Source organism: Nelumbo nucifera, chromosome 5, assembly GCF_055504915.1.
Source record: "Nelumbo nucifera cultivar China Antique chromosome 5, China Antique-T2T, whole genome shotgun sequence".
Lineage (NCBI taxonomy): Eukaryota > Viridiplantae > Streptophyta > Magnoliopsida > Proteales > Nelumbonaceae > Nelumbo > Nelumbo nucifera.
Window position 1 is genome coordinate 3,846,207 of NC_142653.1, and position 70,730 is coordinate 3,916,936.

Sequence of the window (70,730 nt, forward strand, 5' to 3'; positions counted from 1 at the left end):
TTTTTCTAAATACCAATTATACTCTTTTATAAATTATTTTACATACAAAATTACTGAAATAATCCCATTTCAACTAAAAAAACATATTTCAGTAATTTTGTATGTAAAATTAGTGAAGTGATCGTTAAAAGAGGTTTTTGTTGAGTTAAAATGGGGTTATTTTAGTAATTTTGTATGTAAAATAATTTACAAAAAGATAGAATGGGTATATGAAAAAAACTGGTGCATCAATCTAACATTTTCCATCAGGGACGATGACGGAAGGGAGGTTTTTGTTGAGTTTCTCAAAAGTTCAAAGGAAGTATTTGTTAAAATGAAACTACAGGGGAGGTTTTTAGGATTGTCAAAAACTTCGGGGGAGGTTTTTGTATTTTACCCAAAAAAAAGTATAGGTAAGCTTTTTTATCTAGAAAAAATTCCAAAGTAGTACTTTTTACTTTGGGCCTAGTGTCACTTTGATCTTCAAACTTAAAAAAAAAAAAAGATAATTCAATACCTTAATTTTCAAAACATGCCAATCCAATACATGTTGTTAACTAGTCATTAAGTGGCATTTTAAAATACACAAATGCCTTCTAAGTGTCACCTAAATTTTTTCATTAACCATCCAAACAAAGAGGTAAGGAATTGAGACTATTCATTTTTTTTTATCAATGTTTGGATGATTGATAAAGAGAATTAGATAACACTTGAAGGGCATTTGTGTCTATTTAAATGCCACTTAATGGCTGATTAACGGGTTGAGTAACAATAGGTACTGGATTGACACATTTTGAAAATTGGAGTACAGAATTGTCACATTTTAAAGTTTAGGGGACCAAAGTGGCACTAGGTCCAAAGTACAAGGGTACTAATCGAGAATTTTCCCTTAAATTTATACCTATTACTATTAGATATACCTGATCCTGGATGATGGATTGGCCAGGACCGACCCATTCTTAATCGGGCTTGGGCTCAAAATACTAGGCCTAACTTTTTCCAGGTCGGGTCAGACTTTTTCTAAGTATTACTTGATAATTAGGGGTTTAAACGGATCAAATTTGGATTGGATCAGGCAATATCTGAATTCGAATCCAATTAGAAAATCCGATATTTGAATTCGATTCGATATCTCACAGATATTGAAAATTAATATTCGAATTCGAATCCGATTAAATATTTGAATATTCGATTCGAATTCGATTAATTAATTATTTTAGATAATTAATATATATAAAATAAATATTTTATTGATATAAAGTATATAAATATTTAAATTATTTATATAACTTAATTATTATATATATTATATAAAATATTTGATATATTATATATAAGAATTAAATAATCGGTTGAATTCGGATATTTATCGAATCGAATAAGGTCATATCCGAATTCGAATCCAATTAACTATTCAATAAGAATAGGATATCCGAATTCGACCGATTAAATATTCGAATTATCCAAATTCGATTTGATTATGTCGAATATCAAATTCAAAATCGGATTTTTGAATACCGTTGACACCCCTATTAATAATGCCTTTTAAGGTTGCAACCTTTTTCTCTACTTTGTCTTGGTGCAATTTGTAATTTAATCAATGAATATATCCTTGTAGTGTATAAAATGATTGGTATCTAATACAGAAACACACATATTCAAACGAAGGATAGATATATGAGTTAATATTATATAATAAATATATATATATATATATATATATATTATATAATGCCTTTTAAGGTTGTAACCTCTTTCTCTACTTTGTCTTGTGCAATTTGTAATGTTATCAATGAATATATCCTTGTAGTGTATAATTTGGTTTGTATCTAATACAATGATACACATATTCAAACGAAGGATAGAAATATGAGTTACTAATATTATATAATAAAATTTAACTTTTATGACCTAAATTAAACTCAAGTATGCCCTTTATGAACCATCTCTGATCCAATGACACATACAACCCACGTAGGTGTAGGGGTATGGCACTTGTCGAAAATGCTAGGTCTTGCCCGTCCTTTGAGTCAATGTTTTTAACCCTTTGTTGACCCGGTTAGTCAAAATGTTCGAACTATCACTTAGACAGGATTTTGGGTTTGGTTCAGTTAAAACCCGTTAGACAATAAAAAACCATTAACTTGGTCAAGAACCGTTTGACCCGATGACCAGGTCGTGGGTTGCACACTGAATATACGCAAACTTTTGGATGCCATAACTTTGCACTCCAATATCCTATTAGGGTGATTTTTTTTTTTATTTTGGATAACTTTTTGAGATCTCTATTTTCATGAAAACATTCATTCTTTGGCTTCAAATTATAAATTTTAATATTTTTATGAATAAAAATAAAAAACTGAATTAAAAAACATATAATAAAAATAAAATAATTCATATAACATATCTAAACCATATTTATATATTATTTATTATTAATATATATATATATATATATATATGTATACTTAATGCATATATACACTGACATCGCATGGTATGAACCATTCGACCCAGCCGATTGAAGTGGTGAACCATGACATGGAGGCAAAAACGATTCGGCTTCCACGTCAATTTTTAAAACATTGCTTTGAATTTCCAGTGGGATGGTTGGGTCACCATCCCCATCCCTCCCCAATGCACAGTCCATGTTATTGTGTGTGTTTGCTTACATGAATGATGTAATCATGTAAATGAAAGGGGTCTGAATTTAAAAGATGAGCACTGGCTGCCACCTTTATCGCGGCCCACAAAAAGAACCTGACTTTTTCAACCTTTTAACAAGGGAGCGTATTCAACGGTAGAGGATGGCGGTCGCTTTGAACCCTCATTTAGGTGCCACGTGAGGATCATATAGTCATATGCTAGGACAAGGGTGGAATTGGGGATGGTTTAAACTTTTAATTTCGGGTTGAACTTGAACACTATGCCTATCAACCTTGGCTCAACTCTATAGTCTCAAATTAACAAATTCAAACATAACTCAAATCACAGTAAAAAGGATTAACACACACACACACAGACAGACAATAATCCATTGGGGTTGGGGTTGGAGTTTCAACTTTCAACTTTCAACCCCAACGGCCAATGAAGTAAAGAGCTCCCCTGCTCCCAGTTGATGACCAAAGACAAAAGTACCCGACAGAGACATGTATGCGCCTAACTCATCAGCTCTGCGGATCTAGTGCGCTGGAGCATTCCCTTCCCTATGGTTGGTATGGCAGTGTAGCCTAGCTAAATGGTTGAATGGATGTCGGAAGAGATTGAGAGAGAGAGACAGAGTGAGAGAGGCTGAGGGACCATCGAGATCCGCAGTTCGCCCCCGTCCTTCATTCATGCCCTCTCCCACTCACTCAAATGAAATGACTCCCAGCAAATAAAAACAACTCAAGAAAAGTCGCTAGTAACAGTCACATATACACGCACAGTCTACAACTATTTGTCTTTCCATTTTACAATTGCAATTTCAGACCGATGAACTGATCCATCATCATCTATATATGCTCTATATAAATACAACACCTTCCACTCTTTTCCTCTGCCATTACTCATTCACTCACACTCTTTTCATCTCTCCTTTCTCCTTTCCGCCATCACCGTCACCATGCGGTCATCATCGTCAGGTGGCGAAGACACCAGAAATCTCTACAGCAATAGAGTCTCTTCTTCGTCGTCGTCCTCAAAATCGTCATCTTCGTCTTCATCTCTCTCCCCCTTTTCACCTTCAACCCACCTCCCAACCCCTACGAGGAGAACCATGGAAGAAGTATGGAAAGACATCAACCTCACTTCTCTCAATGACCACCCTGCAGCTGCCACCGGCACCAGAGAATCAACCCTTCCCAAAGGCACCGAAACTGATACTACCAACCTCCGCGGTATGATTTTTCAAGACTTCCTAGCTCGACCCTTCAACACTACTGATCCACCAACAAGCGTTGTCTCCGTTAATCCCACAACTTCTTCTGATGTCACTGCCTTCGCTTCTCCACCACCACGGCCCCCTACCGTCTTAAGTTTGAATTCGGGCCCAGAATTTCATTATCTTGATAACACTGATTCGTTGAGGCCACACTCGCAATTATATGGCTCTGGCAATGCAGCTGCTACACCCTTCTTTCTTCCTTCCTTGAACGCTCCTTTTGACTCTTTCGGTTCTTCTTCGACTTTTTCTCCGCTTTGCCGAAAAAGAGTTCCGGACACTGAAGAAAATTCCGGAGATCGACGGCATAAGCGCATGCTCAAGAATCGAGAATCTGCTGCTCGGTCTAGAGCCAGAAAGCAGGAATTGATTTTTTTTTTCGATCTTCTCTTTCATCTTAGAATTTGTATAGTTATGGTTTAGCTTCATGGTGTTTTCTGGGCATTACTCTCTAGTGATTTTTCCTTGGAACATTTACAGGCTTATACAAATGAATTGGAGTTGGAAGTAGCTCATTTGAAGGAAGAGAACGCGAAGCTCAGAATACAGCAACAACAGGTGAATGGAATGAGTTAACAAGAGAGAGAGAGAGAGAGAGAGACCCATAACATTATTTCCAGGGTTTTTCTTTTCTTTTCTTTGTAATTTATTCAATCACTGAACATTGTTACAACATCCTAACTTGGACGGAGATTTGCTGATTGGTCTTTATCTGTGAACAGATATGTTTAGCGGCAGCTGCTCAACTTCCCAAAAAGCAGGCTCTCTATAGAACGTCGACAGCTCCGTTTTAACAAAGCAGCCTTTTATCAGGGTTTTTCCTTTCCATCTCTTTTTTCTTCATATCTTTTCTTGTACTTAACAGAGAGAGAGAGAGAGATGGGGCTTAAATGTTCTGTAAGAGAATATCAATGTCAGGGCTGTTAAGAAAGAAGAAAGCCGCAGATAGCAGGTAGGTATTTTGAATCCGAGCAGTAGGAGCTTTGGTGGGCCATACCTTGTAAGTTTGTATTAAATCTTTTCCTCGTCTTTTGTCTATCTAATTAATAATTTTCTTCTTGGTATTGGAGGGTGGGGTCTAGGGCCAGGGGGAGTGAAGATGGGAAGAGGGGGGAGGGAGTGGATGAGATGGGGAATGGGAGACCAGAGAGACCACATGCTTGCTTGCGTAAAGATGTACAGTATAAAAGATGGGACATGTTGGCCATCACAATCAAGTATCTATCATCTTCTTCGTTTTTCTTCTCTCTTTCCCCATCTTCCACTCTCACCCAATCCAAGTTCTTATCTTCCATTATTACATCCATTTTTTATATGTTTGATAGATCCGTTGTAAGTTGTAACATCCATTGATGCTGTATTTCGTGGGTCTTAATCTTTATGCTACCTCATAAAAATCCTTTCTAATTTGTTAAGTTTTCGTCTCTGTTCACCCCAGTTATCTTTTAACGTATGCAAACGTTTCAATTTTAGTTCCGTCGTTACGAGTCGAGTCTCCTCATAGCACAGGCCAATAGACAACACATCAGCCTAACTAGGCCCCACAAGTCGACACGTGGGCGTTTGAGTTGAACCATCTATAATTAACGACTTGATAATGACATGGGAGAAGTAATGCTGTAGACCGTTGAGTTCCAACCTCCAACGCGAAGAAACTTCTGTGCTATTTCATCCTACGGATGAAATTATATTTCATGTATTGCTTTGTGTTCGTTTTTGTAGCTACATTTACAGAGCAACTATTTTCTACTGCCAATTAGCTTAGTGAAATTAATGATCTGCTAGACTTGGCTCAGCGGCCATTTGATTGCAGCTGAAGTGTCTCAATTTATTTGAAGTCAAAGCAATAAAACCCATTTCAGCCGGCCCGCTTTCAGATGATGATGATGATGATACGAATGAATACTCGGAGACATGAGAGACCAAGTGAACAAACACCCCTTTTAATTGTTCAAAACCATAAAACCAGCTGTGTGCAAAGGCGGCATATTTGACTCACTGAGCAGAGATGAAGCAACACCCCTTTTAGTTGTTCAAAACCATAAAACCAGCTGTGTGCAAAGGCGGCATATTTGACTCACTGAGCAGAGATGAAGCATCCCACAAATATATATAGCTGTCAGTGATCTTTTGTCCTTTTCATCTGTTTGCTGGGCGTCTTTATTTCTTTCTTAATTCATCACTAAACAAGATGCCACACTTTGTTTTCACATCGTGCCAGATAATTGATTTGGTAGTCAAAAACTCAAAACTCTTACGAGCTAGCTGTTTGTCTGGTCTATTCGAGAGAGGAACGGCGAGGTGGGGTGTTTTGCTTCAATTAGAAAGTGGATATATATTATTTAGAGAGAGGGGAACAACATTTTTCTATTAAAAATTATGCGGCTGGAGAGGTTGAAAAGCTTGTACACTCCTTAAGTGGTAGTGAAACCCATTCTTTCTCTCTCTCTGCCATCCATTTATTTCAAGCCAACCCTTTGGCGACTGTGTCTGTGATGCAGATTCTTTATTTACTTAAATCGCTGTTTTTCAATCTTTTCCTTCATTCTTTTTTATTAATTTAATTACTATACGGATTATTAAATATAAGATAAAATCCGACAAAGTTGTCTGCCATTTTTTTTACCAACAGTAATTACAGTCGAGAATTTCATTCATGGACGAATACAAGTTTTTCTTCTCTTGTACGGGATACAACTTGCAAAATTGTACAAATTTGAGTGTATCTTCGCTCATTGTATTGGGCGACGCAAGCATCCACTTGTGGACTTGTGATCAAGTGATTTCAGGCTTAGTAGAATGCTGGGTACGTGTCTAAACACCAGAGTACTTGAAACTTGATCCTTAATTGAAGGAGCCAATTTTTTTCCAACAGCTCGTATCAGTATTTCTTAGGTGCATTGTGAAGCTTGTGCCTATTTCCTTTGTTTTCCGTGTTTTGTGATTTTTGATTTCCCAAAAGCTAAAGGGGTTTTAAATAGGGAGAATGACGGTTCACCCCTTTCTCTTTCCCTCTTCTCTTTTTCGCTTGTCATTGGTTCAATCATTTCAGAACTGAAAAGTTTGCATGCCGATCAAACTCAACACTTCAATCTTTTCTCTAACGCCTTAACCTGGCAAATAGGTTTTTTGGAGCTGGGTATTAGTAGGTCAGGGCTTCGCGTCGATTGAGCTGCAATGACTGAACTGCTACAAAAAAAAAGCTACCAAAACAAGATTCACCAGAAAGTACTTTTTGGGCTTTCTTTTAAAGCCTATATTGCATGGCCGGTATGATGAGCAGATTCAATGGAAATAGGTTTCTTGGAGCTGGGTATTAGTAGGTCAGGGCTTCGCGTCGATCGAGCTGCAATGACTGAACTGCTACAAAAAAGAAAAAGCTATCAAAACAAGATTCACCAGAAAGTACTTTTTGGGCTTTCTTTTAAAGCCCATCTTGCATGGCCAGTATGATGAGCCAGATTCAATGGATCTTTTGGGAGTCAGTATGATGAGCTGTCCTATGTTGAAAGTCTTGGTAACTCTTGAATTGGCAGGGTATTTACACTAACCTGTTCATCACGTTCTTCTAGTATATGGCACTGACACCTTCAAAGGGATAAGCTGAAGTATATCATAATGCTCTGAAGTTTGGATGTAAAAATAAATTAGGTGTCTAAAAGAAAGTTTTGGAGAAGTCCTCTTGGATGTCTTCTGGCCTACGATCCATTCCCACTAAGTTGTTTGGTCAAAGCTCGTTCTGTCATATAACAGATTCAATGGATCGATCATAACAGTTTGAAACCAATGTATTCTCTACATCTCTAAACTACTTTGAACAGTGAACTCAAGGGTTTGTGTTTCAATTCTATTGAATGTACCGCAATGGCTACAGTGAAGTGGTCTTGGCAGATGTGGGACTCTGGCAATACAGATCATAAATTATATGATTATATCCGTAAACCATAAATGTAGAAATTTTGGGCTAAGTGGTTTCCAATGAGGTCTCCTGATTAGTGATTGGATGACGGGCGATAAGCAACTGATGGCAGACATCAAATAAGAATATGCAGGTTTAGTAGAATTGTAAACAATTAAAAAAAAAAAAGGATAACAGAATAACAAAACCTGAGAAAGACGAGATACTCAATATAATATGATAACATCAACATCTCTGCAATTGTTTCCCAAAGAAAGAACATACTTTGGTTTAATGGCAAATAGACATTATTTGATAAACCATTACTTGGTTCACTTCCCCACTTCATCCTTCTATTGTCCTATTGGCTCAGTCAAAGGTAGATCATCTCTACCGGTCCTTTTCTTCACTTTCAATAGTCAATAGATAAAAAAGAATCCAGAGCAAAAGGATACGACCAACATAATCGACATAGAGGGTGGTATCGGAATTCGGAGATGCTAACATGGCCAACATCCTGCTTGGTGAACAAGCTACCCGGATGATTCCACTTGCGAGGACGTAACATGAGCAAATCATCAAACTATGATGCAATGAATGCTTCTGCCTCACTCCAGTCTCTTTTGCAATTTATTCGCCTAAAGAGATAGTCATGCCGATTGGAGTAGGAGCAAGGACAATGCCCTGTTTAGACCTGAGCCTCAAGCCTTCACTGATTTAGCAACAAAAATTTCCTGCTCATAGTGAGTGGTCAAGCCTTACTGCTTGGAACTTTGTATCCCAGATCCAGTTCCTCCCCAACAATCTTGTAGTTCCATAAAACACTTTAATCAGCATGGTTACATAGCGACTGTAATTTTGAATTCAAGGCTTGAGGAAATTAATGTATACTCTTCTTTCCCAAGAAATTATACAAATGGATGTACAATATACGACACAAAAGTGCCATTGAAGGGTTGAGTAAGACAACTTTAACTAAGTTGCAGAAGCTGCAAGACGTAAGGAAAATCCAGTTTCAACAAAACAGACACTATCCAAAATGTCTTTTTGCAGTGTTAACATAAGCATAAAGTGCTTGGTCTCCATGGTTGGAATTACAAATGAGAAATTAATGCAATTATAATTTGTTTCTAAAGAAGTGTGGGAAAAAAACTTCTAAAGACTTTACAATGGTGCAGTATAGAAGAAATTTGTTTAACATGGTAGAGAACTTGGAAAAATTCTAGGCTGAAAACATAGTTGTCATAATGAAATTAGGGTTGTTATCAAAGCGCAGAAAACCTATGGAGGTTCCACTGCAAAGACCCTCCATGGAGAAGTACTGCACCAAAGAGACTAATTTGCGGTTTTGCTGAAGTAACAGCATTTGTGAAGAACGAGAAAGGGGCAAAATTCTGCATTTATTTGGAGCTGAACAGGACTCCTTCAAAATGCTGTATATTCATATTCCATAAATATAATGGGAAGGTTGTAGCCCAGTCGTCCATAAAATCTACATGCCACAGTTCTTTTCTGAGGGAGGCATGAAATTTCCAAAAAGTCAGCAATTCAAACTTGATCTTCTCAAGGATTCAATTTCTACTGAGTTTGGTTTTCATTAACACTTGAAAAAGGAGAAAATAGAACTTCATGAGACATGGCATTACCTCCCACAGAATATATCATACATCTTAGAAGTAATTATAGATTATCGTACAAAGTGTGATACAATCCAATGAATCTGGTAGCAAAGAAAATAGAATGTTAGAAAAGGGCATCATGTAATGGAACTATTTAGTATGCACATCAAAATACAGATCAATAGAAGAATGATATAAATGTTAGATAACTCTTCACATTGTAGAACATGGTTCCGAAAGCAAAATAAGTATCATAGATGAAAAACAGAATGGTTGCAAAAAGGAAAAAAAAAATATTAGGCATTGGAAAAAGAAGTACTACAAAATTACAAAATGTTTCAAAGATAAATTTCTTTAAAACCTTTCACAAATTTCCAAGAGTATCATTTCAAGACCTAAATCTTGATTTACTAGAGCCAAAATCCATTCTCCAATTAAAAACTACCCACAACTAAAATCTTGGGTTGCATTGAACCAATTCAATAATAAAAAATATATACTTCAAACACATTTGGACTTGTCTTGAATTCCTATTTCTTTCCTATATTCCAAAGAAAACCCATGTGTAACTACTCAATTTGATCAACCACCATAATAGAGATTTTGCAAGACAGATAAGAGATGGATTGTAGATTGGAAGACAAACCGGCATACTTTTAATGAAGAGTGGTACTTCATAGGTTAGGAAAAAAATACTAGTCGGGTGGAAATCACCGATTCACCATCTTTCTTCCCCAGTCTCCTCACTCAACCTCTCTCCAACAGTTCATCAGGAATGCATCTCATCTGGAGTTACATCATCCTCAAACTCCCACACCTCCTTGCCTCTATTGCTTGACCAAGGAGGATCCTTGGAACTTATGTGATCAAGTCTCAGCTTGATGCCTACCACCTACCCATATCCTTTGAGGAACAGCATCTCTATTATCTTCAACCTTCTTCCAACAGTTCATCAGGAATGCATCTCATCTAGAGTTACATCATCCTCAAACTCCCACACCTCCTTGCCTCTATTGCTTGACCAAGGAGGATCCTTAGAACTTATGTGATCAAGTCTCAGCTTGATGCCTACCACCTACCCATATCCTTTGAGAAACAGCATCTCTATTATCTTCAACCTTCCTCCAACAGTTCATCAGGAATGCATCTCATCTAGAGTTACATCATCCTCAAACTCCCACACCTCCTTGCCTCTATTGCTTGACCAAGGAGGATCCTCAGAACTTATGTGACCAAGTCTCAGCTTGATGCCTACCACCTACCCATATCCTTTGAAGAACTGCATCTCCATTATCTTGAAACTGCAATGAAGAAGATGATGGAATGGTTTTGAGGATATTGCATGATAACCTAAATCCACTTGTCCAGACTATCAGGTTTACTATGTTGTCCCTTATCAAAAGATTTTGAGCCTCATCAATATACTTTATAACTTCCAACAGATCCACCCCCATGAATATATCCAAATATCACATCATGTTACACCTACCTGATTCAAGACCCAAAATTTTTGAGTTTGGTCCTGGTGTCCAATTTCCCTGTGATGCTTTCTATCATAATGTGCACCCTTCTTTCAATTCATGATTGGAATCAAGCCCCTTATAACTCCCTCTTTAGAATCCCTTACAACCTAAGATTTCCACTTACAATTTCAAACCATTTCCTAACTTGTTCCTTGCAGGATTTATTCTGCTTCTATCATAGGCTTAAACTTCTCTTCTTGAACATCCAACCTATGTTATTTTGGAATTCTCCACGAGAATAAACTCCATTAATTGAATGCCATTTTTTATCTTCCCTCTTAATTCTCCAAAATTCATTTCCATGGCCTGTCTTCAACTAACGCTACATCTTCAACCTTCTGTCCAACCCTTTAAATTATGTGAAATTCCTTTCCTCGTAACCAAATTCCTACAATGTTAATCAAAACCAATCCTGAATATTTATCGTTTCTTAAACTAACCAAAGACCAATAGTGTCAATATGGAACTCGATATAACTCAGCTACCTTTCCCAACTTGGCACATGCCAAGTGTCATTCAAAAGCTCACCTCTGTAGAGAATAAAAACCTATTCAGGGACATCACCTAACAGCTTAAAGTTTTAGGTTGAACAGTTCCTTGAGATGGTATCAGAACACTTGTGACAGTCCTGGGATTCTATCGGCACATAACAGTTACTGTAAGTGTTCGACACTAGAAATCCGGTGTTAGTTGAAGGATCGAAGAAGGGCTGAAAAGAGCTGGTCCTTTTTGCCTATAGGAGGCTCCAGTTGTAGAAAAGGTTGTTGCCGTTTAATGGTTGGTAAATAACCTCCTTTTAGCACAGGTTAGTTGGTTGATGTTTGGCCTTGATGTATGGTGTTTTGGACCTTTCGGTGATCCATTTTTGTGTGAAATCATGATATTTACATGCCTATATGTCTGGTTGGTGGTTTAGATGTGTGGACAGTTGAAGAAGCTGATTTTTTAGCTGCTGAAAGTGTTTCTTTTAGCATTTTAGACCTTGGCAGTGCAATTTTTAATTGGAGTTGGTGTTAGAATTGGTTTTTAAGTGCAACCAAAAAGTGTTCACCCCCACGGCAGTAACATTACAGCAAGACTATATGATAGTCCAAATGACTTCTGTTAAGCTGAATGGACAGAATCATGTTCCTTAGTTGAAGTCTATAGAAATATTCCTTATTGCCAAAGGGAAATTGAAGTATGCTATGGAGGATAAACATAAAGATGGTATCATAACCTGTTCGACTAAGTGGTCTAGTGTTCAGTCCTTGTTGCCCTCATTATAATTAATTAAATTTGAGCACAAGGTATGGTGGGCCTGTGCTTGTCCATGCTTCAAGCTTGACAGTCTTTCGCATGAGGGGGGTGTTACATCCACTGGGTAATCAAGCCACCTCTCATATGAAGTCCAGTCAGGGCAGCACCTAAAAACTTTCAACCAAACACCTTTCTAGCATTTCCATTCGATTCTATAAGCTAAAAACATCCTTCGCTTCAACAATCCTAACACCCTCAACCAAAGTTTCTAGAAGAAAAAAGGATAATATACTGATATTAGCAAGGCAACAGAAAAGAGTACAAAAACTTCATACAGAAGAATTAAAAGACACTGAAAAAGAAGGTAACCCTTTCACCCCCGGGAAAATTTACCGACAAAAATAAACGTCAAACATCACCATTAAAAAACAGTTTCTTGAGGAAATAGAATACACTTATAATACCAAAGCAACACAAGAGAACATACAAACTTTACAAATAAGAACCCAAAGAACTCAAAAAAAAAAAAAAAAGGATTGGACTATTCACATGAAAACTCCAAGCAAACCCCTCATCTTCCTAACTCCTATAATGCCCAGATACAGACATGACACGGGCATGGATATGGGAAACAGGGATATGACTCTCCATTTCCTAAAATTCTGGACATGGATACATTTATTGGTATTCCATGTAATATGCTTATAGTGTACATTTATATCTAGTGTGTGAATCTGAATATCATTTCTTAAGACTTATGTCTTGCCAAATTTAATTAAATATCTAACATGTGCAGATATATTTAAAGTAAAATTTGTTAAAAAAACACTTTACATATTTTAAAAGCCGTAATGCTATAGAGTACATCTGCAAGTACCCATGTAGCATCTGGTATCATATATTCATATATGATACTGGTATGCTAGACATGTACAGGTATATGAGTAACAAAGCTCAACCCTCTACCACAACAAATCAGATTTAAAGTTGGTTTAAATGTTCAACTGAAGGAGAATATGTGAATCAATAAATCTAGAACTACTCCAAGACCACCAGCAGCACAGTAACATCAGAATGATCACATCACAGCAAATGCACAACATAGAAGAGACCACGGGGATCTACTACCACAGCCCTACTATGAAAAGAACCAACTAATGAGTGTCATAGCAAATACTGCCACACCACCAGTGATGTCAAGCAATGCTACAGTCCTTCAAACAACCTAGTGACCTACTTTATCTTCATCTTCCACCACCAACTCCTAAAGTCACAATAGTTTCTACCAAGAAGCCCTTTTTCTTCTTGCCGATGGTAGAGAATTGCAGTCAACAACATGGGAAGCCTTTCCTTGTTATGAGTTTGACATTTTTCTTCTGATATTTCTAGAAACTTAGTTCTTTAGGTAAACACTATTTTTTATCCGTAGAAAGTAATTTTATTAATGTAGCTTGAAGAATACAAGAAGGTGGGTGTAAGATTCACCCCAGCAACACAAGAAACCCAATAGAATATATGTCAATCACAGGCTGCCTTGAGAGAGTTTGACAGTGGATTTGGCAACAACTGATGATAGTAGCACAGATAGTTCTCATTAATCATTGAAAGCCATGAAACCTATATCCTTAATAAGTTCAACAGAGCAACTTCTATGAATCCGCAATTACTATTAATTTGGTCAATTTGTAATCCTGTTGGCATACCAGTTTTTGAAATTCTTTGAGCTGTTTTCAGGAAAAATAACAGCAAATAGAAAATGTCTTACAGTGTTATTTTCAGGAGAAACCCAATAGAATCCTTGAATTGCAATGATAACCAAGTTAGAAGTCACAAGGATAAAGATACTTAGAGAATGTTTTCCCATCCACTCCAACAAACATGCCAACCATTTGTAATTACAAACATCCACCTGTGAAAGACCAAGGTAGAAATAAGCATGCAATTGAACAATAATCATGTCATGGAAACTCAAAATCTTATTAAAGAGTAAATGACAGTTCAAGTTCAGAACAGTGAAAGAGTAAACGCAATTAGTACAGCTTGTATGTCGGCATTATTTCATTTGCTATACCCAAGTTGTATAATTTAGCAAGTATGAGCAGACATAGAAGAGCCACTTCTGTAGAATCTCGTAAACAATAACATTCATGAAAAATCTGTAGCATTCTCTGTTTTAAAGTTTGCAGAAGGATTTTTTAATCTGCATAAGTAAATGAAATTTACATTATATCCAAATAAACATTGCAAACTGATAGAAGTCAAAGGCTCTAAAAGAGCAAGGGAGACCAAAGAAAATGTGGTTGAAGTGGTGAAAAATGATTTAAGGTTGAGTTGAGTTGAGCATCTCTATATAAAATATTTAAAGCAAATATATTCCTTTTTTTCATTGGTAAGAAAATATATTCCATATTATCTCCCTATAAACAATGTTGAGGCCTAAAGAAGATATAACAAAGGCCACAGGACATAGCTGATAACATAAAATGCATTTTTAAGGTAAGCATCATACTAGATCCTTGGAAGTAGGAGGCACACTGCCATCTTGCAGGCTAAGTGCCTAGAGCATGGAGCAAGGGGGCAAAAACAGGGTCATATTGGTATAGGGTGGGCTATCCACATTACTAGGTGGGATGTGTAAGCCATCAATAAATCTAAACTGATTTTAGAACCAAAAGAGAAGGGACTATAAGTCAATGTTTATCTGGGGTAATCACCCTTAAATAATTTATTGACAATGACAGATAAGACAAAGGAAAAAAAAAAACCATTTCCACTACTTCTAAGTTTGCATATAATGGAAATTTGGAAAGCTAGTTTCTTTAGCAAGCAGATTCAGCAACTCCACTGTTATCCCACTTCCTATACTGATCCAATAGACTTTTTAGAAAATGTAATCATGTACTCATTGATAAGCAAAAATATTTGTGCACATGAGAGGAAGTAAAGAAATTACAAAAAGATTACAAGTCCCATCCCCCAACAACAACAAAAAGAGGATGAACATAAAGCTTTTATAATGAAAAAAAGCTCTTCCTTATCCCGCTCTTGCAAGTCCATTACTACCAGTCTACAATCCACCTCCTTTGGACAGGAAAAGCTGATAGAGTATCTAATTTTGTTCAGCTAGTGGGCCAGATCCCTAGGCCCCTTCCCACATCTACTATAATATGAGCATGATCCCTTCAACATCAAGAGAAGACCTGAATCTCTTCGTTTGTAGTTAGTATTCCCGTCGCCATCATGATTCCTACTAGTATATTCATTTCTTATAATTGTTCTCCACAATTAATTACCAAATCTTTGAAGCCATTTCTCAAACATAAATCTCTTATTATACTCAAAGGCATTCACCTTACACATCTTCTGTAGCACAATTTACTTTGTTCCAATTGGCAAGATAGCAACCTTCCTCTTCCTTTTAACTGCTTCAAAGAAAATGTCAATCTCCAAGACTGGAATAAAAGAGAGATTGTTTCAAAAAACACCATTTTTTATTAGTAAGAGTACTACAGCACCACTTATGGTTTTAAAAACTAAAAGTGATGCTATTGGAATTCTGACATTCTAAGATACTAGTTTTTGTAAAGAGGATAGTCTGTTCACTAAACAGATCCATCTGAAGGAAGGAAAAAAGAAAAGATCCATCCAAAGATTCAAAAAGAAAGCCAGTGAGTCGGTGCATAGAGCACCACTTGCTTGAGAAATGGACAACTGTGGGGATCACAATGACATAAACTTTCCTATAGTCATTTATTTCCAGACTTTCCAGTCAATAAGAGCCTGATGCTCAATATCTTCTAGAAAGCTTTCTTCACAAAAGCAATCAATGAGCTGAAGATAAATCCACTGAAATAGCAAGACATGATCAAATAGAACCTTCACAGTCTTGAGAAAGTCAATTCATAGCATAGATACAGTTGGAGGCTACTTTAGGGGATGACCTATGCAGCCTTATTCATCCACAGACTGAAAAGGCTGTTTGTATAATAGTGAGCTGCCCATACATATAATACACTTAATGTTCGAAGCTTACCAGTAAATACAGAACACAAAAAGTTATCCCTGCAGAAGCAGATGTAACAAGCAGATAACTGATTGTATATAGAGGTTTGTTTAGGGGGATTCCTGAGAAAAATACAAAAAAAAGGAAAAGGAATTAGTTTTATGACATGTCAGGACATCTTTCCATATGTTAGAATACTCTGCTTGCTTGTTAAATGCACATACCTAGAAAGGTCAGCAAAAAACCAAGGGATAACAGAAAAATTGAAAGTGATATCCAATGAAGAAGCCGACTCCTGTGGTCCTGAAAACATTTAACATCACATTCTCAGATTCACTTACAGCTAATGAGTAAGTCAAGTTATTTGAATATACAGAAAAGTTAATTGCTTTGCATTCTATGATGTGTAGATATGGATATGGCATGGAAATTGAAGTTGGAAATATGGGTATGACTGTGCATTACCTAAGATCCAGGGAATGGACACAGGTATTGGTATCTCATTCAATATTGTCCATATCATGCTTTTGTATCTAGTTTTAAAAACTGACTTTTCTTAGTACCAATATCTTGCCAAATTTAATTGAACGTCCAAGTTCTAATGTATACATGTCTTTTTTATAATTATACTCCAAAAGTGTCAATGCATTATCTAGTGTCATGCCGGGTATGTATCATGCCCACAAAGGCATGTACAAATATCCGGGAGGCATAGGTCATTAGGTATATACAGAAATTAGAAAAAAAAAAAAAAAAACAAACTTAATGTGTTTCAACTGGAGATGTCAGTGAATTTTGTTTTATCATTAATTAATCAAAATCTTTATTGATGTGTCAGATGAAGAATGATATACAAGTAAAATTATGCTAAACTTAAACACCCCTTTAAACCTTGGGCAAGTTGATGCTACCCAGCCCACTGATTTCAATTATTTTGCTTAGACATTACATGCATATCCATAGTTAGACAACTCATACACAATTTATTCTTGTTCACCTGATGATGGAGCCAAAGAGTCCAAACTGGAATTCTTATTATATTGCCATGACAGATTGATAAAGGGACCTAAAGAAACTGGTCCCATATATTTACGGAAAAAAAGAAGAAGTTTTTTTGTCCTGTTTCTTTCTTCCCTTTTCAGACATCATGTGTTTTCCAAATACAAACACAGAGGGGAGAAAGAGGATAAGAAATTTTGGATAGGAGTAAAAAGTGCAAAAAACTGATCTGATTTAAAAACTGTATAGAAAAGAAAAGGAAAAGATTGTGCAGAGAAGAGAAGAAGAGAAAGGTTGAAGAGAATGGGGAGAAGCCAAAACAGAATTAGGTCTGGTCACCCCTTTCATTATCTTATACACTCAAAATAAAAAGGGATACAATGACAAGTATACCCTTAGTAAGTCGGCCACTACTAAAACATAAGAGCATACTCTCAGCTAAACATAAACCAACGGGCCTTGGACCCAATAACTCTAACTAAACATTATAAATAAAACAAAAGATAAACTAATGGCTAATGGGCCTTGGGCCTAATAACTCTAACTACACATTATAAATAAAAAACAAAGGATGTTATCAGCCCAATCTCAACAATAGGTACAACAACCTCAAGTTATCTCACCTCTAACTGTACAAGGACATGGCCGTAGTGGAGTCCTATGATGCAGGCCACAGCAGCTGTTAAGGAGCTAGAAGACAAGTTCCATAAGTAGAACAGATAGAAGTAAAAGTTACATTTATTGAATATTAAATGAAATTTTTTTAACTACCATGAAGACTTACCATAAGGATCAGATATGCATTTTCAATTGTATAACAAATTAATCAACAATAAAAATTAAGTACTTCACTTGTGACTTGTCAAACAAACTATACAAATGGAGAAGGGAAAAGGTAAAACATTATTGAAATATTTGATTAAAAAGGTCTAAATATAAGCTGATGGTCAACACTAGGCTTGTCCAAGAGAGAAGCACAAAAAAAACAAAGATACAGGTCATCTAAGTGGATCCACCAACATTTCAAAGGATCTACTTATATTAATAGGCTCAATATCTACAATTACAAAGTAGCCCTTATGACAGGACAAAAGGAAATGAAAGAATAAAAAGAAAGAGGAAAAAGACCATCCATCTAGTTCATTGTGTCGTTCGGTTTTAGAAGCCTAAAGTTAAACCAGAGATTCTCACTAGCACAACAAGCAAAGTAATTGAATTTTTTGTTTAAAGCACTAAAGTATTTATATTAAAGGCTGTGTGTGTATATAATTCGTACATCAGAGCCTGTGTATATTAATGCTCTATATAGAGGAGCAGATCATACAAAAGACATCATGCCACCACTCGTCAAAGAACTACCTCTTTTAAACTAGCCTTGTTCTTTATAGTTTATACAAGTATTTCTTTCACTTCATCTGGTCCAAAAACAGTAAATGGAGTCACAGAAACTCTTAAAAAGTTCTAAAGGCATTCCTTTGTGGTATTCATTATTTGATGGGAAGTAGACACTAGTATTGAACAAGGATTTTTATGATAAATGATAAAAGAAATCGTATTACTATAAAGGAGGGCAAAGAGCCTTCAATCTGTACAAAAAGTGTAACTACATACCATAATTCTTCACACTCGGATCAAAAGATGATGGATGCCCACTCATTCCTCATGTGCGTCCATTATATCTTCCCTATGATAGTCTCCAAAGAGACCTCTTTGGAATTCATAGAATCAAAATAGACAACAAAGTTTTCTCCTCTTGTTTAGAGTCTTTAATTGCCAACTCTTAAAGGGAGTTCTTATGGATAACAGGAGGGTTCAGTACAGTCTGAAACTCTGAATATCTCAAGAAAGCATATGATCATAGTAGGGTAGTGAAGCACAGAAGCAACAACCCATGAAAAGAAGGTCGGCTCATTCCTGAGTGCTGGAGCAGAGAACATAATCAGTGTCATTTGGCCCCATGCCACCTCCACTGAGATTGTTGATGGTAATTCAATTACCAAAGCAACACAGAAGACAATGAAATTATTTAAAACTAAGAATGATTATGACCACTACTTAATCCAGAAAACCAATACCAAATATGTCTGAGAATAAAACATGTGAAATATAATGGAGAATTATGGAAAGGAACCCATACACTCTTCACCTAAACAGCAAGGATCCCCAGAGTGGAGAATAACAAAATTCCTGCAAAAAGTCCAGATATGGTAGTTCACCTTAAAATGCCTTCAGGATCAAAAGGAGCATAGCACCATGAAGGTGAAGGATCTGAAATTTGGCCACTCTTGGAACTATTGCATTCCTGATAAATAAAAAACTAGGGTTAGTCACAGGTTTTTGCATGCACATTTGGATAGCCAAGTGAAGATTACCAACTCCAAACCAACATCCATATGGAACAGGGAATTTTTCTATGCAGCACCAGCAATGCGAAACATTAATAGCATACCCTAACAATTTCTAGAAATTACACATACCTTCAATTTTCTATAAACAGGATTTCTATATAGATGATCAACACCAAGAACATAACGATCAATCACTCCAGCAGAATTACATGCCGGTCCAAGGTCACCTCTAACTGCACACTTCACCTACAATCAGCTTAACATAATGAATACACACCCATCTTAGACACACAACATGGAAAAGTTTCAGTGATTTTATAAAGATCATCATTTTTAAGAGAGAGAAAGAGAGAGAGAGAGATAAGCACAGGCAGTTTATTAAATATAGAGATTTAATGGACTTTAACTGTAGCAGGAATTCTAAAGTGCAATCTCATCACAATTACACACAAAATATTAGGTGTTAAGAAAATTAAAAAAAAAACCAAAGTCCCACAACAGAAATAAGAGCTCGGATTCACCCATAGAGAAATTCCGCTCCCAAAACAACTGTACTAATTCTTAAGGTAAGGTTGAACAACCCATAGAATCTCTTAGATTCTTGAAAGAAGCTTGCGGACTTCTTGGATTTTTTACCATACAGCCTATGAGATACAATAGCTTCCACATGAGAGAATTTTGGTAGAATATTTATTTCACTAGTTTATGTTCAAAATCATAAATAGAGAATAATTAGAAGTTTCTTGTAATTTTAATTTTTATGCAAGGAACAATCAGGAAATTTTCAAATTTTCTATAAGGGCTATAACCTTGTTGGAATGTCACCTATGCTTTAGACCTTTCTTGGTTAAGATGTTGCACTACAATGTACAATAAAATTTTCTGCCCGGATATTTTTAGCTTTATACCACTACTACTCGATCTGCATTTCTTAAACTAACTCTTCAATGTTATATTTACTTCCTGAAACCAAATTATTGATGAAATCTCTTGATTCAACTCTCAAACCCTAAACTCTAGCCTCTAGGTTACTCAGGAATAGTCCTAATTTTCAATTGCAATGTCTTCTGCTTCCTTGGGTATTAAAATTTCCCTCCTTTAGTGTTAGATCCTATTCCCTCAGTGTCAACATTTATAGGATATCCTAAACTATTTTTGCTTCATTCTGCTATTTCCTTCCCATATTGATCTGGATTAAAAAAAAAAAAAAAAACAAAAAAGTGGAAAAAAGAAACATTTGATTCTTATATCCATCTTCAAAACATGGAGCAAAACAGTGCAAGCCTACAACATGAAGTCTGCCCAATTAAAAGTGCCTGAACTATATGCTACAGAAGTAAAATAGAAAGGCTCACCCTGTAAATAATATCACTGTCATTTGATGACAGCACAGAAGGGGTTGAGCGTTGCAGTCTAAATTGCCAATCTGGAACATATAAACCATATAATAGCCCCGTATATATGGTCAATAATGCAAAAGCCAAACACCTGATGAGAAAAGGAAAGATTTATAAGAAAATATATTTTTTCTAAATATGCTTAACTTGATTGACCACCGCAAAAAATAAATAAAAATAAAAAATAAACCTTCTTCACATTCCAATCATTAACAATTCGCTGACTATCTACACAACATTCTCCATGCAGCCTTTTTTTATGTTGAGACTCTCTTTTCTAAGCTTTTTTGTATAGCCCTATGTCCAATTTCTCAATGTACATGGGTAGCTGCATATTATGGCAGTTTGTTTTATTCCAATATAATACTTTACCTTTCCGAAAGAAAAAATAAAAATAAAAATAAAAAGCATGAAAGTTGAAGCAACAAAGGATTCAAAAGTTGCTAGTAAGCAATAAAAAACATATGCTTGTTATATTTTATATAACTGCAGTACTTAAAATTTCAGCACTTAAGCTCTACAATCTTAGATTCTCCCGACCATCTTACAACAATTAGTATTCAGGGAAAGCTTGGTTCTCCAATATGCTATTTTACTGGATGACTTTGCCTCCTTTTTCTGGGACACTGGATAGTCAAGCTACTGCCATGCACCTCTACCTGAGAAGTTGGGAGCACAATCTTATTTTCCAGAGGTATCTAATCTGTGGAAACCAGGCCTCTGACTTTTTCCCTGGTTCCAGGGATATTTAGTGTAATTTCCATGTATCTACTGTGGAGCATGGTCATTAAATTAGTTGAGCCATCACTCAGCAATGTTTGACGTTTCATGAACATAGAATCTATAGATTAGGAGTTATTTATGTTTTTTCATCACTTTTTAATGCAAAGGCGATTTAGTAAATGTGCCCAATTCTCTATGCCAACCTACATCCAGAAGGGCCATTACCAACAATAGCTGAGATTTTACACTGCAGCAAGCAATGGCCCCTTGGCCAACCTATTACCAACAACTCAGCACCTATAAATGAGTAAAACAGTGCTAGAGTCAAGAAGACAGAATTTTTATGTAGTTTTGAAGCTTCTATCAAGTTTGTAGGCAATTCATCACAAGCAAGTAGGCACGTGACCAACTTCAAATTTCAAGCATTTCCACTGAACCTTAAAAAAAATGGTGGTGGGATAAAGATGTTGAACTTAACCAATAGAAACTTACCCTAACCAAAATATACCATCTAAAACTGTAAGAAAATAAAAAAGAAATCATTATAAAGTACATAGCACCCCTCTAGGATCAGATCTGCAAACTCTATTTCAGCTGTTTAATCAAATTTATCTGTTATTAACAGTATTTTAGCTCAATTTTTGAAAAAGTTTCCTAAGGCTAGCCTCATGGTGTGGCTTAAGAAAAATTCCTGAGGCTCAACCATGAGATTCATGCCTTAAAAGTAAAAGCCACATCCCTTGCACCTTGAGATGCCTTATGTCAAGAACATATATTCTGTATATTCATCAAAGTAGAGCCTTCATCACAAGACCCAGTTAAAAACCTGTTCTAAGTAGTGCAGTGGTTATTTGTTTAAAACTTTAAACATTTAGAAGATTTAGCACCAATTTGAGGTTTTGCTTTAAATTAAGATTTTTAAACATTTTTGAAGGATTGGTAAAAATGCAGATAGTTTTTTTTTCCTGGGCCTTCTTTAATGCTCTTAGTATCAAGGTTTTTAAACCATCATTGACCCAGATGGTCGGACCGTTTAGCCTGGGAACCGGCCAAAGTACCGGTTCCATTTCAGCCCCAAACTGCTATTTTAAGAAAAACCGTTGAAACAGTTAGAGATACGCTGACCCAGGCAGTCAAACTGTTGACCTGTTCAACCTGACAGTGGTTAGCGGTTTGTGAATAAAAATAATTTAAATTAAAAGAATTAAAATATCATGCTTTGTCCTAATTTTTAAGGCCCATTTCGACAAAGACAACAACTTTACTCTTTAGTCTAGGGTTTCTTCATTTCTCTTGAGATCAAGTTAAGAACTCAAGACACCAGCGGCTAGACTGTGGAGTAGTGCCGGCGACCATGACTTGTAGCGGTGAGCCGGCAACAACCACTTGAGTTTATTCAGTTTATCATTCTCTGTTTCCCAAGTTTTATTCAAGATTTTTGTTTCCCTATTAAAGACTATGGAGTAGTGTTGGCAGCCACTACTTGCTGCAACGACCATGACTTGCAGTGGTGACCACCAGGTGACTTTTTAGTTTTTTCAAATAGTGTTACAATAGATGGTCCCACCCCCTTTCCCAGTTCATCTAAAAACCTTATGTTTGCTAGTTTTTCTTTTCTTTTGTTTTGGAATCATGATTCCTGAGTTTTAGATAGATTCAAGTAAGCAAATTAAACTTGTAGTTGTGACTCAAATATGAAACTAAATATGAACCGTAAAACAAAGCATGAGAATGTAAGAAGGAAATCAGGCTTTAGTTTGGACTTTGTTCCTGCATCGACCGACCACCCACCTGGTGGTTTTAAATTGTTCTTTGTCAAATGTCTGGATTTAAAGTCTAACATTCCCTAACAATCTGATATCTGCAACAGGGTCTACTTCTTGCAGCGGCGATTGGAAGTTTGGAACCATTGAACAAGAATGTTTTCTTTATCTTTGGGAGCAAAATCATGGGGTTTGGGTCTCATTTTAACTTATTATTATTATTATTATTATTATTATTATTATTATTATTATTATATAATTATTTTTGACGTCACAGGTCGAATCATTCAACCCAGATTGTTGAACCACTGACCAGGAAACCAGAGGCCAAAGAGTTTCCATTTCCAGGTCAGTTTTTAAAAGTTTGCTTACTATCCTTCTTATATAAAAATAGTCTTTCCTGTATCAATAACAATGTCCTAACTTCCCCAATTGAAACCCTATCCCTTGCCCTTTAGAACCCAAATGAACCAAAATTTCCTCTTAGAATTTTCTTACTTTCTATACAAATATCATGCATTATAAGTAGGGGTGATCATTTCCAGCCTGGACCCAGGCCCACAATATATTATTTATATATTAAATGTATTACATTATATTGTATTATGTTTATAAAATATTATAAAACAGCATATATAATAAATTATATCATATATTTTGTACATACACTGCATGCGATATAATGTAAAACATTATATGCGATATAATATTATATTTATATCCCAGCCCATGATCACCCCTAACCATAAGTGGTTCTGTGAGACTTACATAAAAGAGATTTCAGATAATGTATTGCCAAATATACCATAAGCCTATTGTGGCAACAAAAAACATGAGGAGGCATACCCTTACCAGTGCAAATAAGAACCCTTGAAAAGCCGACCTTCCCTTTGGATTTTACAGGGAAACCAAATTTCACATAAAGCAGCAACTATGCATCCAATAGATATTCTCTGTGCAATTAAAATAGAATTTCAGTTTGCCATCCTATTTGTAAAGGAGGTTCTAAATGAAGTGAAAAAAAAAAAAAAAGTAGAAGAGTTCAAAAAATATTTAAACTTCCAAAGGAAATACAATACTGAAGCCCCTAAACCATACAACACAGATAGGTTTTTATCCTCTTCATCAAATTATGTATGAATATGAAAAAAAGGAGGAAAAAAAAGAAAAAGTAGAAAAAGGAAGCATATAGGAAAATGACAAAAGGGAAGAAGAAACAAACTGAAAAAACAATATGCAGAACTCATTCAATATTTAAACTTATAGATGAAGCTATTTGCAATCTATAAATCATACAACTACATACACACACCCCCTTCCCAAAGGGGTGGAGGAATCACACTGACTAAACTACCTACTACTATTGTGCTCATTTAACTCCATGTGCTGTTTAAACACATTGGTTCAAGTAGAATTTGGGTATTCAAATGGTAGGTACACTCTGGATAAGATGCTAAATCTTCAAAAAGTTCCAAGTGAACCACATGTTATATGTTTGACACAATGATCTGTGTTAACCATATGTCGAGCATTTTCTTTTACCATTTCAGTGGGAATTATGCCATCTTTCAGCATGAAATGAATTTTGTTATTTTAACTAAATCTCAACATACTTGTCAACCATATGTCTAGCATATTTTTCCCTTTTCAGTAGGAATAAAAACATCTTTCAGCATGAAATGAATTTTGTTATTTTTACTAAACCTCAACATATCAACCATATATCTAGCATTTTCTTTTCCCTTTTCAGTGGGAATCATAACATCTTTCAGAATGAAATGAATTTTGTTATTTTTACTAAATCTTAACATACTTTAAATAATTCATGTTTTCAACCTGGCATGGCACCAGCTGTTTTGGAAGCAAATGCACTGTGAAATTAAAAAATTAGTACAAAAGAAAGAAAAGAATAATCCTAGCTTAGCTACCAAATAAAAAAGTAGAGATCTCCATATTATGTAATCCATTAAATCAAGTGCAAATAAGGGTACAAGCATAGATGTCCATTTGACACGCACAAGGATATGATAATTAGATGATATTGTTGGCACTTGACACAAAATTGAATTTTTTTATCAATAATGAGATAAAAAAGTGCATCAATGTGAATCAAAGACTAAACCAAGCAGCTGGGAACACAGGACCCGTGGATGGGGTTGCGACACTCATAATTTTCCATTACACCATATTTGGAACATAGTCAACATACAGACCCACCATTGGATGGGCAAATCAGCATTGCAGAATATTATAACCATCTGATTTGACCATATACAATTGGATGGTGGAGAAAACTTTCTATAAAAGTTGACAAGAAACTTTATGGGATGGATATCAAGACTTGGGACTCGTGTATGGTTCCTGTTTCAGCGTCATCCATTGTTAAGGGCCTTTAAATCATTTCTCACTGCAACCCATATCATTTCTGGCCTGCCCCTAGCTCTTCTAGATGCTTCAACATGTAAGAGATAACTTCTTCTAATCGCTGTAGAAGGAGGTCCCCCCACTCCAATAATGAAAGAGAAAAAGGAAACAACAAATCAAACTACAAAGAATAGCCAGGCCCAGGAATGGTCAAACCTCAATAAGACATTCCAAAATTGAGTGATAAATACAAAGTTGAACATCATTATAAAAGAGTATCAACAAAAGGAACACAGACCAAGCAGATTAAAGTATACACCAAAATCTATTTTCCCATGCCTGTAAAATGCCAAACCAGCGTATCCGTTCAATATCAACACCAAAAGTCAAGGAAGCTGTTCCATGCAAATAACCACCTGAAATGAAAAGACGTATTTAAATTTATGTTTATTTCAATGATAGCCAGTTTATATAGTCAATAAATGTAATGGATATAGATTGCAAAATAAAACATATGCTATTAATATTAGCCAACATGGTCACTCATTGGCAAAGCTAAGAGGAGAGAAATTTATGACACTGTTCCTCCAAAATTTTCATTCCACCAAATACAAGCAGAGGAACAAAGTGATAAAACTCTTTAGAAACAATGAAGAACTGACCCATCATGTAAGGCCCAAAAAACAGATGCTGGTGAATAATTTAATGGCATCTTTAGGCTATGGACAGTGAATAAGAACTTTGTGATCAGGTGATAAAATCAGATTTTGGGAAAACCTATGGTGGGGAGAGCATCCCTTAAAGGACAAATTCCCCAACCTTTTCTATCAATCCTCCCATAAAAACTTTGTTGTCACCCACCATGTTTCTTTTTTTGGTTAATTCTTTTTTGTGGGACTTGGTCTTAAGAGATGACTAAGAGAGTGGGAATTCTCTAATGCATTGGCTCTTATTAATTCCTTGGAGGGTGTGATTTTGGATAACTTTGATCTGCTAGTTCTTCTTTTGTGCTTTTTTTTCTAAGTAAAAGAAAATTTTCATTAAAAGGAATAAGGATGCAAACTGGGAGGGTGATTTTCTCTTTTGGCTGAAGCGTCTCCAGTAGGATTTGCAATACTTCTTCCCAATCCTTAACCTCTGTTTTCACTTTCACAACTTTCCTCTTAAACCAGTCCCCATTCCTTCCATCCCATATTATTTTTGAACTCGTATCTGTCGAAAGTACTGTTATAGGAGTAATCTTTTTAGTTTGCTTTTGATGGTTTGCTTTCCTAGTTTGGCTCTCACTCACCTCCCCAGATTTTTGTTCTTTCCTCATAGTTTGCTCTTCAGTATTCGAGAACTCCCATTTTTTCTGGTTGAAATCATCAAGTGCGCCTGCGACCATCTTTCACCCTTGTTTAGCTTGTCCCTCCGGAAGGCATACTAGTTGTTTTCTCCCTTTGCCAAAGAACTCTGTTAGTAAAATAAATCCTCCATTTCTGTTCCTTCTATTTTCTACTGTGAATCTCTTCCCTTTGTTTGTTGTTTCATTTCCCCACCCTTCATTCTTTCTGCAAATAGAAGACCATCTACGAAACCTTTAAGCCAATCCACTACTTCTGATTCCATTATGATAGTTGCTTGTCGGTCTTCCCTAATTTTCAATAGCTTCTTCCCTCTGCTTGTTATTTCCTCCATAAGGACCTTCTTCTTCTCCAACTGGAGTATTCTTCTCCATTTTGTTGCCTGAACGAAACTCCCCATTTCTCCTAGTCTTGCTCACCTTCTTTTTTCTATTATACACCTTGTTCTGCTGCTCTCCACTATCTTCTAAAATTTGTATCTTCTTCTTTCTTTTATTCCCCCCCCCCCAACAACAACTCCCCACTCCTTCCTTTTCAAAACCTTCTCTGACCCCTCTTCTCAATCTTCTTTTCTAGTAAGGACAGTTTGGAGGGGGCCAGTCCACCAAAAGTTGGGGCTTTTTCTGGGAGGTGGTTTATATGAAAATCACTACTTGTGATAATATTCAAAAGAGAATACCAAATTCGTCTCTCCAACCTCATGTGTTTCTTATGCAGAACAAGTTGTGACACTGTGCACTGTTGCTAGTTTATTGTCCATTTGTATCTGGCATTTTTTTAATTATTTGGATGCAAGTGGACTCATCCAGCAGAGCTGAGAGGCTTGTTTCAAGCCTTTTTCTTTTCCACTCCTAAGGAAAGAGTCAAAATCTTATGAAGATATGCAAGAACATCCATTTTATGCACAATCTGGGGAAGATAGGAATGCGTGAATTTTCAAAGATAAGGTTCAAACAATTTAAACCATATCTATAAGGGTAACGCATTGGGTAAAATCTATACCTATCTTTGACTCTTATGCTATAGAGTATAGATGATAACAGTAAGAGGAAGGCATGTTGTTACATCTTCCTCATTAGTTAGTGCACAGATGCTCCCATTTTGGTCTCCACCGGCCTATGATCTCATTCAGTTGAACATTGATGGATAGTCAAGGTAAGCCAGGGATACCAAGAATCGGGGGAGTTTTCAGGAATTGAAATGGTCTAATTATGGCATTATTCTCTAGGCCCCTTAGGATATGGTGACTCTACAAGGTCATAAATAGACAATATAGTGTAACTTAAGGAAGATTTTGTTTGAAATCACTACTTTGTGAAAAGATTCTGTATATCTAGTTGTGTCAATTATCCTGCAAACCAGATGCAATTTTGGAAGAGCATATATTAAACAAAAAGCATAGAAGATCTCAGGTAAAGGATATCCATAAAAATGATTTTTTATCAATACATGAAAATGAAATTACCTTGAAGAAAAATACCAAGAAAGAAGAGTTTCACTGCTCTTAGCACCGCCTTGTGTGTAGCCAGTACTCTGTCTGTTACATTCTGTAATTGGCAAAAGTGAAATATCCTTCAGTTACTAAACCAGTGATTAAATTATTAAGTAAATAAGATCAATATACAAGTATATGTATAACAACCATTAGCCAAAATAACAAGTTTTATCTCTCTCCTGGGAAAGAAAACTGTTCTAGACAGAATTTCAGATACCTTGTAAGCAAGTGCAAGAGCAAAACCAGCAATGAAAAGAAAGAAAGGCATCACAAAGTCCGCCAAGTGTAGACCATTCCATGGGGAATGGCCAATGGAAGGAAGAACTGGACCAGCATAATCAACCAACATCATGAGCTGAAATAATAAAATGCAGTTCAGTGTAAGTGCATGACTGTATTCATCACAGAAAAAGTATCTTGGCTAATGAAAAGCATATTTTGTAAACGTCAGAGGAACTAAATCTATGACGCAGAAGTTGAAACATGGCATTAATCACGTCTATCTCTCCAAGTTTATTAGAAACATTTAGATAGAGACATGCATACCATTCTGTAGTCATCATCAGCCACATCTCAACTTGATGACAGTGTTAACTAATTCATTTGGGTGCATCTAGTTCTCAAAGTTTCTAGCATCTCTTTAAAAAGGAATACAACTATAAATATTTAAACACAATTGATCTTTAATGTGAATATTGGTTTTCTTATATCTCATGGTAAGAGGCTGGTAAGAACACACTAAGGACAACTCTAATACTACTCATAATGCTGGCCCTAGAATCAAGAAACATAAAGGTAAAGGTTACCAGAAGAAACTGAACAACTCCTCCTACCTAATATTGCCATGGTTTGGAGCTTTTGATATAATGTCATATGAACAAAGTTTGAACATGTCCCCTGTAATATTAGTTTATTAAGCTCTTTCTTCCCTAGTAAGGCCATAACTCTTAAATCTCAGCCAAGGTAAGTATCATTTTTGGAATGAAGATGATAATGGTGGCAATAAGAGGAATGCTAGCTGCACAACCCATAATGTGTAGGGACCTTTAAAGCACAAACCATAAGCAGTATTTCTGTTAAAACCACATCTAAACCCCATGTATTAACAAAAGCACCCTATTCTTATGTTATAAGGGGAGTGTGGCTAGTAATTATTTGATGAAAAAATATAAAAGAAAACAAATAATACTGATAGAATTCAGCCAAGTCAAGACTAACTTGATTGAATAGGCACTGCTTCATATTAATAAATAATTCTAATTGAGTCAGCAAAAGAAGGGATTTTTTGGATTCTCTATGCATATAATGTGCCTAACCTTTTGCTTAACAACAAAATACTCCAGGTGATGAGACAGAAACCTTAAAATAAGGTAGCATGATATCTCAATATGGAATAAAATGGAAATTATGGAATTTTTCAATGAAACAAAATAAAATAAAACAGATACAGGTTTATATCAAATGCCTACTAAATGAATGTTAAATTGACATGTACAGAAACAAAGCAAAGCTACCGTTGTTCGGCATTATACCAACTCAAGAAAAACCGTAGCGAGAGGGAAGATGCCTGTCAGTCCCTAGGAAGGGCTGAAATGAAAGTAAATATTTTTTCAGTCGAGAGGCTTACTTGACAATTGACAAAGTTCTCCAATTCATATCATATAAAGATGCTTAAACAGTCAGATTTGCTTATGCACTTTTCTTAGTCTCACACCAACCAAAAATAACTATAACGGTTTAATTATTGGTAATGATCCCAACAATCAAATCAATAAGGTCTTGCAACTCAGACTAAATGGTTTCTGTCTGCACAATAAATTACGCCTTTTGAAAAATAAAAGAAGGGTAACAATATCAAAAAACGCTTATCAATGCACAACAATACAACTCATCCAAAATTAGTGTGCGAGATAGAGTTCAAGATGTATACACATCGTGTTAACATTTGGAAATTGAACTCGTAACAATAAGAATTTCTACAAAGTAAAATCGCGAAAACAATCACTTCTAACTAAGAAAACGAAAAAGCATCAGGAAACCATCAAGACTTTAACTGAGATGTACTACTGTCTAGAAAAAGAAGCAATAGAAACTGCATAAGACTTGTAGAAGGAAGCAGAAAACAAGATCTGAATGGAAGGAAGAGCTCACGAAGACGGAAAGACCACGGAAGACGTCGAGAGAGGCGATGCGACTGCTTCTTCTCTTAACCTTGGGCTCTTCATCTTCTACGGCTTCTCCTTGGTCCTTCAGTAATGCGACGTAATCAGCCATTTGCAGCCCGTTGGTCGGCAAACAAGCGACGACTACTGCAACTACGATTCAAGCAAGACAAGCTTTTCTTTTCTGCTTTGCGTTTGGCTGACCAGTAGTGAGAAGAAAGCATCTCCCTCAGTCCCTATGGTGTTTCGCAGCTTTCTTTCGCTGCTCTTCCGAAGGAATCCGAATCACCTGCTAACAAAACACATCCCAATTTCCAACCCTCTCTTCTGATATAATCTTACACCGCACATCTCATAAATGGCGGGACAGTATCATGGATTCACTGCCGGGTTTCGCTAACATATTATTGTAGGCCCAACATATTTTATTAATGCCCAAGAGATGCCAAATTTCTCCCGGGAAGATTACCTTGGAATATCAAACTTCTGGTGGCATATATGCCTAGAAGATAAAGCTTGATTTGCTGAGGGTCGTTATCGACAGTGGACCCCATGCATAATAATGTCTTGAGATTTTGGGTTTTGGCAGTTCTAGAAACTGTTGAAATTTCCAACGGCCAGGATCATGCAAATCAATATCATCCACCGAATGAACTGTTCCGTTCAAAATATTACGGTTTTAAACGGAGCCACTAATCTTGAATCCACATGTTTGGCTAGGCAGGACCAACTAAGTGGTGGCCAGTTTTTTTTCAAAGATGATAATATAATACATACTCCTTTACATTTGCTGTATCCGGGGAGGATAATGATTTAACAAAAAATGATCATGTTTGCTCCATCGTGCAATTTAATGCGCAGGAATATTGAAACTCCTATTTATAACTTATAACCTTTAGTCCTATACGCTCACTTTGGAAAGAGTATAAATGCATACTATAAATAATATATACAAAATATAAGGTTTTACGCATTTGTATTTCTTTCAAATTCAGCCATAGCGTCCCGCTATTATTAAAATATTGTATTAAATAAACAAATTTAATTAAGCAAGGTGTTAGAGATTTATTCTCATGGAAGGAAGAGAGGAGGTTTTTTCTTTTCTTTTTGAGTTACAGCGAATTAGTGAAAGAGTGTGGGATGAAGATAATGTGAAAGAAATTCTAAATGAAAATAATAAAAATTATATCATCCCCCATGGTTTGGAAATGGATGGGGAATTAACCGAGCTCCAAAAGTTAAGTGGTTCCTTTATCTAGTTCTATTGGATAAACTGCCCTCGAAACGTTTGCTCATAGAGGCAGACTAAGAGATAGATTTCATCCCAGTTATCACAAATTATATGATCTCGGTCCAGGAGTTGTGGGTGGAATTAAAAAGAGCCAAAGAAAGAATTTGCATGCATGTAGCTAGCTATGTTTTGTCGAGTATTTGGAAAGTTGTCCTGTCCTCGAGGCAACCACATGGACATGGAAAGTGGTTCACCAAACTCCCTAACCGCCCGATTGCCATGCATCACCATGTGTGTCTATCGAGGATGGCAATTGGGAAAGGATGGAGTTGGCCATTCGCTGTCAATGCCAGTATAGTCGGGCTAACTCTTGTCAGGGTTCCTACTATCTTCTTAATTTTGTGAAAAACAGGTGGAGCCAATACCACCCCTATGGTTTTGCCTACCAGACTGGTTGGAGAGCTTAAATGCATGGTTTTCAAAACCACATTGGACTAGATGGTCGGACCGAAAAAATCGGTAACCGGTCAGCTATTCGGGTCCGGTTTTACTAGAAACCGGAAATTTGAAAAAAAAAAAACGTTGAAAAGTCAAAAACCGTTGACTTGGGCGGTCAGACCGTTAAACCGTTTGACACGGGTAGCGGTTCACAGGCTAAGATTTTTATTTTTAATGTTTTAAATAAAAAACAAAAAGTAAAATACCCACTACATCCCAACCAGTTCGAATCCTTATTCGATTTTCCTTTAGCTTTAGGGTTATTTCCCATTTTCCCGAGTTCCCTCCTCACTCCTCTCAACCCTCACACCCTACTGACCAATCACCTGCGGCGGCTATCACCTCTAGCATCCAACGGCATATACACACCGACGACGATCGGCGAGCTTGCAATGGCGAAAAGTAACCCTCACCCCAACACTTGCAGCGGCATCCAACGGCGAGAAGATCCAGCACTTGCAGCGGCGAGCGGCAAACGGCGAGCTTGCAATGGCAAAAAGTAATCCTCACCCTAGCACTTGCAGCGGCGTCCAACGGCGAGAAGATCCAGCACTTGCAGCGGCAAACGGTGAGCTTGCAGCGGCACTCAACACTCGGCATTTGCATTGGCGAGCCCAAGCCTGACTTGCAGGCTTGCAGCGGCAGCGAATCCACTCGGCACTAAGCACTTGCAGTCTTGCAGCGGCAGCGAATCCACTCGGCACTAAGCAGTTGCAAGCTTACAGCAGCAACTTGCCTGCAACCAAGCCCACAAAGCACCGAATCCACTGTCACACCACCATTACCGGCACTTGGCAGTGAAACCCTGAAGGTATAATTTTTTTTTGTGATTTAATTGATTTTTTGAATTTTTTTATTCATTTGGTTCATTAGCCCCTTTTTGTTCTTCATTTGGTTCATCGTTTTGCTTTAGACCTGCTAGGCATAGGCTTTTAGTGAATATTTTATAGTTTATAATTAGGAGCAGCAGACGATAAGTTGATAGATTTACTAGCAGAAAACTTATGCTTGTATTTTTGTATCAGTTTCTTGTTGATTATATGCCTTGTTGAACCCTCAAACTTCATTTGATGATCAGATGCTTAGTTCTTTGTTTAATTAATCTGGCTTAATTTGTTTTTAATTTTCATATGCATATTTTGCTTAATTTTCATATGATGATCAGATGTTGAAAGTTTTGCTTAAATTTTTGCAAGCAATTTACTCTCATTTCTAATGGAGTGAATTTAATTTTGGTTAATTATTTGCTTAAATATTTGTTATTATATGGAGCGATTTTACATTTTTGTTGGTTCTTTTAGTCAATGCAAGGTTTTAAATTTTATATGTTGTGTTTGTATGAAGGGATTTATTTTTGAGTTAGGTTTCTTTGATTGAACTAAGATGATGGAATCTCCAAGTCCAAATGCTAATACATCTGATCCAACTCCATCACAAGAGTCCAATTCATCAAATGTTAACGGAAAAAATGATTCTGCTTGAGAGCATGTTTCCCTTAAAGTTGACCATCTTAATGGATCAAAGTCAATGACATGTCTTTATTGTCAAAAGACTTTTAAAGGGAATATGATATTGCAATTGTCGTAAAGTACCCCATGATGTAAAGTTCAAAACAGAGCAATTGTTGAATGAAATCAATGACAAAAAAAGAAGTAAAAAGCAACCAATGAATTTTGTTGACACTAGAGCACAATGTGGAAGGAATGATAATGATGATGATATTGAGATTAGAGAAATAATTCCACCTAGTACACATGATACCTATAAAGGGAAAAAACCAACTACATCATCAAGAAAGGGGAAAGCATCTTCAGGGCTAATAACTAGCCATTTTGCTCCACGGACCACTCCAGGTGCACAACCTGGAATTAAGAGTGTATTGGCATCTAAGTGAGCAATTAATCATGTGGACCATGCTTTTATGAAGTGGTTGTGTGATGCCGGTATTTCCTTGAATGCTTTGTGTTCAAGATATTTTCAACCTATGTTGGATGCCCTTGCTACTATTGGTCCAGGGTACAAAGCTCATTCATATCATAATTGTAGGACCAATTTGTTGAAGGATTTAGTTCAAAAGGTGCAAATGTCAATTGATAAACTCCATAAGGATTGTGCTACATATAGTTGCACTATAATGGCTGACGATTGGACAGATACACGTAGACGAACATTGATTAATTTTTTAGTGTATTGTCCTACAGAAACTGCATTTGTGAAGTCTGTAGATGCTTCTGAAACAATCAAGAGTGCAGAGAATTTATTTATTTTGTTTAAGTTATTGATTGGGTAAAAGCAGAAAACGTTGTTTAGGTGGTCACTAACAGTGCTGCAAATTATGTAACTGTAGGAAGATTGTTGGATGCAGAATTTCCATGGATATATTGGTCATCTTGTGCAGCACATTGTCTAAACTTGATGTTAAAGGAAATTGAGGAAATGGATTATGTTGCAAATGTGGTTCAACGTGCATCTAGAATTACCAAATTTGTCTACAATCATATTTTTGTACTCTCAATGCTAAGGAAGTGACCTGGTTGGACTAAGATAATATGTCATGGAACCACTCATTTTGCAACTAATTTCATTGCATTGGATAGCATTTAGAAGCACATGCATGATTTGCAAAATTTGGTGATAGATCGGAGTTTTATTGATTGTGGGTATGTAAAAGATGCAAAGGGAAAGAAAGTAATACAAATAGTTTTGGATTCTGAATTTTGGGCACAATGCAAAATGATTGTGGATTTTACATCACCTCTTGTTAGTGCATTGAAACTTGCAAATTCTGAGTTTAGGCCTGCAATGGGGTATATGTATCATGCAATGATGAAGGCAAAAGAATCACTGAAAAAGTTTTTTAATTATAAGAAAGTTGAATATGGCTCAATCATGGACATTATTGATAGAAGATGGAATGGACAAATGGGTCAGAGGCTTCATCTTATAGGGTATTATTTTAACCCAGCATTCCAATATGATCCAAAATCAAAAGTTAAATCCCCGACCATTATGTCTGCAGTTTTTTATGTCATTGAAAAGCTTGCAATCAAATCAGATGATGTGGAGATAAAGTTGAACAAAGAGCTTACTCATTTTGAGAATTGTCGTGATAATTTTGGAAGATCTTTTTCAGTGAAGACATTTAAGTCAACACCTCCAGATAATAAATATTTTTTTTCTTATAACATGTTTATTATTTCAATTTTCAATTTTATTTTATAAATTAAATTAACTCTATTTCATTGTATATAGGTCAATGGTGGTTGAGATTTGGTTGTGACACTCCAAATTTGAAAAGGATTGTTGTACGGATCCTTAGTCAGACGTGTAGCTCATCTATATGTGAACGCAATTGGAGTGTTTTTGAATGCATACACATGAAGATAAGGAATAGGTTGGAGCACCAAAAGCTTAATGACCTAGTATATGTTCATTGTAATCTGCATGTGATGGATGGGTAAGTGTTTTAACTTTTATGTTTCATGATTGCTTTTTTTAATGCTTGCATTGCATCTAATGTACCATTTATTGATTTGTAGGAGAAAAACTGAAAGTCTTGACCCAATTGAGCATGAACATGTTGATGTTGTGGAAGATTGGATAGTACACGATGATGAGGATCCTCCGTTACTTGATGGTAACGAGAATGATGATATGTTTAAAGTTGATGAGACAACATTTCCAATAATGGAATCACCATCAAGAAAAATAGCTAGGACTGATGGTAACTATCATTGATATTATCTCAAATGACATTCTCATACTTGATTATTTTAGCTATTTTTTGAGTTCTAATTTTCTATTTCCGTTCTTTAGATGATGATGAATTTTTCGTTGAGCAATGGGGAATCATTGAAGAAAATGCAACCAACACCCAAGTTGGAGATGCAGATGAAACACAACCTCCCAAAGATAAATATGAAGATGATGGTGAAATACCACCTGGCTTTGGTTGGCAGTTGGTACCATTGAGAAGTGGGGCCAACATATCTAGAGAATTTGGATGATTAGATTAGTGAACCAAACTCTATCTTGAACTTAAAGTTTTGATTTGTGTTTAATACTTGGTGAATTTGGTTTTTGATCTTGTTGTTACTTGTGTTTATGATCTTTTTATTTTTGAGTATCTAAGTATTATGTTTGATGAATTAAGAATGCACGATGTTATAGTAATATGAATAGAATCTTTTGCATAATTTCTTTTCTTGTCTTCTTAGTGTTTTTGAACAGGAAGTCCAAAAGAAACTCTGAAAGACTTGACCATCTAAAGGGGTCCCTTTCCATAATGTGAAAGAAAGTACTCCTTTTATATTTTACATTGCTTATGTCCTGGTAGATGTTTTTCTTATCTTTATCTTTGTATATTTGGAATACAAGTTAAAAGGGCTTGTCAGAAAATAAAAAAAGTAGAAGCTGAAAGCCTGAAATAGATAATGGTAAGGTGCATTGAGCTGTTATAATGGGTATTTCTCAAAAAATGATTTTGTTTCTCAATTATAAGTTATAATTTTTTTCTGTTAATTAAAAATTTTATTTATCTAACTAGTGGTAAAGTGCATTGAGCTATTATAATGGGTATTTTCTAATAAGTAGGGGGAAGAGGACTTGATGGAAGAAGAAGAAGAACCTGTGTTTGTAATGACTAATGAATTGATGGAATTTTTTGCAAAATCTGAAGCAAAAAGGAGATAAGGTGGTTGTTCAACCCTCTTAAACATACAAAATCTATTGAATGAGTTCTTGACAATTAGTTAGTAGCAATTATGTCCTTAAAGACCTTCATATATGTGTAGGTTGTGGTGTTTGGTTGCAGCTATAAGTATATTACTAATATTTATTAGACTACCCCTTTATTGAAGAATGCACAAAACTGCAAATCTTTTGGAAATACAGATCTGTATAGAACTACAGATTATTAGACTACCCCAAGGCAAGATGGATCCAAGCTGCCTTGCGTTAGGGCCTTGGGTTTTTGGTTATTAGACTACATATCTTTTGGCATGGATGCTTCAGGTAGGCCAAAGGGTCTAAGTACTACAGTTGGAATTTTTTGGAAAATTTTCTATATTTTTTGGAAAATTTTTCTGTATTTTTGGAATTTTTTCTATATTTTTCTGTATTTTATTATTTTTATATTTAGATATTTTTATTTTTCACATATTGTTCTTTTTCCTGTATTTTTGTCTTTTTTGTATTTTATTTAAATTTCTATGGTATTTTTAATATATATAAGTATTTTTATTTATTTATGACATCATGGGTTGAACCATTCGACCCAGACGGTTGAGCCGTCGAATTGGAAAACGGTGCCCTAACCGGTTCGGTTCTAAAAACCATGCCTAAATGGCTAATAATTCTAGGTGGTCTTGCCTATATAACCAGACTGGGTTAGCTGGTCCAGCCAATTGAATTATGACTCGGGATCTTGGCCAATTCGGTCTTACTCCAATAATTGTTTTTTCTAAAAAACCAGTGAAAATGGTTGATTAGTCAGTTTAACCCATGGTTTTCAAAATCATACTGGATTGAATGGTTGGACCAGAAAAACCGAGAATTGGTCAAGTGATTGGTTCCATTTTTCTCCAAAACAGGAATTTTGTCAAAAAAAAAAAATGTTGATTTGGTCAGAGATTATGAGAGTATAAGATGTTTGTTGCAAGCCATCCCTCTACTTCTAGCCAACACATGCGTTGGAACCTCATTTGGAAGAATAGAGGGTCTGTTTGGTTTGTAGGAATTAGGGATTTGGAATCGGAATTGGAATGGGCTATTTTGATTCCAACTAATTGGTTGGGCAGAATTAGAATCCCATTCCCATTCTTATTGGCAATTTGAGGGAATGACCATTCCCTGCCCCTCCCTTGGGAATGAAATATCATTCCTGCTGATTTTAATTCCCATTTTTGTCTAAACCAAACAAACTATGAGAATAGATCATTCTGATTCCAATTTCGGAGGATTTTGATTCCGATTTCAACTACGATCCAAACGGACCCAGAATTCCTATAAGATTTCAAATTTTGATGTGAAAGGCCCGGTAAAACGGAATTAAAACAAAAGACAAATTGCCTTTTCTAAACGGAATTAAAACATGGCAACATATCTTTTTCTCTTGCCCTTATGCAAGAGTTGTTTGGCTCACACCAAACATGGGAATAAACCTAGAACAGGTACAAAATAAATCTCTCTATGATTTCATGATCGAATGGATTGCAGTAAAATTAAAGAATCTACACAAAGGGGACCAGATGACATATATAGTTCTTTATCCTATTTAGGCTCACTTAGGACATGAGAAATGCAGTTGTACACGGCAAGGCCCCGTTTGATTTGCAGGAATAGGGGTCCGGAATCGGAATGAGCTATTCTGATTCCAACTGTTTGATTGAGCAGAACCGGAATTCTAATCTCATTCCTATTGGAATGACAATATTTCCCCCATTTGAGAGAATAGTCATTCCCTGCCCCTCCCTTGGGAATGAAATCCCATTCCTGTTGACTCCAATTTTGATTCCCATTCTTGTATGAACCAAACAGACTATTGAAATGAATAATTCTGGTTCCGATTCTAAAAGAAGGACTTCAATTTCAACTCCAATTCTGATTCTGACTGCGAACCAAACTGACCCCTAAGCAAATCCTAAATCCTAAGCAACTTGTGGAGAGTCTACGTTTCTATACAATATGGAGCTTGGTGGAGACTGGAGGAACCTACAAGGCCTAGGACTTTCCTGCACTCACACACATAACTTTATTTGCGAAATACAAGATGTTTATTGACGGCTCATTTATATCTGCATGAAGTGGAGAGTATTTATAGGTAGCAGAAGAGTTGCAGCAATTAACTCCCTTCAAATTGAATGGTGGGCTCTCTTCCATGGCCCACCAACTTAGGACTGAAAATCTCCGTGGAGCTTTTCTGACTCAGAAAGCATGGTGAACGGCTTCTATATATACACCGATGATAGTTGGCGTATTTATTCTATCAAGGATCATGTCTTGCACCTTTTTGAAAATAGTATGTTTATGCTACATAAACAGAAAAGTGAATGAGGTTGCTCACAATTTAGCATACAAAAAAGGTCAGTCGATGATATATTGAGAAAACTTTAATATTCCTCAAATATTCAAGTTAGGCGAAAAGAAAAAACAAAAGAATTATGAATATGATTTGTTTTTCATTAAATAGCATCAATACAAAATGATGGAAGACGACGATGACAATTATGATTACTCTCTTTAAAAGTAAAGGTTTCACCAATCAGCCAGTTTTAACTTTTAAGGCAGCCCAGTACATGCAGGCCGAAGCTCCCGCCAATGTAGGGTTGGATGTTCAGAGCCTTTAACCCTAATTCCCCAAACATACAAAACATAAAACATACGACGGAGAGGCTGTTTCCAAACAAATCAGTTTTAAGGTTTATCATATTCTCCAATTATCTGGAGTACTAAAGACAAATAAATTGGAATATCTTAATCTTATTTGCTTAGCATGTTCACATTTTAATTTTTAAGACAGATCTTCAGTACTGTATTGTATTTGATCCATTGCATCAGAGTGCAAAAATGATGCAAGGCTAAAATACTGTTAACTGAATAGCCTATCTCTAACCACAGACAATCATTTCTATTCTACCCCCAAAATACAAAGTATATAATAAAACACATTTAGAGCAAAGCTCCGTTGTCGTCCAGCGGTTAGGATATCTGGCTTTCACCCAGGAGACCCGGGTTCGATTCCCGGCAACGGAAAAAGATTTTTACACGTCTTTTTTTGACTGATTTCAAATGAGAAAAAAGAAAATTAAGAACGATGATGCATCGCAGGATTGAAGAAGCGAAATACGAAGATTGAAGTTACACTAGTCTAGAATCCAGCTATATGAAAGGAAGAAAACCATATCATCATCTCCTCCGTTATCTCTTCTCTTTTTCCGGACGACGTCTCCGCTTGAACCAAAAACCGGCAAATTGGGCAAGTTTTCTGGCACAGATTCAACCACCTATCAATACACACTTTATGAAACAGATGCGAGCAAGGCAGGCTGCTTATTATGGCGTCTCCTTCCGCTAGCTCCGACAGACACACACAACACCGTTCTCCTCTGTCTGCACTACTACCCCGTTCATTTCCTGCCGGGGAAGAAGCGGGTAGACCCCCCTCCTCGATTCGTCCTGGAATATGGGATTCAATCACCAGACGTGAGACTTCCTTGGGGACTCGCCTCCTTGGACTGACCAGACGAAGCAGGAAGGCAGTCAGGTTCTTCATAGTCATTTGCTCTAATGTTAGAATTTACAAGATTAGATTTGTTTTAATTTATTCTTCTCGAGTCTCCACACACACACACACACAGCGGACACAGCGGACTCACCAAACCTAATAGATCATATTAAGAATGTGAAAGTGGGATTTTGCGTAGTTCCAAAGGGTGGTTGGATAATAGGGCCAGAGAATCGATTTGAGTGTCCAACAATATTGGTTGCACCTGCATTTATGTATGACTTCAACTTGTGACCTTTCGATCATTGCTTCATTTTGTCGTTCAAAAGTTGATTTCAGGCTCCAATACCCAATGACAAAATATTGAAAATTGACAATCCATTGTCCATGCCAAAGCCAAACCTGTACCTGTATATATATCTTCTTTTCTGTAACTGTTTGATATCGCTACACAGCCAGCAAAAAGACCATGGAAGAGAAAATGTCTTGTTCTTGAATCTTGATTACCTCATTAAGCAATTTATGGCCGCTTTCGATTCCCTATCAATAATGTGCAGTTGCACAACTACTCTGTGTCGAAGATCGATCTTGGCCTTGGGTAAGAAGGACGGATTTGCCTTGCTATAGACGCTTCGAGCATCGAAATTACAAAAATGCATATTGCCCTTCCAACTAATACCTTTCCTTTTTGCGTCAAAATTAAAATTGATACGTGTTTTAAGCTAGATTGGAATATGGAGTCCATCCATCCTGTCTCATTCAATTCCCGATGATCAAATATCAAACAGCTACTGTTAGCTGCAGTGTCCATGGTATATAGACTATGGCACTGGTTTGATTTAGTTGCTAACAAGCGTGGCCCGTTCGATGCACGACATAGGGCATTCCTCTTTGTCCTTGCCCCATTAGTCAAGACACTCTATCTTATCCTTATCCTGTTCTTGGTGGTAGGGCGGGTTCAAGGCGAGGCATCCATTCTCTATCGGGGATGAGGAATTTTCAAATTTTTCCCACCCGACGCAGCCATCTAAAAATAATCTAATTTGTAGATATTTTACAAATAGGATTATGGTAATTTGGGGGTATTTTAAGAATTGGATTATGACAATTTGGGGGTATTTTATAAATGAAATTGTGGGATCCTAAGATTATAAGAATATGAGGAAAACTTAGAGGTGTTTTAAAAATTAATATTAAATCAATTGATATTTTACTAATTTGCCATCGATTTAAAGAATTATATGCAAATCCGTCCCTGATTTGGAGCAAAAATATTTTCCCCATCCTCACCCTGTCTCTTCCCCGTTCAGGGTGGGGCAGGGTAGGGCTCTAGTTTTACAAGGAAAATTTGTCATCCTTACAATACTAACAATTTTCTATAACTAATTAACTAACAATAAAAAACAATATTTTATGATAGTTTCCAAAAATTAATGAAATTGTTGCAGATTAGCAAAAATGTACAGTAATTAAATTAGTTATTTATAATAATAATAAATTAATGTAAATTAGTGTAAATTGTTTACTTTTTAAACCTAAACTATTTACTATTAATCAAAGTGATGCAATTATAGCAAATTAATGTAATTATTGTAAATTACATTAATTTTAATTAAAAGTAAATCATTTGTTGTTAATTAATGTAAAACCAAGTATGGTTGAAGTTAACCAAGTGGTCTAGATCGATGTGGAAAGATTTAATATTTTTCCTAAATTATTTCATAATTATTTATTAAAATAATAATAATGGGTTGTTATTTAAATAAATATGAAACAATTTATAATATATTAGTTTCCTAATTTTTTAATTATTATTTATTTAAAAAATTATGGAATATTAGTTAAAGAGTTTCACTTAATTATTTGTTAATTGTTAACTATAATGATTGATTTTATAGAAATTAGTAAATTATGCGAATTAGTAATATCTTTTGTGGATAAATAATTGTCAAAAAAACTTAATGAAAATTTATTAAGTTATAATGATTAATGTAAATTACGCTAAACATTGAAAATTTGGACATTTATTAATTAACCAATGGCTAGTTTTCACTAATGGTTGGTTAGTTTCGAGTGACCAACTCCCTAACCTATCCAAAGCCAAACAATCTCCAATCCAAATGAATTGTCTAGTGAACACTCATAATTTTAGTTAAATTAATAGTCTAATCTCTAACATATAACAATAATTTAATCACCACTAATTATAAAAAAATTATAGAAAAAATACACAATTGCTGAAAATATATTTATAATGATAGTACAATAAATAACTAATAAAAAGCTTTAATACCTCTAAGTTATTTAATCTACCTCCACTATTTCAATAATATTTATTTTTTCATTTGTTTATATTTTATATTCTTATTTAAGTTACTATATATAGAATTTTTGTTATTTAATATATTTTTTTTAAATGATGCTTAAAATATGATTTAGAATTCAATTTTTTTTTTATATTGAAAACATCTAAAATTTATTTAAAAATAATATATAAAACATAAATAATTATTAAAAATATTATATAAACCATAAATAATACCCTACCCCACCTTGAACGAGGCAAGTCTTCTCGAATCTTAAATAGGGATGGGGAAGAGAAAGGGTGGGGATGCGGAAAAGCTCCAAATTAGGGACAGGGAAGGGATGTGGTTTGCATATAATTCTCCAAACCCAATGGTAAATTAGTAAAATATCAGTAGATTTAACATTGACTTTTAAAATATCTTTAAGTTTTTCCTTATATTTTTATAATCCTAAGATTCCACAATTTCACTTATAAAATACCCCAAAATTGTCATAATCTAATTCCCAAAATACCCAAAACTCCAATAATCTTATTTGTAAATATCCACAAATTAAATTATTTTTATGTGGTTGCCTCGGGTGGGGAAAATTTGCGACTTCAACAAGGAATGGGTGCACTGCCTCCAACTTGCCCTACCACTAGGGACGGGGCAAGGATGGGGTAGAGTGTTTTGACTACGGGGGCGAGGGATAGGGAAGGGTGTTGCATCCCATGCATCGCATGGGCCCCAGTAGTTATAATTACTTTTGTGCTTTTGATAATTTTTTTTTAAGTTATAACATAATTTTGTTATTTAATCTATTTTTTTAAATAATACATAAGATATGATTTAACTATTAATATTTTGATATTTAAAGTATCTAAAAATTAGTTGTTTATAATATTATTTAATTATTTAAATAATACCATTATTTAAATTTTCAAATATTAATTTTTTATAAAATTTAGTAATCCATAAAATTATAATTTATTGTTACATAATTTCGATATTAATTTTGTAAAATATAAATTATTATTAATTCAAAATTTATGAAATCTATTATAATTATTATTCTAGTTTTAAGAAATTTTTAAAATTTATTACATGATTTCGTTATTTTAACTATTTAAAATATTTCATTATTTAAATAATATGTAAAATATTTAATCTTTTTTGTTATTTAAATTTTATTTCTTTAAAGTTATCATGTAATTTTAAATATTGTGTTACATAATTATTTAGCTATTTTTAATATTTTTATTTAAATAATGTTTATTTATGTTTTTAAAATATTATTTAGTTATTAAATTATTTGAATAATCCATAAAATTATAATTTGTACTGTTATTACATAATTTTATTTTTAATTCCATAAAAAGATAAAATTATTAATAATATGAATATTATTAAACCTATTATAATTATTTTTTGTGTTTTTAATAAATATTGTAAAATTATATTAACATAATTTCATTTTAACATTTAAGTAATTGTTAGATACTTTAATTGAAATTTTCTTTATATAGATATAGATGAAAAGTGGGGGGAGAAGATAAATAGGAATTAGATATAATTTAAGAGATTAATAGGAATTAGAGAGAAATAGAGATAATTTTAGGAGAAAGTGGGGGATATTTAGTTTCTTACTAAAAATGAGAGGAAAAAAATGAGATAAGCAATGTTAGGTGGCAACTCCTAGTGCTTCTAGAGGGAATCTTACGCCCCCTCTAGAATTGTTCAGTTTGGACAATGGAGCAAGAAGATGATTACTTACATGGCAAGCTCTACTTTAGTATATATATATAGATTAATATTGTCTTTGACTTTTACTTTGTAATTAGTTGAGAAATCCATGTCTCAACCCTCAAGTTGTCCTTGTCTGTTAACTCTACCTATAGAGCTTATTATTAACAATTTAACAGCATTTATTGCATCAGTTATTCCTTGATCCTAAATAGGGTTTTACCTACCGGCCCTTACCCCCTTACCCATATATGGTTTCAAGTAATGGTAATAAGTAAGAAGAGGCCAAAGATGGCTCCTTCAACCCGTAATCTGGATATTGGATCCCAGATTATTTATGGAGTAATCTCGGGTTAGGCAGAGGATTTGGAATCATCGTGAAGATAATAAAAAGGAGGGAAGCATAACTGGTGATTAGGAGCACGAATCTCCTAAATTCCTGTCCAGTTTGATCCATATTTGTGATGAAATTGGCTTCGGTGCTTACAGCAAAAGACCGTGCTCATGCAGTTGGTACATCCTTTTACAGACAGGCATTAGGAGTATCTCCATACTTGTATGATTTTTTTACGAGGAGATATTTCCAATGCAAAGCATGCAAAGCTGCAAGGGACTGTGCAAATGGTGTGATAAGAAATTTGGTTTCATTAAATCCAGATTTTCTACTCACTTTCTCTATACACACCCTACCCATAGTACACTACAGCCACACATCTCACAATATAAGATGGCAATTCAAGACAAATAAAGTGTGGGTAGAGAGCAGTGGGCTGAAAATCCAGAGGATCCCTACCCAATAGATGGCTGACAGGATTCTTTGACGTGGTAGAAAATAGGTGGGGATTGTGGGGTCGCCCCTGCGAAGCAGGGATAAAATTTAAAAGCACCATTTGGAGAGACAATTTTTTATGCCTATTTGGAGATACAATAACAAATTAGGTTATATTTTTTAAAGTAAAATGACAATAACTATATTATTAAGAATAATAAATAACCACGTAGAACCAGTCTTGAACCAATTATTTAATTGGGATCAAATCATAGACCTCATTGTATTGAAAACAATAGTCAAAATAACACTAATTTATTTTTATGTTAATAAGTTAAACATTTTTAATTAATATTATCTTATTTCTTATTTATCAAATTTACTATTTCAAAATGAAACATGATAAAAAATACAAGAAAGATAAAAAATTATATATATTTCATAAAATGTTTGATTCCAGACCTGAATCAATTATGGATAAGTAAGAATGAGAACCAATCCAATAATTAATCAAGACAAAATCATGGAACCAAAACCATTATAATTATGTTTAGTCAATTTAGCTCCATGAGGATAGACCCAACCCATTGGTTCAACCATAGTTTTTTTTTTTTTTTTAAATAAATAAAAATCTATTGGGATGGAACTGGTATATGCTATCTCGAATCAAACCCGACCCATTGGCAACACTAAATATTGGGCTCAAGGGGAGAGAATAATTTGTTAGTAAATTATTTCTAAATAAATAATTTATTAAAATAAGTAAATAAATGTTTATTGAAATCTATCTCTTAATGTCACATCTCTTTTATTCTATCAATTTATTTTAGTAAAATAAATAATTTATTTAATTTTATTAAATAAATAAATGTTTAAATAATAATAATAATAATAATAATAATAATAATAATAATAATAAATAAAAGCTGAGAGAGAGAAAGAGTTGAGAAAGAAGATGAATGGCATTTTATTTATAAGATGTTATAATCGTAAACAATTGTATATGGTACTACTGTAATTTTTGAATTCCATCGAGTAAATTATATAAGCAGATTTGTCTTATATGTAATGTTATAATTTTTTAATATTATAGAATCAATTATATAGGGAGATTTGTCTTACATGTGGCATTGTTATAATTTTCAAGACAAAGAGATGTGGGAGAAAAGGGAGAGAAAAAGAAACGTATCAATAATTTAGAGAACAAAAAGCATATAAATGTCAACCTCACAGTGTTATCGTACACCCTCCAAATACTTTAACTAATAGATAGAAGATATTATAATATCTGAAAGCTAATAATGTATAACAAAAAAGTTGGGCCAATTAACCATGCATGGGGCCTTCTGGTAATCGATGCCAATTAAATTGGACCATTTTACGAGTCCACCAGATAAATTTTCTTACAATTCATACAATGGGTAGCTTAAATCCAATAGCAGTTGGTATTTGATCAAATTCTTCAACTTTTAAACAAACACCATGACGACATCAAATAATCCCTTTGGGCTTGGGTTGGGTTTTTCTGAATTAATTCGGATGGGGCTGGAATTCATTAATCCTCCGTGAAATTGGATTAAGATTGGCTTCGCGGATCGCAGGTTGCATATTCAAGTCCTAACCATTGATTTGAGTAAATCCTGTAAATAGTTCCTTGGGTACGAATTTCATTCCTTTTTTTCCGGAGCATGTATTGTATTGTAAGGCAAGCTGCTGACAAAAAAACTCAGTATACTACGAGGTTAGGTTTGGGATTCGGCCCACAGTCCACAGATGAATATGAATCATCATATTCGGCATTCGGGGCGTGCTGTGTTATTATATATTATTTTCATTTGTTTGTCAGATTCCACTAGGACCACTATCCCTTGCAGTTTGATTGGCACAAGCCACTCTCTCTCTCTCTCTCTCTCTCTGATTTCTGCACGTGTATCATTGTTCTTCAGCTTTTGTTGGTTTTAAGCTATCATTTTATCTCCATTTCAAGGCTTCTTGGATACTGTTACTAACCTCGATGCGCCACGTGTAGATCATTTCCCATTCAGTGCACAAGTTTGATCTCCACTAACCCCCCTAACACAGATGACAGACCCACCACCCTCCAGTGGAAAATCAACTTATCATACAAACAAAGTTTCTCCACGGATGGGAATGGGATGAGTAGTTGAGTATCCCCCAACCATTTTATCCAATTCCAATCCCAACTCAGAACAAAATTTGTTTCCCTGCAAAATAGCAAAATCGACTATGGGTATGGCCCATGTTAAAGACAATGATTTCTTAATGGGCCCACCATAGCCCACAAATGGCATCGGGTTTTCTCTTTTCAGTTGTTAAATGCAGAAATTTGGACAAGTGAGCATCGTTTTCTTTAGATAAGCCCAATGGTATGATGGGTTTTGGAAATTGGAAAGGGAAGATTTGCACTTTGAAGTCCAAGCACTACTTCTCTACTGCCCGGCGATAAACGACTGCGCACTATGAATGGATCTCCAAGGAGGAGGGCCTTTGGGTTAGGAGAGCAGTGCGTACACGCACGAACCCACCAACCATATCAAGTAGCCCACCAGTCCACCACCACCATCACAATATGCTCCTGGCATTTATAAGTAAAGAATGGAGAGACCTTCGTCAATCAAGATTTCAACAGCAGAGGACCTCAAAAGATGAGCAGGTCGTCGTTCTGTTGTTGTCGACACCTTATTTTCTCCTTTCTCTTTCTTCTTCTCTCTTTTTTAACTCAAGTTAGAGCAGCCACAGAGGAGAAGAAAAATGTTTATATTGTTTACATGGGAGCTGCGACTTCTTCGCCACGGGGATCCCTGTGGGAGGACCACATCCAGCTTCTGAGTTCAGTGTTAGAAAGGTCACACCACCCCACCCTTTTTTGGCTCTTTGCGAATGTTAATTAGTTTTCACTTTACTTTTGAACTAACAATCTGGAACCATTCATGTAAGCCCACAAGTCTAACTCAGTCAGCCTTGGAATAAATGGGCTAGTCTTGACCGTACAGCCCAAAGTTTCACCACTTTGGGGGGTGGGCTTTGTTTGGGTCCTGGGACCTTTGGTTTTGACTAAACGTTGGGATTGAATGTGGAAACCAGGACGGAAGCCATGCAAGAAAGACTCGTATACAGCTACAGAAACGGGTTCTCTGGATTTGCGGCCCATCTAACAGAAGAAGAGGCTGGTGCAATGGTTCAGAAACCGGGAGTCGTCTCTGTGTTTGAAGACCCTGTCTTGCAACTTCATACCACTCGATCATGGGACTTCTTACAGTATCAAACCGATCTGAAGAGAGACTCAAACCCGAGTTCGGACTCGGACACGCTCACTCAGGGATCGGACACCATTATAGGAATCCTGGACACCGGTGAGACCAAGATTGACAAAGCGCATTGATGATTTTTTTTCTTCTTCAGCTGTTCACTGCTTTTTCTTTGCTGCTTTCGAATTCGAAATTCGAATTGGAATTGATTGATTGGTTGATCGATGATTCAGGTATATGGCCGGAGTCGGAGAGCTTCAAGGATACAAACATGGGACCGGTCCCATCCAGATGGAAGGGAGTTTGCATGGAAGGACGTGATTTCAGTGCTTCTAACTGTAACAGGTATTTTTTTCATTCTTCCAACAACTGAGAAGAAATTGTTGATGTTGATCAACTTTGAATGGCAGAAAGTTGATTGGTGCAAGATATTACAACGACACCACAAAAAGCAAGGGAGAGATACATGAGCAGACGCCGAGAGATACGGTTGGTCATGGAACCCACACGGCCTCCACGGCAGCTGGGATCTCTGTTCCTGGTGCATCATACTACGGCCTAGCCGTGGGAACCGCCAAGGGTGGGTCCCCTGGATCAAGAATCGCCATTTACAGGGTCTGCTCATCCAATGGATGTCGTGGGTCGGCGATCTTGGCTGCATTTGATGATGCAATTGGCGATGGGGTTGACGTGATGTCTTTGTCACTGGGTGCATCGGCGTACTTGAGACCGGATTTCAACGAGGATCCCATTGCCATCGGAGCATTCCATGCCGTCGACAAGGGGATAACGGTGGTCTGCTCAGCAGGAAATGATGGGCCCTCCTCATCAACTGTTGTGAACGCAGCTCCATGGATTTTGACCGTTGGTGCCACCACCATTGACAGGGACTTTGAGTCGGATGTTGTTTTGGGCGGAAACAAAGTTGTCACGGTAATGCTCTGTTTTCTCCACTTCGCAATTCAATTCAACAGCTTCAAGCTCCTTGCTTTGTTTGGTTTGTTCTCTTCTTTCTAACAATCACAATCACCAGACTAGACCCTTTTTTTACGTCTTCTTGTCAAATACAGGGTGAAGCCATAAATTTCTCTGAGCTCCAAAAGTCTCCGATATACCCCTTGATATATGCAGAGTCCGCGAAATTGAATTCGAGCTCCGATGAGGACGCAAGGTGAATTGAAACCAACCCAAGTTTCCACTGTTGAGTTACATGTTTTTTTTTTTTTTATTTTCAAGTAGTCCAGTAGTCTTGGATGGTTTTAACACTTCGAAGTTGGAACTGTTCAGAAACTGTAACCCAGATGCACTGGATGGAGCTAAAATCAAAGGGGAGATTGTTTTGTGCCAGCATTCACAGCGTTACTACTCAAAACGAGAAAAGATGGAGGAAGTGAAAAGCTTGGGAGGAATTGGATTGATTTTGATTGATGACTTGGAAAGAGCTGTTGCTTTTACTTACGGTGAATTTCCCATGACTGTGATCTCTTCCAAAGATGCAGACGACATCTTCTCCTACATCAATTCAACCGGGTAAGAGAAAGATGGCCAATTTTATGTTTCTATTGCAGAAATTAAGAGAAACTAATAATTAGGTTAAGGTCTTTTCTGCAATGATCTCTGTGAAGGAACCCGGTCGCAACCGTCCAACCAACGGTTTCAGTGACGAAATATAAACCAGCGCCTGCAGTTGCCTACTTCTCATCAAGAGGCCCTAATCAGCAGACAGAGAACATTCTCAAGGCAAAGCAAAACCTTCTCTTTCACAGTCTCACCCTCTTTCCTATTGATTCACTGTTACTGGAAATAAGATTGAGAGTTGGTGAATTTGAATTTTGCAGCCTGATGTCGTTGCACCGGGCGTTAACATCCTGGCATCATGGATTGAGACCAACAGTAGTTCAGGAGTACCTGCAGGCCAGAAACCCTCACAATTCAACTTGCTCTCAGGAACATCCATGGCATGCCCACATGTTTCCGGCATTGCAGCAACAATCAAATCCAAGAATCCCGACTGGAGTCCGTCTGCCATCAGATCGGCCATCATGACGACAGGTCAGAATATCGAATCAATTATCGCGTCGCGTCCTTGCAATAACAAAGTAAACTGTAATTACTAACCAGAGATTGCTATTATTGGGGGGCTGCAGCTATTCAAGTAAACAGTGAGAAGAACCCAATCACAATAGATTCGGGATCGATGGCCACACCATACGATTATGGTGCGGGAGAAGTAAGCCCATCTGGGTCTCTAGAACCAGGATTAGTCTACGAAACGGACACCAATGACTACCTGCAATTTTTATGTAACTACGGCTACTCAATCTCAAAAATCAAACTCATCGCATCCACCCTCCCGGAGGGATTTGAATGCCCCAAGGATTCTAGCGCAGACTTGGTCTCCAATCTCAATTACCCTTCAATTGCCATCTCTGGATTCAAAGGGAAAGAGGGCAAGAAAGTGAACCGAACAGTGACAAACGTGGGTACAGAGGATGAATCCGAATACGTAGCGACTGTAAATCCACCGCCTGGAGTGGATGTGCAGGTAATACCTGAAAAGCTGCGGTTCACAAAGAACATAAAGAAGATAAGCTACCAAGCCACATTTTCATCATCTGCTTCTTCCCCAGTGAAAGGGGATTCATTCGGATCAATTACTTGGACAAATGGAAAGTACAAAGTTAAGACACCATTGGTGGTCAGCAGCGACTGAACGAGGAATGACGACAATAGCGAAAACGAACATCTCTACTTGTACTTCGTGCTGCTTTGCTTTCTGTGTTGTACTTACAGGATTAGCTGATCTGAAAGGACGGACTTTCCTTAGCTGTAGAATATTATAGTAGTGGTGTGGTGATATTCAAACTCGCATCAAAATCTGTTTTCTGAGGCAGAAACATTAGTAATGTAAATTCCAAGTCGCATCCACAATCATATATTCGTGGACAACTGTTAACAGAAAACGTTGGCACTGCCTAAAGCTAAACTCTAGAGCCGGAGGTTTTGCATTACAGATCTAGAACGAGTTAAGCCCTGAACTAACATCATAAAAATACATTATCATCATTGTTATCTTAGCATATATGGGGTCATTCGATTTTGTGTCATATCCATTGTTAAATTACGATTGCTTAAATAGTTCTAACCTTCATACATTTTATAATATAAACACCTGAAATTAACAAAAAGAAAATTGTCTAAAATTCATCATAACTTTTCCAAAACTCATCAATGTCAATAAGTTTTTATTTTTTAAATCTCACATCCCTTATATTATTGTAAATATTCATTGACAGAACTTGTCCACATTATCATTAATAAATTTTTTATAATCAAATTATCCCTGAATGGCGAGTTAGAGAAAAAGGGTCTTTTAGGGTTAGATTTTCTGAAATTTCTCTCTCTCTCTCTACCAATCTATCTCTCTCATTCAAATCTTCCGGTTGTTTCAAGTCTTCCTCTTCCTCTTTGCACACAGATCTTCAAAAGGTAGACGCCGCACCAATTATCTCCTCTCAAGTTACCCACCATTGGCAAATCACCGGCAACCATAAGCAACATTAAAGAGGTGTGTTTTTCTTCATCTCTTTTGCGAGCCTCTACGTTCTACCGATGAGACACATCGACTTCTTGCCGTAAGTAGATTCATTCAACGGTGGTTTGGACCACAACATCTCATCCCTTCTTATTCTTCTCTAATTCTTCATTTCCCACTTGACTCTTAATTGAATATGCTCGTGTGATTTGAGCCCTGTGTAAAAAGGTACCGAATATCTACCAGGGTACAGGCTAGAGGTTGCAATTTATGCTCCTATGTCTTCTCTCACTAAAATGAACAGAATTTTCACACGATAAAACAAAAATGGAACTCAGCCACAGGCCCACAGTGACCAGAGCGGTATATCCCCCTTCACATCCGGATTTCCTTGAGCCAGTCAACGGTGATGCATGAGAAGATCCCTGTTGAGTCCGGTGTACAAAAGGTGTCCTTGTAATGGAAATCGACTAAACTAGGGAGCCGAGGAGGTAATGGCATAGACTCACCATTCTGGAGAGAGAAGGTCGTTCTACTCGGCTGTTCCAGCAATACCATTTAACTCCAGTTGTTGATAATGCCTCTAACGATACCCTAGCAGAAACTAAAGCAAAACAAAATGGAGAATATAACCGAGAACAAAAAAAGAAGCGTAGGCAGAACCACAAAAAAAACAAGTAGAGCCATACTGTGAAATAACTGTCAACAATAGAAGACTTCGAATCTTAAATGAAAGATAACTTTCCCCATTAAGTGCTAATGTGCTAACGCTGTTTTTCTTTTAAGGCTTAGTGTGGAAGGAGTATAAATGCAAATATATAGATAAGTAATAATGTGTTTGTGCTGTTTTTGTTTAAGACTTGGTGTAAAAGGAATACAAATGCAAATATGTAGAGAGTAAAACCTGAAGAGGAAAGAAAGGTGTGTCGGCGGCGAGGCTGAACAAAATGTATTAAATGTTAATCAATCGAAAACATATTGGGTAAAAACAGTGGAGACACGTGAATATCACGTTGGACTACGACTACCATAAAAAAGACAGGATTAGGCAAATCATAAGTTCATAACATGAAATGGATCGATCGGTATTGATCAAAATCAGGATGTCATATCTTCCGGTTTACAGAAACATATAAATTTGACAGCCTAACCATCGGGCTATCCAATATATTGTTATAGTCTGCAAATAATGACAATGAAAGACTACCGTTGAGCCGGTCGACATGGAGCTATCGGTTCTGTTTATAAATATTATTATGTCATAAAGTTTCAATCGATTACAGGTGTGCAAAATTTTGATGGACTCGAAGGGAAAAATAAAAAAAAATCAAGACTGGTAAAGGAGTATACCCTCTTGCCCCTATCAATTACAAGAAACATGTCAGAAACATCCGGGCTTTAGGACGGTAAGTGTGAGTAGCAAATAGATCCGGCTTCTAGGACAAGTCTAAAACGAACATTTAACATTTCATTTCTTTTGGTGGGGGAATGTAAAACAAATTCCAGCTCCATTACGGGATTTAGGTCATGGTGGGTGCACTTGTATAACTGAACTAAAATGGAAATACCGAAATAGATAGAAATGAGAAAATCATCATGTACCACGATATCAATAAACACAAAAAGAGAGAGAGAGAGAGAGAGCTTCGGGAAGGGCAACAATCCACAGTAATAGATGATTTGAGGTTCGTTGGCATACAAAATAACAAAAAGGAAGCTGAGATCGGCCCCTAGCACTGTAGCGCGCCCACCACCAACGACCAATTTAGTAATACTATATACACGTACCTACTGAATAATAGAGAGCATAGAAAATAAGTAGAGCTACGTTCTTCGTCTAATTAAAGAAGGAAAAAAAGTAGGTCTTTTGGCAAACAATGAAAACCTTAATTCTTCCTCCCAAAAGAAAAAAAGGATGCAAAGGCTTCGGGTATCTCACTCGAAAGCCCACTGATTCTCCCTCCTCACTTCCTCTTCCTCCTCGGGGGTGAAGTCATTCTTGATGTTGAATGTCTTTCTTATCTCCTCCGGAGTTTTACCCTTGATCATGTCCGCCACCGTTTGGCAAGTAAGATCCAGCAAGCTTTTTATGTTCAAGTAGTTAGCTGCCTGATAAGTCACAACACATAAACACACAATCACAAATATAAACCGGCAAAACAAAAAACGAATTGCTCTTTAGCCATCTGCCTGAGTAAGATCTAGCAGACTTGTTATTATGTTGTCTGAAAAGTCTACCAGCTCCATAATGCGATTCAAGTACAATCGTACAGCAGGTTACAGGGTTACAGCTTATGCATAGCACACCAAAATGTTAATAAGTAATATAGATGCTTTTTCTGTAAACAGGATGACAGCGTCACCCTTCTGTGAGCAGGGGGAGCCCTTGGGAAGACATTGTCCAATTTACAATTTTGATTCCTAAAAGAACAAAACAATGTTTTGGATCTCAATTACCATCACCGTTTCGTCTATGAATTGGGACAAAATTGCGACACCAAGTGTAATGTACCCAATCCTGGTGTGAGTTAAAAAGTAATCTATAAAATGATCAAGGCAAATGAGCAAAACACAGAAAATACAAGTCCTTACTAAATCATTTTCCAACAAACATTACTGAAATAGCTAGTTAGTAACAGAAAAAAAGATTAAGCAAAACCACTCGTGACTGTAAGATCCATAAGCATGAGTCCCACTCCCACCATTTGTCTGATATGGAGTACAGCAAACCAATTAAAAAACAGAACAAATTATTGGCATTGATATAGTTGCCAAAACCAAAGCTACAGTAACCCAAATTAATTATTTTCTTCTGAGAATTGTCAAAATTGATAGAAGGATCATGGTTCAAAGTACTGATATGCAGAGGTAGAGGCGTATCGCTACTTAGATAACACACGGAAATAATTTTTTTAGTTTTTCCTTTCAAAATTTGGTTTTTGGGGAGTTAAAAAAGGGTATGTTTTATTAAAAAGGGTGAGATACGATACAATACGCCCGATTTGAACCTTGAAAAGGATACATACTACGTTCACGGAGAGGGAAGTTTACCTGTTTCGAAAAATGCAGCCTGAGATGTTTTGAAACTACAAAGTGTGTGACACATCAGAATGGGTGTAGAGTAACAGAGTAATTGGAATCGACTTTCCTTTATTTAACAGTGCAAAAGTGGATTACAATGTTATGTGCAGGAAGCGAAACATCAAAGATTCTCTTACAGGAGACATTCTTGTTGGAAACAACTAATTTACTCTAAGAGAGACTAAAAATAAAGAGTAAAATGCCAAAAAGGCATTGGTGTTTTGGTGATATTCATGATTGGGATTCAAAACCCAGAATCAGTAAGAGTGCTTAAAATAATACAAGTACATTAATCGTAATCGTCAGGGCGTCCAGCATTTCTCGAAACAGTGGTGATGAGGGAGGATTGGCCCTCCAATGACACTATGACACTTGGCACCTCATGACAACTAAGTGCAGCCTCATGACAACTAGACAGCTCGCCACTTACAGGCAGCTGACCATCATGTAGCCTAGCAACTTAGACAACTCAGCACTGCACACGCAGCTCCCCCACTAGGCAACTTGCCACAGCTCGCCACCAGGCAACTCGCCACAGGCAGCTCGCCTTCTGGTCAGACCGACCACCGCATGACAACCCCGAGGAGCTCACCACCGTACCCCGCATTTTACGAAATTGTGACTTGTAACGACTATATTAGTTCACCCACTCCCCAATTCAGACGAAAGTGGGCAACCTTACCGGTTGGTGGCTTTATCCCCACCTAACACGAAAACAGGTCCCATCACAGCATGAATCTAGGAACTGCTCCACCAAACCCATGAGGACTCCAGTATATAAAGGCCTCAGCCCCCAGGGGGGAGAGGAGATGGTAACCCCTACTCTTTAGCTCTCTAACTTCTCTGATATCATCTTCAAGCTCTCTACTACTAAGTGCTAACTTAGCCATCGGGGTGTCCCCACCGGGTAAGCCACCCCGGGATCTCTATTTCAGTTCTTGCAGGTTCCTCAGTTCCTGCCGTCTACAGAGATGAGCAGATCACTTCCTGCAGGGAGGATGGGTTCCTCAGTTCCCGTCATCTACAAAGATGAGCAGATCATCTCCTGCAGGGAGGATGGGTTCCTCAGTTCCCGCCATCTACATAGATGAGCAAGTCATCTCCTGCAGGGAGCAGCCGGGTTGCGCTACACTAGGGAGCTCTACTTCAGCCTCTGAGTCATCGGCCACTTGGGAGCAGACGAGGTACTTAGCCAAAAAAAATGATACGTGACCAGAAACTGTTACATCAAGTGGCATAGCCATTGCCATTTCAAGCTCAAATGTTTAGAGGCAATGGAATTTAATGTCAAAACACCTAAAATTGGTACTTCAACATGAAACATTTTGATTGGTACTTATGCTGACTAGGCATTGAACAAGGGCTTAGAGAAGTGTTCTGTTTGGTATCGCATTGCTACCTAAAACGTTTAAATGAAATGTTTATATACAATGTGACATGCAGTACTATACGGATTCTAATCAAATGGCCATATTTAATAATAAATGTTATCAGCTGATTGGTTCATAGATGCATATCTAATGGTACTAGAAGCATGGAAACAAGAATAAAATACTGTTTCGGAGGTGGTTATGGGAATTTAATGGTGTAGTATGCAATGCATCAGAATATATATCTACCCCGCCACATTGCACACCAACCAAGAAACAAGTATTGTCTTTATTCAAGTGGGAAACTGAGAGTTGGACGTATATTTGATGATTCCCCCAACTCGCCCTGCTTTATAATTCTAGTAAAAACATTTTTTAACTGTTTAAACTCAAACACAAACGCCATTGTGGCACTAATGTCATAGCACTTCAAGTAGAAAGGAACGCAATACCAAACATCACCCATGTCTTTCCTAGATCCCTGATTTTAGATTCATTTCAAAACATGCCAAATCGACAACAGTCGATCTCTTTAGTTTTCGATATACTCGACAAATAAAATATTACAGCAGAAGAAAGAAATATAGGCATCAGTCAATCAGAAAACCAAACCACACGATTGAAGCAGCATATAACTAATCTGTTTACTTATTATGCACCATAACGGAACGCAGAATGCTCAGTAAAACCAGCCTAAATTATGGAAAAACCAGCCAACTAGGCATAAAAAATTGACCTTAAGGAATAAGTTTCCGTTTGTTTGCTAATGCAATTTAATTTAGAATAGTTCGAAAACAACGATTTGCAAATAGCGGTTCATTTTTGCATTGGGTTTTAATTTATACCAATGCCAATGAAATTGCATTCCAAAAACCAGGCCGCATGAGCAAAAATACCAGAATTAAAATGGAATACACCTTTAAAAAAAAAAAAACAAACACTGCCCATTATGTAATCAGATAATGAGGCAGAACATGGAGAAAATATTACAAATGAATAAAAGTCATTGTACAACACACCAAGAAACAATCAAGAAACAGAAATCACATGTATAATTTTGGACGAAACTAGTTGAAAACCTCCATTAGTGACGGGCAAACCAAACAAATCACCCTGACCAAGAAGAAATTAAAATCATAACAACTTTCACCTCTACAGGTTCTAAAATATGGAGTAGGCGATGGTGGCATCTGTGGGATGTAAACAAATACATTACCTTGCCCAAAGGAACAAAGACACACAAACTTGAGAACCAGGCACTCGTCAAAAAAACATATATGGTTAGTAGTTTATTTTTGGCGATCCAATTCTAAGAACCGATCAATGTAAGGAGGAAAAGAGCAGCACAGATCAACCCCATCCTACTAGTGCCCCATGTTAGAAACCTTAAGATCCTAAAAAAAGATAATTAGGAGAAACCATCAATCAGATTCACGATATGAACACCTGCCCTAATCAAAAGATGCCCCCCGCAGATCGAAATCCTAAAATCAGTCACACATCAAAACAAAATGAAGACAGAATATTCAATGGAATAGAGAAATATTGGATAGGAAGATTAATGGGACGGTGTGGACAATAAAATGAAAGCAGAAAAAGGAAAAGCAGAGAGGAAGAGTGAGAGAAGAGGAATAAATCTGACCAATATGAGATCGAAAAGTGTGGCCTGGTCGACCTTGACAAACTCGGCGTCCCAGTTCTTCAACTCATCCTCAGCACCACGATCGTCGGTCTTAGGAGTCTCGACGTGCTTCTTACAGTACTCAATAACCTTGGACAAGATCTTACTGGTGACGTTGGGCAAGGGGATCCCGTTATCAGCACAATCGTCCTCGATCATGTGCTTGATGGTCTGGGATTCAAGGGCAACGGCTTCATCAACATCGAAGGTCTCTCCATCGGAGCTCTTCAAGGTAACCTTCTTCCCCGACATGATTGAGGAGGATCTTTAAGCTTAGATGATCAGAAAGAAACAAACAAGAGAACAGATCGTTCCCACTTCCCTCCCTCCCAGAGAAAAGAGAAAACCCTAACACCAGAAAACGAGGACCAAACGAGGAAACAAGAAGATGGACAGAGAGCCCTAACCCATACTTATAACCCTTCAAACTAATATCATTATTAATTAGGTATTATTTTTTCTTTTTTTTTTTGTAATTAATTATCGAGTCAACACAGACTGAGACCTTCACCTTCAAGATGTTTACCATGAAGGTGTACGTATAGTCCTTCGTAAGCTGAACCGTCAGATTAAAATTAGGGCTCGTGTCAGATGGAAGTATTAGATTATGAGGTTTTCGAAAGAAGATTTAATCACACGAGGATTCTAATCCAACGATGAGAGCATGAACATAATAAAGAAAGTAGGATATATCCTCCCGATTCGTGTAAAAGAAGGTTGCGTAGCGTATTCCCTCACGCGTGAACACGAGTTACAATGGGCCGGTACGGCGGTGGGGTCAGTAATATCGACTTTTACTGGAACACTCAATTTTTTGTAAAAAAGTTCAATTACTATTTCTGTTGTGTTGTGAGTTAAAAAAACACGGTACCGAACGAGATCAGTTTGTAAGGTGTGTGACGGAGAATTGGATAATTGGATTTGGATCAAATCCAGTTGTCACCTCATCAGCGTTGGAAAGTTACGAGTAATTGTAAAAGGTGTTTTGGGTCAAAGAGTAATTTGAAAGGGTTCTTAGCTAAAAAAAGATAAATAAAAGTATATCAAATAACGTATTACGAGTAGAAAGCTTTAAAATAAAACAATACAGGATACAGCCAGCCAAACTTTGTAGTCAACATTTAGAGAGAGAGAGAGAAATAGAGAGTAAAACACCCAAATCATTTATTCATTCCCTAAAATAAATGACCCGGATCACTACCCAACGGCACATTTCATATGGCGGGTCTTAGATTAAGTTGGTAGAAGGTTGGAATGTATGTTATCGGTAGAAGATCCCAATTCAAAAATGAAGGACCCAACCATATCTAAAGACGAAGATAAAGCAGTTGACATTTGAGAGTTGGACCCTCCTCCATGTGCAAGGATGCCTGGATGGGGAAAGAAGCTTAGAACTTCCCAGCATGGGCTCGGCTCGCCATTGTACTGCAATGATAGCCCATGAACCAGGGAGGGTCCACTACCAGCAATATTGGAAATTTGGAATGGACAATGGAGGGGTGATTTGGAGAAGAAACTTCTGGATCAACCAACAAAATGGAATTCTGAATTTCTGATTCCTCACTTAGATGAGATGGTAAGTTCACCAATTCTATCATTAAGTCTGTAGTTGCAGTTTCATTCAAACATAGAGTTAAACAAGCAGATAAAGCTACTTAGTGTAAATTTGCTAAAGGTCCGTTTGGTTCATACAAAGGATCGGAATTGCAATCAAAATCAGAATTCTCTCAAAATGGAATCATCACTTTGGTTTACAAATAGGATTGAAATATTCTTAATGCCTGTTTAGTTAAGTCAAGAATCATAATCTAGATTTTTAAATTTTATATTAGTTTATTTTACTTTATTAATATTTTATGAATATATAATTATTTTATTAATACTGTATTGTTATTATATTATTAGTATTTAACAACTAATATCTTATTTTTTGTCATTAATTAATATATTTTTATTTTATTATTACTTTAATTATATTATATTGATATTTTATTTATTCTTTATTATTATTATCGTTATTAATGATGCACGATCTAGTCGCTCTTGGCTGGGCAATAGCTCTGACGTTGGTCTGCTTATATGGTCAGTCAAACTACAAGAGAACACGATTAGAGAACCTAGGGAGTTTTTCCCGGTGTGGGCACTGCAATGCTTAAATTAGTGGATAGTGATTGTTAGCTTCAAAGCTTTGTAAGTGAGAGGACTAGAGAGCTAAGTCACGTGTACCTTATAAGGTTTGAGGTGAAGACTTTATTTTGCCGAATTGCCGTAGGCATCATGAAACACATTCGAGATCCTCGACCCGCGTTACCCAGAGTCTATTTCGCACCCGAAGATGGACTTTCGTGTGTACTAATAAGTCTTATTGAGTCTATCCAATTTTGGTTGAATAAGGATAATGTTTGCGTACGTGCAATGTCTTCCCGAAAAGGTCGAAGACAGCTGGCTAGCTTCTATAAATGGGCTACGTGGCACCTTGGCAAGTCAGGACACTATGAGCTGCTTGGACCTCGGTCCTAGCCGAGGTGTCCAAGATGGTTGAGGTGACCTAGCTTGCTAAGGTGGCTAGAAATGCTGAGTTTTCATCCAATCATCAGGTTATTCCATGTGTCTATATGTTAACAGATCAGGCCAAATTACCCCTCATCAATTATTATTATATATAATAATTAATATCTTTGTTTTGTTATTATTAATTTAGTAGTATTTTATTATAGTACTATTATTTTGTTACTACTTTACTAATATTTTATTGTTTTATTAATATTAGGTTTTGGGATTTTTTTGTCATGAGTTTTTTACTTCTTGACATACTTTGGAATGGGAATTGAAATCTCATTCCCAACAAACAAACAAATAGAATTGGAATGGGCCATCTAATTCTAATTCTAGGCACATATTCCTGAAAACCAAATGGACCCTAATTGTTCAATTGAAATTCTATATATTAACGACCATAAATAACAAAACTATGAATGAAACCATTCTAAAGCATAATCCAAAGTCATTATTAAGGCATTATTGAGATAAACTTTGTTAAATTAGGCAATGAAAAATATTAAAAAAAAATGTTGGAAAAGTGAGGAAATTTTAGATAATACCCTTTTTATCATTTAAAATATATCTCTTCGGATTTGGATGATCTTTACCTAATTGGATTGGATTTGAATTTTCACAATATACATTTTATTAATAAGGGTAAATGTGTGAACCCTCCCCTAAAGTTTTTGGTTGTTTATGAAACCTCCCATAAAAATTTATAATTGCAATCACCTCCCTTGAACTTTCAGACATAGTTGCAAGTGGACCCCCTCTATTAGAATCCTCTAAAAGAGACATGAAAATGTCTAATATACCCATGCAATTTGGCCAAAATGTTTATTTTCCAAGTTTTCTCTACATATGAATTGTTACTCCAAGCCCTTCCAATCTATTTTCTAAAATTGATTTATTTTCCGAATTTACCCTTTATATCAATCGTTCAAAGGTAAAGTTGCAACTTTATATTCTATTTTTATGGTTTTTATAATGTTTGTATTGTTTTTCTATAGAAACCAGCTCTAATAGTAACAGCATGGGTATTTTGGACATTTTTATGCCTCTTTTTAAGAGGATTCTAACAAAATGGGTCTACTCGCAACTATGTCATAAAGTTCAGGACTGATGATTGCAATTTTCAAAACTTAAGGGGAGGTTTCAGAAATTCATCCTATTAATAATTATATCAGACTTAGAATCTTATGAATCATATCCAAGCCAAGCCATTTACAGCCCTATACATATTTAAATCTATTTATGCACATGGCAAGAACCTTGTTTTTATTTAAAGATGTAGTGACAATCATGCCCTAAACCCCCCTTGCGTTTTCTGATAAATACTTGAATCTTTCCTGTATTTGACCTTTGCAAAAACCACCCGTTGCATTTTTTCATAAATCCTTGAACCTTTCCTGTACTTTGACCTTTGCAAAAGCCTCCCTAATAGAACCTCCTTTTTCTAAGATAATTAAATCTCTCTGTTATCCGCAACTTAACATTTCAGAGAAGTACAGATAGGCCCAATGCAGATTTCTTTCCATGCAGAGCTATAAACATTCAAAATGTCAAAAGTCCTCACTCTATACACCAATGCCAGCCTTTAAATTGGCATCAATTCCGAATTGGCACCCACCCTAACTGTACTTTGGGCTTAAAAATTCCGACCCAGGACTCAACCGTCATTCTCCCGCAATTGTTTACTTGATGAATTCAACAATAGAACCAACTTTTCAAGGACAATTAACATAAAGGGCATGCTTGCATATTTATTCAAAACATCTGAAGGTCAAAATAAAGTGAATGTTTGTTTTAAGTATTTGTCCAAAAACAATGGAGGTTTAAGCAGTTTTCCCCACATATACTGATTCAAAATTTGGTTTTTTTATTAGCATTTTCTGTATCATCGTTGATACAAGGGTTGATTAGGCAACAAGTATCAGGCTTAATAAATTGCTAATCCATGCAAGGTCAAAATATCGGTATCGGAAACTTCCCAATATGCCCCTCCAGAGGGTGTATCGGGGTTTTGACCGGTTCAGGGGTGGATGGACCTTAAACCGGCCCCTCTGAATCCGATTTGAAAAAAAAAAAAAAAAAACTTTTGAACCTTGGATCCATGTTTATATTTGGAAAAAAAAGAACTTTAAATAGTTCGTATATATATATATATATATATTTAGAAAAAGAAAACAATGAAGCCAGTTCATAACACAATGTAAAGCAAATATACATCCTTAGTCGCTCTCTTTTTCTCCTTTTAAGAACTGAAGAATCACTAATGGCATGAGCATTCTGAAGCTTTTAGCCCTTAAAGCTTTGAAGCAGTTAAGCCTACAAAAAAGGAAGAATAAAGCAGATTAGACAAAGCCTGAAAAAAATCTACAAATTGTTTGGTTTAAAGGCTAAAACTCTGTACCTAAGGCTTTTGCATTTACAATACTCGGACAAGCAGCGGGCGGTGGGGAGTTTTCATTCAGGAATGGTTCTACTCGGTTTGGATCAGACCAAACTGGATATCCTTTAATCTTCCCCTATAAACAGAGAAAAAAAGGAAAAAAAAAAAAAGAAAGCACAAACAGAACATTTAAATTATTCGACGATATATAAGTCCAGTGGCATCCTCAACAAAAGAATATCAGCACAGATGCTAGATGTAATCAAGTTGAGCAGAATCCGAGTCTTGTTGTTCGAATTTGTTGGACGTACCAGGACATTCAGAGCAGCCAGTGTTGCCATTCCTTCACGAGTCCACTACAATCAGGAAAAATGTTCAATTAGGTAGTCTCTAAGATTAAGAGTAGTCTAGGTGAGAGTATGCATATCTTTGTTCAGTATGGTTGGTGTGCATCTGCTTTAGGGGTTGCTTTTACCTTGGAAGCAGAAGCGATATGGGGCACGACAATGGCATTTTTCATGTCAGCAAGGCCAGGTTTCATGTAAGGTTCCTCCTGTTGAGTAAGAGCGTTCAAACAAAAGAGCAAAACTTAGGAGCTTCACTTCACAATTAAGGTCCATGGTTAACATTCTGAAGTAGTAAGCAAAGTGGTTACCTCAAAGACATCAAGACCAACTCGAAACATTGGATTCTCTTTCAGATGTTCCACCAAGGCAGCTTCATCAATCACAGGGCCTCTACTACAATTTACCAAAATTGCCTCCTATAACCAGCAGAAGGTTTTGATTTCAATCCATTTGTGCTCATATTTCTTTATGTGATTCATGAAGCATATAAAAAACAAAGCCCATATAGAGTTCACCTTTTTCATCATTGAGAGCCTCTCTTTGTTGACCAAATGGTACGTTGTTTTATCCAAGACAGGATGAAGACTTATCTGCAAAAAGCACAAATCACACCCCATTTAGTTCAAGATTAATTGATAATCTGGTTTAGGATCATTGAAGCAACCCAAATGTTCTACAAGTCTTCCACTCTATCAGTTCTAGTACTTGAACATGCAATGAAGGTTGATCTTTCACACATCTTGAGGTTTGATTTAGACCACAATGCTAGAATTAGGTTTGAAGGTCTAGAGCACAAGGTTTCTTACCACATCAGCTTCTCTGAGGACTTCTTCCATGGTTGAAGCTCTTCTCCAGGTGACGGGCGCTTCACCACTAGCTTTGAGGAACTCTCCATAAGCTGCAAAGGACGGACAAGTAAGTATTGAAGAAAGAAGTATTTAGCAGCAATCAAAACTGAAAGGTTGACCCTAACACACCTGTAACAAACTTCTCTAGCCTAGTGGCTTGGTACAGATCATAGTATATTAGGTTCATTTTGAACCCTTCAACCTATTGAAGAAGAAGACTTGCAGGATTAGGCCATGATATTTAATAAACCAAGCATGTGAGGAGAAAGTAGTTGAAAGAAATGGGTGTTCACAGTTCACAGAAAAGAAGTGATCTGTTTCAAGGTTGGAGAGACAATTTCCTGCTTAAAATTTTAAAGAGTAAGAAAAGATGGATAATTAGATATTACCATCATTCTAGCATAAGCAGATCCAATACGTCCCGCTCCAATTACTCCCACAGTTTGTCCTTTGAGCAAGTTCCCCACAAACCTATCAGAGACATTAACTCAAATCATGTAGCTGTTCCCGCCTTTGAGTACTTTGTAATCTATGTACATATCAGTGTATGGCTGAATATTTGAAGGAAGACTTCCAAGGGTAATAATTCATACAGATGAGGAAGCCATCCATCATATAAACCAGCTCTCATGAACTCATCTGCTTCAACTATTCTTCTAGATGCTGAAAGAGAAAGTGAAGCTGCTAGCTCTGCTGTTGTCTCTGTAAGTACACCCTAGCAAACAGACAAGAGGGGTGATCCAAAAGTTCAGAATTTATTGTTCATTTCAAGTATACAAATCAATATATCTCCCAAAAAGAAACAAAGGCTTGGTTCTTCGAACTACTAGATATTGAATCTGAGAGAGCAGCCATGCAAGTTCAACAAATCTGTATGAACGTGTTTCTGCTGAGACTTAAAACTGAATTTTATGAATCTAGTATGCAGTTATCTTATAAACCTTCCGAGTTCCGACTAAAGTAGAAAGGAATTAAATTAAGAAAAACTTACAGGAGTGTTGCCAACGGCAACTCCATACTTAGTGGCTGCATTAACGTCGACGTTGTTGTAGCCAACAGCCATGTTACTGAAAGCTCTCCCGCCTGCTCTGCTAAGTCCAGAGAATAACACCTCTCCCCAGTCTTCTGTCAACTGAAACCAAAACCAATAAACAGAAGAATCGAATAATTTAAGCCTAAAAAGAGTTCTTAAAAACCCCTCCTCTTCTGTCGATACAAAGGACTTAGAAAACAAAAAAGGAAACTAACCTGCCCGATCACACCGTCGCACTTGTCACCTATGAGAGCGAGAATGTCATCCACAGACAGTATGGTTTTCCTCTGGGTGCATATCTATAGAAGCAATAACATAAATAGATTAAAAGTCGCATCGGAAAATAATAGATGGATCGATGAAATTTACCGATCCGAGTCATCCGACACGAAGAGGAAGTAGATTACTTACTTCCACCCGACAATCCTGATCGGTCAAAAGACGAATCCACCGGGTCCCAGGCATGGGCTTGGTGCTGACGACTCTGTATTTTCCATTTGGGTTCCAAACCTCGATAGAAACTGGCGTTGCCATGAAAAGCTCGGTTTCAGTACTGGAGAATGGGACTGGGAGCACTGAGAAAGTGAAAAGCTGCTACTGGCTAAGGAACCAAGCTATTTCAAACTTCGTTTCTCAAAAGTAAGCTCGACTCTATGCGCTACGGGCTACCGAGACAAGTTGAAAGATGGGATTTTGTGATACATACAAGCAGTGGTAGAAGAGTACTGTTGAGTCATGTCTGAGAGAAATTTAATAAGATAGCTCGTGAGACATTGGATAGCTTCCAGCCTTCCATTCTTCTGTTTTGGTGAAGTGTATGGGGAAGGGGAAGGGGAATGGTATATAGATTATAGATAGAGATGATAAAAATGTGTTTGTTGTTAGCTGAGGGGATATAGCCTATACGTAGGTACAAGTGATTGAGTTGAGGGGCGATGCAGTTTAGACCTCTCGTTCCCTAACAAGATAACGAAGATAACAGAACACTCGCCCAAACCTCCCCCGTCCCTTTCAGATGGGAGATGGGATAGGACCCATTTTGCATTGCATCCATACCCTCTAACCCATATCCATTTTCCTCCCCTCGGTTCTCCAACTATCATCAGCTCTCTGCCTCTGCCTATACGTTTACTCACCATTTACAGGCGCCGGGCGGGCTTGGTTATATATATATATATAATCCTATATGTATTGGATATTGGTTAAGGAAAACTGATTGAATTGGTTCGGTTTTTTCTAAGGCTCAGTTTAGGAGTATAAATACAAATATGTAGAGTATAAAACTTTATATTTTGTTTGTATTTGCATAGTACATATTTGTATTTATACTCTTTTCAAATGGAGTCTAAGACTAAGTTTGGAAGGAGTACAAATGTAAATATGTAGAGTGCAAAACCTTATATTTTATATTATTTTGCATGTATTTATGTTGTATATATTTGTATTTGTACTTTTTTCAAACTGAGCCTAAATACCAAATCAATTAGTTCAACTAATTAGCTTTCTCGGTTTTTATTTTTTATTTTTTGGTTTTTGATGGTCACCCGACTCACCCCTAAGGCTGTGTTTGGTTGCAATGCAATAAATTTGCACTGATAGAAAACTATGACAGTGCAAATTATTTGAGTGTAAATTCTGACCTATTTTTTGTTTCAAATTTTAATTTATTTTGTTTGATTATAGTACAAATTAAATGAAATAGAATAAATTAAAACCCAATTAAATGAGAATTTGTACTGTTACCAAACACAACATAACGATCCGAGTATCTACACATTATCGTACGTTAGTAAGATATTTTTATTGGTTTTCGGGGTGGGCGATGCACAAAATATTGCAAATTTGGAATAATAAAGATATTTAAAGTTTTATAAATGAATATTCAAATCCTGTTTTGAAATAGTGTCATTTTAAGATAATATTACCTCTGTAACCCGTGTGACAGCTTAAAATTAACGTTTACGTTTAACAACTGCTAGGAAGGCCACTCTGACTCAGATTAAGTAGCTGATAGCCAGCCTGATGCCTGGTAGAGTAAAAAGCCCGAGATCGAGATCGTGTCTGGTTGCAACAGAGGAAAGATTAGCAGAATGCAATGGCTGGTTGGGCGTATCGGGTGATATCAATAATGTTTTTTTGTTTTGTTTTTTGTTTTTTTAAAACTAATTCAGAGAGATCAGTTTAAGACTCCTCCACCCCCTGAATCTATCAGAACCCTAATACACCCATTGTAAGGACGTATCAGAAAGCCACCAGCATGATTCGTATCAGCTGATGCGCATGGATACTTTAAACCTTGGCTGACTGTTAAACTGTCTGTGAAACCAATGATAATATTATATGCCAATAATAAATTCATGGGCCCCAGATAATCTGAAGGAGTTAGAAGAACATGAGTTTGTGAAGCGAGGTAGGAAATCTGGCTACCCATACTCTATCCGTCCGGAATTGCAGCCACATCGCCATCTTGAATTGTGGGTAGAAAAAAAGTGAGTAGGTAATCTGGCTACCACATTACGCAACGCACTAGTCCCTACTAAACACTGGCCCGCTGAATGTGGTGGGATCAAATCAATTGGTCATAACCATAAGCATCAGAAATACCAAACAAAATTATGATTTACAATTTTAAAATGATGAGCAGTATATCACCAATAGCCTTCCAGTCCAGCTTCATGTACAGCGGGTCCGGATGATAAAAACATGGGCTGTACAAATGTAATAGATATCGAAAAGATCCACGATGGTCTCATTATTGAATGTTGATCATCCTACTGTGTGATCCCATGGAAAGTCACAGAAGAGAGGTATTCTGTTGGTGGGTCTGATGCACAAAATGCCTACTGGATGGTGGAATGTTCCCATTCATAGTGTGTGTGGTTCTGTTGGAAGGTTTCCTAAATCCATGAGTTGACCGGTCCAAGTGCTTAAGACTGCCTTTCGTTTTTTCGGTAGAAAAAGACTGCCTCATTAGGTACCCTGCTTGTGCACGTCCTATAATACCTGGATCAAATAGACTTAACCCCCGTCTATCTTTTGCCCCATCGTGTAGATCAAATTAAGCAAACATTTCATTTAAGAATGCATGTATAACACACCATCTTCATCTGGAAGGTATACATACCAAATTTACAAAGCTAAATAAATGGCACAGAACAGAATCCCAGGTACAACTTCTAAGTCACAGATGCTACTGCTCTGTTCTATGGTAAAAGCTTAAAGAGTGGTAACCCATTAGACGACCAAGCTTCATCCTATATATACCCCACTTAGGCTTCCATATACTGAGAAGGTGGTGGGCTTGTTTTTGTCTTTCCAGGACCTGCAAGTTATTTTAATATCAGCAAGACTTTTTTGACTATTGCTACTGGCAATGCATCTATTTCAGAGGAGCTAAGAAAAGCTCCATGAGTAGAAGTAGAACATACCATAAACTCCACGGATCTCCACTTCTCGCCATTCTTGAACCAAGGCACAGCAGCAACAAATCAAATGTGAGAGGAAGTCATCACACAAGCCTCCCTGCCAAACAGAAAGATGGACTCAGCAACAAGCAATATATGGTGAAACTAGTGTACATTTGGTACCTAAATTACACATGGATTAAATTGGCCCTCTTCATTTGGCCGACAGAGATTTTATTAACTATTAAACATTTTAAATAATTGTTCCCCAAGCAAATATCTTCCTTTTTTTGATGTTTTCCTTCTCCAAAACACTAATCATTGAGTTTAAAGTGCACAAGAAGATGGGCGGGCTTTGGATTATTCAAAAAGAATGGAAACCACAGATTGTTGGATGAGTGACCAAATGGACAAAATTATTTCCATTGATCACAGCTCGAAGCAACTTTGTATTTTCATGCACCTATGAAAAAACCTGAATTAGAAAGGGGGAAATACTTGCATAAAAATGCATACAGTGATACAATAATATTCAATTATCATTAGCAATGTATTTTGAAATTGGCTTTATGTTGGACAATTATTGGCCTGACAAGGATTTTTACCACCCACACTTCCCGTTCCAATTTTCACATTTCCTTTGTGAGCACACTTGGCTCCTTTTTTGGGTTGTAGGCTACAGTAGTTGCTTTAAATTCCAATACTGTTGTTTTTAGCAGTACCTTTCAGTACTGGATTTATAATCATATCCAATTATCTATTTGGAGCATAGTTTTCAAGGCGCCAAGGCGAGGATAGGCAACAGGGGGGCGTCTAGTCGCCTAGTTGTCTAAGAGGGCGCCTATATGTATCCTAGGGTAGTTCCCTAGGTTCCATAATCATATTTCCTTAATAAATATCCATAATTTTCACAAGTATAAACTTCATGTTAAAGTATAGAAAATCAACATATTCATGAGAAGAAAAAGAAGAAAGAAAAGAAAATTCGAAAAATATAGGGGAGAAGAAGAAACCAGTATATAAAAACACAAAATTAATAAAGAGAAAGAAGAAAATGTGTTGATTGGACAACATTTTATGTTCTTTCTTACTTATTGGTTCAGGTTTTCAAAAAATATAAGGGCTGAACCCCTATTTCTGTTATAGGAAAAGAAGAAAAGAAAAGGTGGAAGAAGAAGAAGAAAAAGTTAGTATATAAAAACACAATTAGTAAAGAAAAAGAAGAAAATGTGTTGATTGGACAACATTTTATGTTCTTTCTTACTTATTGGTTCAGGTTTTGAAGTCTTTGAGGGTTCAATACAGCATTTAGCAATGTTTGTGTTAAACCCTAACAAATAAGAAAATAACAAAAAGAAATTAGTATATAAACACACGAAATGGATATTTTAGTTTAAAAATGTCTATTTTATAATTATAACCTCAAAAAATTAAAAATATAAAAGTTTGTTATAACACTCTATAGGAAACTGCTTGGCGATTAGGCGAGCCGAGACTCCAAGGGTGCCTTGTCGCCTAGGTGTCACCTTGACAACTATGATTTGGAGATTTTTTAAGGTAGAAGCAGAAATAAGCTGCAGAAAAGGAATCATGACATCGACTTCTGCTGTAAAGCTCCAAAAATAAAAGGCAAGAGAAATGTGAATTTATACTGCACACTTCTGAAACATTAGTAAAAACCATAAGACAGACTGAA

General features: G+C 36.5%; 7 protein-coding genes and 1 non-coding gene across 14 annotated transcripts in view; 4 read left to right on the top strand and 4 right to left on the bottom strand.

Annotated features, from left to right (window-relative positions):
- Positions 1-3,220: 3,220 nt before the first annotated feature.
- LOC104603645 (protein FD-like) lies at positions 3,221-6,289 on the top strand. The gene is made up of 2 exons (XM_088888736.1): positions 3,221-4,459; positions 4,624-6,289. Exon 1 carries the CDS (start codon positions 3,584-3,586, stop codon positions 4,322-4,324), a length of 741 nt encoding a protein of 246 aa, XP_088744862.1. The 5' UTR covers positions 3,221-3,583; the 3' UTR covers positions 4,325-4,459; positions 4,624-6,289.
- Positions 6,290-8,023: 1,734 nt separating this feature from the next.
- Positions 8,024-31,247, bottom strand: LOC104603644 (uncharacterized). Of its 6 annotated transcripts, XR_016076199.1 has the most exons (15): positions 30,770-31,082; positions 28,836-28,973; positions 28,589-28,670; positions 26,117-26,193; positions 24,266-24,366; positions 20,886-21,018; positions 19,660-19,776; positions 19,399-19,484; positions 17,806-17,872; positions 16,408-16,486; positions 16,214-16,305; positions 15,532-15,602; positions 13,946-14,089; positions 9,446-9,519; positions 8,024-8,604 (listed from the first exon to the last, which is right to left on the bottom strand). XR_016076199.1 is itself a non-coding variant. In XM_010267715.3 (14 exons), exons 1-13 carry the CDS (start codon positions 30,890-30,892, stop codon positions 9,487-9,489), a joined length of 1,272 nt encoding a protein of 423 aa, XP_010266017.1. In that variant the 5' UTR covers positions 30,893-31,247; the 3' UTR covers positions 8,024-8,604; positions 9,446-9,486. The 6 variants fall into 6 exon arrangements, 3 of the variants coding, with proteins under 3 accessions (XP_010266017.1, XP_010266016.1, XP_010266015.1); XR_016076198.1 differs by having other exon boundaries at positions 8,024-9,519; XM_010267715.3 differs by lacking the exon at positions 15,532-15,602 and having other exon boundaries at positions 30,770-31,247.
- Positions 31,248-35,242: 3,995 nt separating this feature from the next.
- On the top strand, positions 35,243-36,516 carry LOC104603870 (uncharacterized). The gene is made up of 4 exons (XM_010268038.1): positions 35,243-35,615; positions 35,762-35,966; positions 36,049-36,233; positions 36,326-36,516. The coding sequence occupies exons 1-4, from the start codon at positions 35,243-35,245 to the stop codon at positions 36,514-36,516; spliced, it is 954 nt and encodes a 317-aa protein (XP_010266340.1).
- Positions 36,517-40,189: 3,673 nt separating this feature from the next.
- TRNAE-UUC (transfer RNA glutamic acid (anticodon UUC)) lies at positions 40,190-40,261 on the top strand. Its single transcript has one exon. It is a non-coding gene; the product is annotated as a tRNA-Glu (tRNA).
- Positions 40,262-48,146: 7,885 nt separating this feature from the next.
- On the top strand, positions 48,147-51,679 carry LOC104603642 (CO(2)-response secreted protease-like). The gene is made up of 9 exons (XM_010267711.3): positions 48,147-48,399; positions 48,639-48,907; positions 49,036-49,147; positions 49,213-49,735; positions 49,873-49,973; positions 50,090-50,332; positions 50,428-50,542; positions 50,641-50,854; positions 50,950-51,679. Exons 1-9 carry the CDS (start codon positions 48,200-48,202, stop codon positions 51,513-51,515), a joined length of 2,343 nt encoding a protein of 780 aa, XP_010266013.1. The 5' UTR covers positions 48,147-48,199; the 3' UTR covers positions 51,516-51,679.
- Positions 51,680-53,982: 2,303 nt separating this feature from the next.
- LOC104603641 (SKP1-like protein 1B) lies at positions 53,983-58,854 on the bottom strand. The gene is made up of 2 exons (XM_010267710.3): positions 58,431-58,854; positions 53,983-54,446 (listed from the first exon to the last, which is right to left on the bottom strand). The coding sequence occupies exons 1-2, from the start codon at positions 58,719-58,721 to the stop codon at positions 54,273-54,275; spliced, it is 465 nt and encodes a 154-aa protein (XP_010266012.1). The 5' UTR covers positions 58,722-58,854; the 3' UTR covers positions 53,983-54,272.
- A 4,278-nt stretch (positions 58,855-63,132) lies between these two features.
- On the bottom strand, positions 63,133-66,543 carry HPR (hydroxypyruvate reductase). The gene is made up of 13 exons (XM_010267709.2): positions 66,042-66,543; positions 65,846-65,929; positions 65,589-65,729; positions 65,191-65,312; positions 64,987-65,068; positions 64,727-64,799; positions 64,556-64,647; positions 64,265-64,339; positions 64,058-64,165; positions 63,878-63,955; positions 63,714-63,758; positions 63,424-63,538; positions 63,133-63,338 (listed from the first exon to the last, which is right to left on the bottom strand). The coding sequence occupies exons 1-13, from the start codon at positions 66,162-66,164 to the stop codon at positions 63,316-63,318; spliced, it is 1,161 nt and encodes a 386-aa protein (XP_010266011.1). The 5' UTR covers positions 66,165-66,543; the 3' UTR covers positions 63,133-63,315.
- A 2,136-nt stretch (positions 66,544-68,679) lies between these two features.
- Positions 68,680-70,730, bottom strand: part of LOC104603638 (protein MID1-COMPLEMENTING ACTIVITY 1-like) — a 13,255-nt gene continuing 11,204 nt past the window's right edge. For both annotated transcript variants that reach the window (XM_010267707.3, XM_010267708.3), the window contains exons 8-9: positions 69,059-69,152; positions 68,680-68,952 (exon numbers count right to left, since the gene is read on the bottom strand). In XM_010267707.3, coding sequence (XP_010266009.1) covers positions 68,900-68,952; positions 69,059-69,152 — 147 coding nt within the window. In that variant the 3' untranslated portion in view covers positions 68,680-68,899. The remainder of the gene's footprint in view (positions 68,953-69,058; positions 69,153-70,730) is intronic.

What these genes read in the sequence shown, in the direction of transcription:
- LOC104603645 (XM_088888736.1), top strand. Translation starts at nt 3,584, where the DNA reads ATGCGGTCATCATCGTCAGGTGGCGAAGACACCAGAAATCTCTACAGC.
- LOC104603644 (XM_010267715.3), bottom strand. Translation starts at nt 30,892, where the DNA reads ATGGCTGATTACGTCGCATTACTGAAGGACCAAGGAGAAGCCGTAGAA. An exon ending in GCTGGTTTGGCATTTTACAG is followed by an intron (nt 24,367 to 26,116) that starts GCATGGGAAAAT and finishes TTAATTGCACAG; the next exon opens with AGAATATCTATTGGATGCAT. An exon ending in ATGTCCTTGTACAGTTAGAG is followed by an intron (nt 16,487 to 17,805) that starts GTGAGATAACTT and finishes AAATGTTTTCAG; the next exon opens with GACCACAGGAGTCGGCTTCT.
- LOC104603870 (XM_010268038.1), top strand. Translation starts at nt 35,243, where the DNA reads ATGATTGTGGATTTTACATCACCTCTTGTTAGTGCATTGAAACTTGCA. An exon ending in AATCTGCATGTGATGGATGG is followed by an intron (nt 35,967 to 36,048) that starts GTAAGTGTTTTA and finishes ATTGATTTGTAG; the next exon opens with GAGAAAAACTGAAAGTCTTG. An exon ending in AAAAATAGCTAGGACTGATG is followed by an intron (nt 36,234 to 36,325) that starts GTAACTATCATT and finishes TCCGTTCTTTAG; the next exon opens with ATGATGATGAATTTTTCGTT.
- LOC104603642 (XM_010267711.3), top strand. Translation starts at nt 48,200, where the DNA reads ATGAGCAGGTCGTCGTTCTGTTGTTGTCGACACCTTATTTTCTCCTTT. An exon ending in CTGAGTTCAGTGTTAGAAAG is followed by an intron (nt 48,400 to 48,638) that starts GTCACACCACCC and finishes TGTGGAAACCAG; the next exon opens with GACGGAAGCCATGCAAGAAA. An exon ending in TATAGGAATCCTGGACACCG is followed by an intron (nt 48,908 to 49,035) that starts GTGAGACCAAGA and finishes TCGATGATTCAG; the next exon opens with GTATATGGCCGGAGTCGGAG.
- LOC104603641 (XM_010267710.3), bottom strand. Translation starts at nt 58,721, where the DNA reads ATGTCGGGGAAGAAGGTTACCTTGAAGAGCTCCGATGGAGAGACCTTC. An exon ending in CACTTTTCGATCTCATATTG is followed by an intron (nt 54,447 to 58,430) that starts GTCAGATTTATT and finishes GTGACTTATCAG; the next exon opens with GCAGCTAACTACTTGAACAT.
- HPR (XM_010267709.2), bottom strand. Translation starts at nt 66,164, where the DNA reads ATGGCAACGCCAGTTTCTATCGAGGTTTGGAACCCAAATGGAAAATAC. An exon ending in GCTAGAGAAGTTTGTTACAG is followed by an intron (nt 64,648 to 64,726) that starts GTGTGTTAGGGT and finishes CGTCCTTTGCAG; the next exon opens with CTTATGGAGAGTTCCTCAAA. An exon ending in TGTAAATGCAAAAGCCTTAG is followed by an intron (nt 63,339 to 63,423) that starts GTACAGAGTTTT and finishes CCTTTTTTGTAG; the next exon opens with GCTTAACTGCTTCAAAGCTT.